This window comes from Hevea brasiliensis, chromosome 3, assembly GCF_030052815.1.
Source record: "Hevea brasiliensis isolate MT/VB/25A 57/8 chromosome 3, ASM3005281v1, whole genome shotgun sequence".
Lineage (NCBI taxonomy): Eukaryota > Viridiplantae > Streptophyta > Magnoliopsida > Malpighiales > Euphorbiaceae > Hevea > Hevea brasiliensis.
This window is the reverse complement of record NC_079495.1, coordinates 105,511,511-105,583,599: the sequence shown is the minus strand read 5'-3', so window position 1 is coordinate 105,583,599 and position 72,089 is coordinate 105,511,511. Positions and strand designations below refer to the sequence as shown.

The 72,089-nt window shown below is 29.9% G+C and overlaps 4 protein-coding genes, 1 long non-coding RNA gene and 1 pseudogene across 7 annotated transcripts; 5 read left to right on the top strand and 1 right to left on the bottom strand.

The window, feature by feature from the left end:
• Positions 1-21,524: 21,524 nt before the first annotated feature.
• On the top strand, positions 21,525-28,931 carry LOC110668414 (zinc finger protein VAR3, chloroplastic). The gene is made up of 5 exons (XM_021829626.2): positions 21,525-22,166; positions 22,254-22,371; positions 26,109-26,386; positions 26,501-26,599; positions 26,688-28,931. The coding sequence occupies exons 1-5, from the start codon at positions 21,703-21,705 to the stop codon at positions 28,519-28,521; spliced, it is 2,793 nt and encodes a 930-aa protein (XP_021685318.2). The 5' UTR covers positions 21,525-21,702; the 3' UTR covers positions 28,522-28,931.
• A 2,220-nt stretch (positions 28,932-31,151) lies between these two features.
• On the top strand, positions 31,152-39,030 carry LOC110668413 (NADH--cytochrome b5 reductase 1). The gene is made up of 9 exons (XM_021829625.2): positions 31,152-31,588; positions 31,778-31,919; positions 32,104-32,194; positions 32,305-32,382; positions 32,885-32,965; positions 33,082-33,171; positions 37,920-37,985; positions 38,547-38,633; positions 38,766-39,030. The coding sequence occupies exons 1-9, from the start codon at positions 31,474-31,476 to the stop codon at positions 38,856-38,858; spliced, it is 843 nt and encodes a 280-aa protein (XP_021685317.2). The 5' UTR covers positions 31,152-31,473; the 3' UTR covers positions 38,859-39,030.
• A 139-nt stretch (positions 39,031-39,169) lies between these two features.
• LOC110668417 (probable arabinosyltransferase ARAD1) lies at positions 39,170-44,307 on the top strand. 2 transcript variants are annotated; one of them, XM_021829631.2, is made up of 3 exons: positions 39,170-41,276; positions 43,574-43,715; positions 43,854-44,307. In XM_021829631.2, the coding sequence occupies exons 1-3, from the start codon at positions 40,329-40,331 to the stop codon at positions 44,126-44,128; spliced, it is 1,365 nt and encodes a 454-aa protein (XP_021685323.2). In that variant the 5' UTR covers positions 39,170-40,328; the 3' UTR covers positions 44,129-44,307. The 2 variants fall into 2 exon arrangements, with proteins under 2 accessions (XP_021685323.2, XP_021685322.2); XM_021829630.2 differs by having other exon boundaries at positions 43,574-44,307.
• Positions 44,308-47,450: 3,143 nt separating this feature from the next.
• LOC110668402 (S-sulfo-L-cysteine synthase (O-acetyl-L-serine-dependent), chloroplastic-like) lies at positions 47,451-54,285 on the top strand (annotated as a pseudogene).
• A 4,062-nt stretch (positions 54,286-58,347) lies between these two features.
• Positions 58,348-60,410, top strand: LOC131168944 (uncharacterized). Of its 2 annotated transcripts, XR_009147718.1 has the most exons (3): positions 58,348-58,562; positions 59,798-59,955; positions 60,031-60,410. It is a non-coding gene; the product is annotated as an uncharacterized LOC131168944 (long non-coding RNA). The 2 variants fall into 2 exon arrangements; XR_009147717.1 differs by having other exon boundaries at positions 59,798-60,410.
• An 8,028-nt stretch (positions 60,411-68,438) lies between these two features.
• Positions 68,439-70,146, bottom strand: LOC110668423 (transcription factor MYB60). The gene is made up of 3 exons (XM_021829635.2): positions 69,919-70,146; positions 69,600-69,729; positions 68,439-69,438 (listed from the first exon to the last, which is right to left on the bottom strand). The coding sequence occupies exons 1-3, from the start codon at positions 70,049-70,051 to the stop codon at positions 68,685-68,687; spliced, it is 1,017 nt and encodes a 338-aa protein (XP_021685327.2). The 5' UTR covers positions 70,052-70,146; the 3' UTR covers positions 68,439-68,684.
• Positions 70,147-72,089: the final 1,943 nt, after the last annotated feature.

Below are 72,089 nucleotides of genomic sequence, written 5' to 3'. Positions count from 1 at the left end.
ACTTCAACCTCAAATTACCCATTAGCAATAATTTCATCTATTGAAACTCATCCACAATTAGTATTTCCTCCAGCTCATAGTTTAAAACAGTTGCAAGCCTTAGTAGCTAACTCAATTTAACTCCTGTCATTACTCTGTTCGTCCTTTCATACTTAATACTAGGTATGCACTTCTTGTCATTCTCATATCGGAAATTTTGTATGAATTTGTGCCTACCAAACTCTCAATAACTAGGTCTCCTTGACTCGGTTTACATTTCCTTATATAACCTTCTAGAACCAAAAGCACAAGCTAAACTTGAAAAGAAAGAAAATATCCTCTTATATTCAACTACACCCGATTGTCATATTATAACGTTTCACCTAAGTTTCTTGGTCTTTCTCTCCAAATTTTATCATCTCCTAGCACAATTATGCTCTACCTATAAGGTATCATCTGCATGAACCATTTACCGTACCATTTTCCTTCTTGACATAATATTTTATAATTTATTAACTTTACTTATACTCGACCTATGATTCATATCTATCATCGTTTTTATTGTGCCCTTAACTTTTGTTGATTCCTGAAAGATTTCTCTCACTAATAAATTCTTCCAACACTAATTCCACCCTTATCTAGGGTCATTAATTTGATCCTTGAACTTTCTAGTGATTTATAACCATCCAGACTTGTCACTTTTCGTTCTACCCCTACTATTGTCCTGTCGTTATTGCTTCACTATAAAGCGATTCTGTTGATCACACTAAAAATATTTGCCTGACATTCATAATGAACCTCTAACTACCTTCTCACTATCTCAAAAGTCTAACCTAAAACCTATGTGTCATTATCTATCATTCTTTTCCTCTCATAATACCTCTTTGATCCCTTAGTGACTTTTATTCAACTTATCGCTTACTAACTTCTCTTTCTCTACCTATTTAGGTAGTCCGCAATACCATCGCACACCTTCTAACATTTACTCATTATTATTGTATTCCATACCTCCATCACTTTTCTCACTAATGTGGTCCCATTTTGGGTTTTCCATCCTTGTCATTCTCCTTGCCAAGAATAACACTTAGCCTATCCTATATCTTAACTTTGTTCCTTTTATTATACGCTCTTTAGGTTGTCCTTTCATTTATTTCCTTTGTCTTACCCAAAATAGAACTTGACTATTCTATCCCTGGTTCCATTCTTCTTCCTAACATAATAGCTGTACTTGCTAACTATATCTTTCAGAGTTTCTATCGCGTTATCATATGTCTGTGCTACTCAGATTTGGTCCTTTGACCACTCTAGCTAGTACTTCCACTAGCATTTAGATTATATTGCATCTGCAATCAATTGTCCAAACTTTCATTCTGCACTTTCTTTATCCATTGGCCTTCTGTGATTTATCTTCACTAATTTATTACTCTTAACACTATTATAATTAGATTATACTATTGTTTTGAATAATTTGAAATTAGAAAGGAACTCAGCAAATTGCAGTCATACTTTTATTGTATGATCTCTATTCTTATCCTTTAGCTTACATAATACCCTTACTACCTCGAGAACTAATTTTGCAGTAATTTTATTATTATTATTATTATTATTATTATTATTATTATTATTATTATTATTATTATTATTATTATTATTTTCCATGTTTACTCAACTAGCCAAAACTTAAGATTCCGGGCACCCAAACCTGTCATCCAATTCAAAGGATTTACATCCATCATGATCTGATTATATATGATTCCTATAATGGAACTTGTATCCTCTCCAGGATACCCGAGCCAACTACTCTCTACCACACTCTACAGTCCCATCTGGGACACTATTCCATAAGTCATCATTATCAATAATAACCTTTGATCCATTCTGAAAAGATAGGACTATAATCCTAACTTGCTGCAACAAAGGTACTACATCTACCACCTTGCCAGAACCATGTCAAGTTAATGACTCTTTTATCATATCATAGCTCTATAAATCATCAATTCATAGTTTCGACCTTCTCTAGGTAGTAGAGTTGTACTTTATTCCATACTGATACACACAAGGTATACTATTCTCACTCTATAAGTGTCACCTTTACTTTGCAACTAGTCCGAAACTTCTGGTCTGATGGCAACTCTTGATGTAACTCTAGCTCATGCTGGGGTAACTGAGTCACTGACTCTAGTTATCACCCAACTGTGACCTTTCAATATTCTAACTCTAGACTCTTAACCAGGAGTTCCCAACTCCTCTGCAAATATAGAACTCTGTTCTGGCATAACTGTACCAAAACAGAAGCCATCTCAAACACCCTCATTATGGAGCACCACGGGGATGCACGCAGCTCTACACAATAATCTCATGTCGATCAGTCAGTAGCTTACAGAGCAGACATCGAGAACATTGTATAGTTACTACGATACGTCCTGACAGACTAGGTCTCCTAATTTCTTATCTCTCCTGAATCTTCTATTATCACAAACTTATTCTGACAGGGTCATCTACTGATGACTGCTAGTAGTGGTATCCTCATCCTTATCTAGGGCAACTGTACTTTTAAGACTTACTTTTATGTACTCGTGCCTTACACGAAATGGGCACACCATTTAAACCCATACTGACAAAAATATAACATTTCTTGGAGTACGTATCCTCATGATAGACCTCACATGTCTACTAACTTTATTTCACATTTCTGTGTACTCCACAAAAATCAAGACACTAACTGAGGTAATCTTATATTTCCCGAGGTATAACGTAGAATCTAGAAACAAAGAGTTACAGGAAAAGACGAAACAGAATCCTATACTCCGCATGTGACTCCTAGTAGACTCTTTCCAACACTTAGATAATTTTTCCCTATGAATCTGGAGCCTAAGCTCTGATACCACATTTGTCACGACCCAACCTATGGGCGGCCAAGACTAGGACACAGGCCAGCCTAAAGCCCCCGAGGCCCGTAGTAAGCCTAACTGTTCATTAACCCAACTCTAAGGCCCATTTGGGCCCAAATTCAAGAAACCAAACGGACAGAGTCCGGCCATAAAATGGACTTTCCAACGGGGAGTTTTCGACTCACCCGCCCTGTAAACACAATAAATACTCAATTGGGGAGCTCAGCTCACCCTCCACATACTCATCAGCATAAAAATAAATGGGAGCTCAGCTCCCTCATCCAATCCATCAAACATGCATAAAATATTAAGTTTATAGGTCCAAAATAATAATTTAGTTTATAGACCCAAATCAAATAAACATTTCTAACACATGCGGAAATTCTAAGATTTAACAAGTTTATACAAACATTAGTAATCGGCCTGCGAGGGAGAAAGCAGGTTAACCTCAAAAATATCCTCCTGTGGCCTGGAAAAATTTTTGAACAGGAGTGAGCGTTCGACTCAGAGAGTAAAATATCAATTTTAACCATAATCTATATAACTATCTAAAACTAATGCACCCTGTAGAGTGAAATGCAACATCAACAATATTTTCACATCATAACATCAAAAAGGTAATTTGGAGCACTCACGCACCCTGTAACATCAATCATAATATATGGGAGCTGATCCCCTATACAGCCCTCTTAAATCCAACCTAGTGCCAGCGAAGAACTCAAGCCGGACTTTCGCTTAATAAACCAAATCGGGGGTCCCAGCGAAGAACTCAAGCAGTGACTACCCCCCGAAGGATCGGGTCCCAGCGAAGAACTCAAGCCGTGACTACCCGTCCTGTCCATAGTCCACACCACATCACACGCACGCCAACGCACGCATACTGCTCCAAATTACCACAACAACATCCATGGCACGTTAACAGTTATGAATGCAACATAAATCGTGCCTAGAGTTTAACTACATAAATATGCATATAAGTGATGCATGGGCATGCTTGAATATATAATAATATCAAAATTACAATTAAAATTAATATTTTACTCACAGACTTGATGGTGGTCACTGAGGCGGCTGGGCGGAGGAAGAAGGCTGTCCCGGCTCACCTGACAATTTTATTACAATCATTTAATAAATTTGACTCCATACAAACAAGGAAAAAGACCAAATACGTCCTAAGTCGTGCCGAAAATCCGGCAGAGTCTCCCCTATACCTAGGACCTACCCAACCTGCAAAAGGGCTTAAAACACACTTCTATATCCACAATCCACATATCCACAACTCAATCACGTCACACAGCCCCTCCTGGGCCCATCAAATCAATCATCCATCACAATATGTAAAATTTCAATTTAGTCCTTATAATTGATCATTTTTGCAAAAACTGCTCAAATAAGCCCTAAAAATTATAAAACTACTTGCATGGTCCTTAGAAATATTACTAAGCTATTGCAAAAAGAATCGTAATTTTCTAAGCTACCACGAATATTTTATGGATTTTTAATCCTATTTAAGCACTAGAAAATTACGAAAAAGCAAGGTTCGGGTTTACCTTTGCCGATTCCGACTTTGGGACGTGCTCGGGATGCCTGACAATGGTGGGGTAGCCAAAACATCAATCCAATTCGGAGACTTTTCCGATAGCTGGTCTGTCTGGCCGGAAATTCACAGATCCAGACAACTGTCAAATTTCCGTGAATTGAGGATACCTACACGTAGCCCAATAATAATATATAAAAAATCAAGGGTGTTACAAAAATAGTTATTAAATTAACTGTAAAATGTAAAAATAGTTATATTTATCTTATTAACCCTGATTAAAATGCTCTCTTAATATCTAAAAGTTATGAAATGTAGCTTTTTATAAATCAACACTATTATAAATATTATGTCACTTAATAGTATAAATAAGAGAAAAAAAATTTTTAACTATAGTTAAAATATTAAATATTATTTTAAAAATTAATATCAAATATGACCTAAATACTATCTTAAAAAGTTAATATAGTAATATTTCATTACCTGTTTCATTATTTTTTAATTAGAAAAATATTTTTTTAAAAGAAATAAATAAATTGTCATAAAAATCAAATGCTTGACTGGTTTTCAACAATCAAATAGTATTCTAATTAACCCATTAATTTGATTTATGCATTAAAAAAAAAAAGGGCATAATGTGTTGTTAATTTTGAGTGGTGGCTCAACCCAATCTCCTTTTCTTTTACCAACTTTTGAATGATTTTTTATTTTTTTTTTATGTTACTTTATTATGATAATGTTCTGTTAGCTAAACCTACAACTACAAAAGATACAACCATTATTATATTCCTGTTTTCTTTCCTCCTGAATCTTTTTGACTGTTGAAATCATTGCCCCACTTTTATTTATGCCTCTCAAAAATTTTGCTCCCTTTATTTTATTTTGTTTTTCCAATTATTAGGCCCACATTATGAATTTTTTTTTTTTTTGAAGTGCCCACATTATGGATTTTATTCCAATTATAATCCCACAATTTTATCCCATGGCTTTGATTTATTGCCATGTATTTGGGGAAAAAAAGGCCCACATCTATGTACCTACAAAATAGACCAATCCTACAATTAATTGGATGGATGGTGTAACTAATCATTCTTTGTCATATAATTGTAGTAACTAATCAATTTTTGACATGTCCTCTCTGCCTTTGTCTAGTCACCTCTTGTACCTAAAATTATAAATTGGGAGCCTTACATGGATTGGAAAATTATTTCTTAACATGAATATGTAAATTTTCTTTTATGAATCTATAATGTATAGGATAACAATTTATGGACTATAAAATTAGAGAAATCATTTTTCATTCTTATTATAAAAATAAATAATCTGAAAATATATAAATGAAGAGATTCGAATTCGAAATTTTTCACTCCCTATAACTTAAAAGTAGAAAATAATTAATCAAATTATATCTTAATTAGTATATAAATATGTTGATTTATTTAATATTAACGATGAAATTTGTTATTAAAAATTTAAAATATAATTAAATAATATTAATTTTATTAAAATTTTAAATTTAATAAATTTTAATTATAAAAAAAACTAAAATAATTATTTTTAAAATTTTTTCCCTCTCAATCTTAAGTACAAACGAATTTATAAATTAAGTACTCAAAATTCTAAAAATTTTATCAATTCACTTCCTATATTTTTGCACTTCTACTAATTTAACAAATTACTTTCTAGTTTTTTGCATATTATATTTTATAAATAATTGAACAATATTATAAAATTGGTGCACAATAGCTAAGTCTTTTTAGATACACAATAATCTAAGAGTATTAATTATTATGTAGTCTTCCTTTGTTATTTGTATAGAAATTAGAGAACTTATTTTGCAAGCCATATATGTTGACCACAATGTCTTTGCAAGTAAACTTTTAGAGAAGTGTGTTTGAATTAAATGTTGTTCTTTTTTTGCAAGTTTCTTTTCAATTTTATGGTAATATAAATATAACTTATTATTAAATGGGTGCCATTATTATAAATTTTATTTTTTTATGATAATAAATTAAAAATTTTCTAAATTTTATATGTGTATGTAAATTTATAAACTTTAATTGATCTTACAAGCCTAAATGTAAATACTATATTTATTCATTTTTATTTGTTATTTTTCAAAAATTATTTTGTCCAAAATTATTTGTCACTTTAATTGTTATATCTATTAAATACAATAATTATTTTTATGATTTTCTATAACTCGTTTTATCAACCCCTCTCATTCTTAATTAGATAAGAAAAAGCGTAATTTGATCAAATTATAAAGAATTTTGTTATAATTTATAATTTATTTTGTGTTACTGTTGAAAATTTTATTTTTTAAGATATTAGTCAGAGAATATTAAAAAATAATTTAAAATTAAATTTGATAAATTATAGTTATAAGAATACTAAAATATTAAAATACTTTTTTTAACTATTTTTTTCAACGACATTCAAAATGATAATTTTATTCAGAAAAGTAATTTTGAACCTTCAAACACAATGCCAAGCAGACACTTAGGTAAATCAATTGCTTTCTTAATTATGAGCAAAAACCCTAAATGACAAATGAAAATAGACAGAGATAGTATTTAATTTAACAATTAATCACTTCCTTCCTCTACTTACTTAACGTTTTTGTATGATTATTAAGAAAATAACTAAATCGTATAAATTGCAACTAAATTCTTTTTAATTTGATTAAATTATTTTTTATCTCACTATTAAGAGAAACAGAGTGAGGTGATAAGATGAGTTATAAAAAATTATAAAAATAATTGTTATACTCAATAGTAATAATGACAAGATTAAAAAGAAAATAATTAATTTATTATAATTATCTTAAAATGATAAATAATTTTAAATAAAATAATTTTTGAAAAGTGAAATATAAAAATAAATGAAAGTAGTATTAAACTTTTTTAATATAAGATGAAGTTTATATTAAATAGAAAAATATTATTATTTTTAAAAAAATTTAATTTAATAATTTTAAACATGTTTTTAGAATGGTAAATAAAAATTTTTTAAAAAAAGAGTAACATGAAAGCTATCATCCAGTAACAGATACAGTGCAAAATAGGGAGTAGTATTTTGTAGTTGAAAAGCAATGATGTGTTTGACCATGGGAATTGCACTTCTTCTTCTCTCTAGGAGACAACTTCACCATTTGTTTCTTTTCCTCTAATTTTGCCTACATTAACACCCACCCCATTTATTACACTGGTGTTGCCTGCATTTGGATGAGCTTCTTACACTGTCAGTGTCCGTTTTAGTATTGTCATTAAAATTAGATAAATATTTTATTATAATTAATATATTTTAATTTATTTTAATAAAATTATTTATTATTTATTTATTTATTAACAATTACTCATATTAAAATTTGATAAAATCTTTGGTAAAATTTTTATGTAATATGTTTTATATGATTTTAAATCATAAAAAATTAAATCTTTATAAAGTCTAATTGAATTTTTTTTTTAATTTTTTGCATCTAATAATAAGGATTAGAGAATGTGATAAATATAAAGGAGATAAAATTATTTTTTTTTTTAGTTTTTAAATCTAATATAGTAAGGAGATAAAATTTTTATAATTTAAAGTCATATAAAATACATCATATAAGAATTTCATCGAAAATTTTATTGAATTCTAATTTAAGTGATTACTAGTGAAGAAAAATAAAGGATAAATGATTATTTTGAAATAAATTAAAGTATAATAACTGAAATAAAATAATTAATAAAATTGAGTGATTCCATAGATAATTTATTATGAGAAAAATATTTTTTTTTTAAATATAATATGTTAATTATAAAGTATTAAAAATGATTCAAAATTAAATTTGATAACTTTTAATTATTAAAATATTGAAATAATAAAAATATATTTTTTTAAAATTATTTTTCAACAATATTTAAAATAATTTTAAAATAATAATAATAATTTTAACTTTAGAGCCTTAGTATTTAGCCCACACACTCTAATGCTCAAGTTGTTGTTTTGGAAAATAGTGACTTAGAGAGAATAAATATACCTCATACTCTAATCTATTTATATTATTTATATTTATTTTATTAAGTAATAGCTATTGGGATTATAAATTACACATAAGGAAAGAATAAAAATAAAATGATAAATATAAATAGTTAGATTGTAATTTTAATATATAAACAATTTAATCAGTTATATAAATTTAAATTAAAATGAATTAAATTATAATTTGACTAACACCATTTTTAAATTTAATATGATATCAAAACTCATATTAAATTGTGGATTTTAGCTGCTCGTAATAATGTATAATTGAGTATATATTTAATTAAAACTATAAATTAATTATCAAATGATAGCTATATGATTACACTTGAAGGGGAGTATTGGGATTATAAACCCCACATAGGAAAGTATAAAAATAAAATGATAAATATAAGTAGTTGGATTATAATATTAATTTAGCTAATAATTTTAATATGTAAAATAATTTAATCAATGATATAAGTCTAAATTAAAATAAATTAAATTATAATTTACCTAACATTTTTTTAAATTTTAACAATAATAAAAAAAATTACTTCATATATAATTTAAGTAATTCTTTTCTATATTTAAATCAATGTTGGACAAAAAATAATAGTAAGTCTCACATTGATTAAATATTAACCAAAATTACATTACGTATAACTTGAAATCTTCCTTTTACGATATATATTTTAACTGAATTTAAATATGATCATTTTATTAACATATTTTATAATTAAATTAGAAATTATATCCTTATAATTATTTTAATTAAAGATTATTAGTACTTAAAAATTACTAAAAATGAATAATAAATATTAGAATTTAAATAACTCACTTTTTAGTGAAGTTAATCATGTTTTATATTAATTTAATAGTTTAATAATTAAAAATATATATATTTATTTTATTTAATATTTTTTATTCGGTTAAAGCCAAATATTAATTATTGGTTGTACACTCAAACTCGATAATTCCATAATTCTTACGCCTTAAAGGAAACAAAATTATCACTGATTGTCAATTTAAAAATTTAATATTAATAGCATAGTGATTAAATGTCTATTTTATAGTGTCAAAAATCAATGATACACATGTAATTAAATATATAAATATTAAAATATTTAAACTCCATTTAGTTTATAAAAAATAATTTTCACAATTTTTAATATTTATGACATTTAAAAAAATAAATTAATATAAAATATTTTTTATATTAAATAAAATGACTTGAGATAAAGTCATTTTTTAAATTTTTTGATGATTGTATTAAAATATAAAAATATATATAATATAAATATATATATATATTATTAATTTAATATTATAATTAAATAATAAAAAAAATCCTTTAACAAATAAATTATGTTTTAGGAAATAAAATTTTAAATAAAAAATACTAAAAAATGAAAAGAAAATTGTAATTGTTATTGAAATTTCATTTTGAAAGCAAGGAATAGTTTCCAGCTTCCACTGCGATCAAAGAGACTGTAAAAAAAAACCAGAAAATGAAAAGAAAATCACTGATAGAAAGATTTCGTTTGCCTTGCCCCGAATCTCAGTAACAGAATCCATAAACAGAAAGAAGAAAAAATAGAAAAAAAAAAGAAAGAAAAAGAAAAAGAAAAAGCAGAAAACGAATCGTTTCAGTGCGTTACAGTACGTTACGCTAAGGGTAAAATGCACACGCGTGAAGTTTCAGGTTTCAGTTCCAACAACTCTCTCTTCTTTTTCATCGCTAATCGTAACGTAAAAGACCCAAACCAAACGCAGAATTTTTTTATTTATTATTATTATTTTAAAAATAAATTAAAATTAATTAATTTTCCCTTTCTGAGGCTCATTGGCAAGTCCTCGTGCATGCCTTTTGTCTCTTTACGGAAGCCGTTTCACTTTCTTGTCGTTTTGTGCTTTTGATGACGATATAGCGTGGGGCGTTACACGTGCGGCTCAACTTCTACCGAACACGTGTACGGTCGAAAATGGAGTTTGTTTTTAACGATTTTTTTTAGGAAAATAAATAAGGAGATCCGTAGTCTTCTCTCCTCTTCTGTAACGAAATCTCTGAGGATATTTTAAGTGGGGTACGCTGTTTTTGGTTTGAATTGGATACTCCTTTACTCATCACGTGTATCTTTTTCCTAAATGACTAAAATGCCCCTCCTATTCTTACAAATTTCAGCTCCAGTCTCCCTTGTCTTTTTATTTTTTATTTTTTTTTATCATATGCAATTTGTCATTTTTTTTAATATTACTTGTTATTGAAGTAAATAATCCATGCAGAAAGTTGAATATTCAGATATTTAATTTTTCCTATTTATTTTAATTTTGGTAATAATAATAATAATATAATTCATATGATAAATAATAAAAAAAATTATAATTAATAATTTAAAGAAAAAAAATTATCATAAAATTAATATACAAATATATGAACTCTATCTATTTTATGTATAAGTTCTATTATACATGTTATGTATCCATCTATAATGAATCAGATTTAATAAAATATTTTCTAATAATCTAATTAGAAAAATGCTAGCATATAATTTGATTCATGAACTTCTATTGTAAAATTTACACAATTATTATATAATAGATTTAAGGCAGCGATCAAAAATTATTATTTTAGATACTTAAATCATAATTATAGGTCAATAATAATGATTTAATAATCACTATATTTATCTCTATTGCTATAGCACAAAGCAATGATTTTATTATATTTTTGCATCCCATGAAAATTACTACATTGACTATGTGTAAATTATTAAATAATTTTGTTAATTTTTTTTATATAATTTATGAATTAATTTACAATGATTTTGACCATCGTAAAATTATTACTTTACATATATAAATGCAACAATTATAAATTGATACAATGCAACAGTAGTCTTAAATTTAAAATGTGGTAGTGTCACATGAATTAACAAATTAAATATATAGGAGATGTTAATATTTTTAATTTAATTATTAACATATTCATGCGCTCACACGTAGGGTTGAGTAGATTTCGGTTCAAATAGAAAAATCGAATCGAACTAAATTAATTCATTTTAATCGGTTCGGTTCAGTTTTATATTATAAAAATTTCAGTTATTTTAGTTTGGTTTGATTTTAAAGTAAAAAAAATCGATTAAATCGAACTGAACTGAATAGTAATTTTATATATTCAAATCGAATCAAATCAAACCGAATTAATTTTTGAATTGATTTATTTTTATAGAGAATTTATGAATTATATTTAATTATATATATATAAATTGTTTAATTTCATTGATTAATGGTTATTAGGTTCAAACTAAAATCAAAATTAGATCAAATAACTTGAAAATCAAATCTAAATTAAAAAATAATAAAAAATAAACCCGATCAATTTGAACTGAACCGAACTGAAATAGAACAGTTTGATTCGATTCAATTTTTCATCTATTTCGATTCGATTCAATTTCTAAAATATATAATTCGATTTTTATAATTTAATTTGATTTGATTCGATTCGATTCAATTTAGTTCGATTTAAATTGAATGCTCACCCTTACTCACACACATATGTAACAATATTGAGAAATTCATTTTTTAATAATAATGATAATTGATTGATTACAAACCGTGATTTATGATTGCAAAAGCGAGAATATTGCGGAAAACTTTCAAAAAGAATTAATTGTTTGGGTCAGTTTTCTTTAGCAACAGAAAGGACAGAAAAGGCAGCTTTTGTTGAAGCAGAGAAAGCACATCACCCATTCATTTACAAAATTTTTTATTTTTCTCAAATGAATATTTTTCTTCACAAAGCTTTTTCTTCCTTCTCTTGCAACAAGCAGCAAATATTCCTATCACCCAAACATAGAACACAGCTAGCAATAGCTACTTACCAAGCCAAAAACTTTGTTTCATCCTTCAATAAGGTTGATTTTTCCATGGAGGAAAAAACTAAAAAGATTCATTAATCAACAACTAAAAACAATATACCGTTAGTAACATCATTAACTAAGAATCACTTCAAAAAACAAACAAAGGATCATTAACTAAGATGAGTACTATGACAACATAGAATCTTTCAAATGTTTAGTTAATTAGTTATTATCAAGTGTTTGTCTTGTGAGATTAGTTATTGGGATTGAGCAAATAATTAATAAATAATGTATCTTTCTATGATATAATCATCTCATTAAGTAAATAATTAAGCATTGTAATTAAGCAAATGAATATTCCTATGAGAAATGCGGATTTAACCATAGCAATCTCCTCTAATTTAACAAACTCTTCTTGTTGTCATACAAGAATACAAAAGAAAGAAAAGGCAAAATTAGGTATTGTTGAAAGAGAAAAAATAAAAAAGGTACATAGAGACAAAAAATTATTATATAGGTTACTCCTCACTTATTCACCTAGCATCAAGAAGGCTAAACCATTCATGACCAACCCTTTCATCAACTTTCTTCTGTCCTTGAGTTTTTTTTGTCCCACCCGATCTTCTTTTGTCTACCTCTTTCTCTTCATTTTCAACTGATAGCTGACCCTAATTTTGTTGCATGCATGTGTGCTTTTGACACTTAGAAAGAGAGAGAGGGTTCAAAAGCCTAAAAAATTGCATTTTTGTATCCAATTAGAGACCACTTGTTGAAATTGTTAAACACTTAACCAACCCATCAACACATTACTGCTCAACTCTTTCAAGAGACAAATCCTTTTATTATTATTATTATTATGTACCCATCAAAGTGGTGGGGGTGCTGTTCTCATACACGCTACTAGCAATCATGCATGATTGCATGCACATTTATATATTCATGTATCCTTCTTTCCACAACTTTGGATATATATACTATTTGCAGACTCAAGATCAACTCTCAATTTGTATACCACTATTATTATTGCTGCATCCTCTATTTTAATTTCCAATTCTTTGCTACAATGATAGGGATGAGTAGGGAATTTTTGTGAACTTGTGTGGACTATTGGTCTAATAATTGAGGTGAGAGCTTGAATTTAATCGTCGCTTGGTCCAAGAGTCAATTTCTAGCATAAAAAGGTGAATACTTATTCAACAAATCCATCCTATAGGACAGCCAGGTTGTTAGGAATAGGTTTAAAAGTAAATTATGTGAACTAATTAAGCATAGATTTAAAAGTAGGTTTTATAATTAAATTTTTCAAAGAATCATGCTATATATATATATAGCACGAATGCGTTAACTTGAAAAAATATATGAAATTTTATGCATATTATCTGAATTCATGAGTTCAAGTTTGAAATATGAGTTTTAAATATTAAATTTGAAACTGATTAATTTAATTATTTAGTAAATTTGCACCTATTTTGAGTAAATTGATTCGTTTTATCATGACCCAAATTATGGGTCGGACTGACACCAGGACTTGCATCAACATAAGGCCCCCAAAACCCTTAGTAAGCCTAACTATTCTAACCCAACCATAAAGCTCATACTCTAAGTTCTAATTCAAGAAACTAACCGGACAGGGTCCGACTATAACTTGAACTATCTAACGGGGAGTTCTTAACTCACCCGACCTGTAATAACAAAATATATTTATTTGGGGAGCTCAGCTCACCCTTATAATACTCAACGCTACAATTTAATTAAATGGGAGCTCAGCTCCCTCATCTAAGACAAATTTCATTCCATATATCCATACACATATAAATATTAGGTATGTAATTTCAAAAATGTAATTTCAAAAATAAATAAACTATTACTGTCTTAAACCAATTAAAATACTTTTAACACATGTGGAGTTTTAGATTTGTAATCAACACTGTATAATACTGATTTTTGTTGCTAATAGACCTGCGAGAAAGAAAGCAGGTTAATCACAAAGAAAGAGAATCTCCTGTAACTTGAAAAAATGGGGTGAACAGGAGTGAGCGTTTGACTCATAGAGTAAAATATTGATTTTAAATACAATTTCTATAACTATCTATGGCTAATGCATCCCTAAGAGTGAAATGCAGCATATATCAATACATTCAATCAAGTTCAAACAATACTCGCACAAAAAATAATTTAGAGCACTCACACACTCGTGTGTCACATTAATATATATATATATTCCCTGCACAGCTCTCTTAATTTCAACCTCTGCCAGTGAATCAACTCGAATCGGACTTTTTCTTAATAATCCAAATGCGGGGATCAGCGAGATCAACTCAAAACCGTACTCACCCCAACTTATTACAAAAAGGACCGAGCTCCAAGTGAGATTAGCTCAAGCCGATCTTCTCGTCCTCTCCATATTCAGTACCATACCTCACACACGTCGATACATGCACACAGCTTCAAATTATCCTAAGGTGATACTCACATCAATTTAATCAAATAATAATGCAATACAAAGCGTGCCTATAATAGCTATATACATATAATTATAAGTGAATACATGAGCATGCCTTGTATGTATAATAATATTGAAATTATAAATAAATCAATATCTACTCACAAATTAACCGGAGATCACTGAGGCGGCTAGGCAGAGGAAAATGGTTGACCCGAATCACCTAAACAATTATATCTATAAATTTATTAATATTAAAATAAAATAATAAAGTTAAAGAGTTAAAGATATCCTAAATTTATGCCGAAAAACTAATTGAATTTTTCTTATATTTATGACCTACCCAACCTGCAAGGTAATATAAATAACACTTCTACATTTAATGGCCTCAGGCCTACATCACAATAACATTATATTGTCTTTCTTAGGCCCGTTAAATCAGTCAAAAATTATATAATTATATATAAAATAATTATTTAAAAATTCAAAGTGTTATACGTGTATTTTAATATTTTCTTTTGTGAAAAAATGTGAATTTAATTATAAATTTATAAAATAATTATTAAACTTTAATCTTAAACTTGTTGAAATCGATTATATGAGTTTTTTTTTTTTATTCAGCTCGGTTAGATATTAAATCGGCACCAACATCATATAAATTCATAGAAAATATTAGAAAAAATTATATATAGAAAATATCGATCATAAGATAACGAAAATACATATCTTTCCTATGTAGGCAAATGCTGAGTCACATGCCAAATTCCTAGCTAATCAAACCAAAAATCTCACCTAATAAACCAAGAAAATTTTTTTAAAAAATTCACATTATTCCTTGCAGGAGCATAAAGAATCAAACGGAGTACTAGGCTCTCTACTGCCTTCAAGACTGTCGTTTAGAAATATTGTTATAAAATTATATTATTATTATTATTATTATTATCAAGTAGAGCTAATTAAGTTGGGTTTCTCATCATCTCATGTTCTTCTCATCATCAAATCAAATCCCTTAATTTCATTTCCAAGAATCTCAAATCTTGTAGTTTAAGGAATATTTAAATATTAATTTAGACACTCAAATTTTGGCTGGAGAATGATCTTAACAAGAAATGTACATTTCCCATAATCCAAATGGAGGTACTCATAGCACGAGGGCCAGCATATACATGACCATAACACATGACTGAGTGTGATTCTTTATATATATAGTAATTAATCTAGGTTTACAAAACTAATAGTCTTGTCATATCTACCTTTAAAAACTATTAATGTCGGCTTGGATAAATTGATAACGAATAATTTGCTCTATATTTTATAGTTCCCATATGCCAAACTTGGGTCACTATCATGGTTGTTACTTGGAAATTGGAATCAAATTGCGATTTGATGTCCCCATTGAATAATATCAAAGGACATTCATATATTTTATTTTGTCTTCAATCTTGTCTCCCAATAGCTTTTGAAAAATAAGAATTGATTATTGGTGGACCCTTCATGATTAAGTTTAATGTGATATATAAAAGAAATTAATGAGAAATTGGAACTATAAATTTTACAAATTAAAATGATAAAAAAAATTAAGAATTTAATGAAATATTTAAGAGAGACCTTGGAAGGGAGGGAGGGAGGGAGGGAGAGGACTTAATTTGATCATCATTTTGTGGGGTTGAATTAATATTGAAAAGCTTGTTTTGAATGGAAAAATACTTTGAATATATAGGTCACTTTGGACTCAGATTAGATTTTGCCAAATTCATTCATCATTCATGCATGCATCTTTTTAATGAAATATTGTGGTCTCACTTGCTCTACCCTACAACATTTATTATAGTTATACCATATTCTCAATTTTATATCTTTAAAATATTTTCTTTGCAAATATTTATTGAGTTTGAAAATACAGATTTATTTTATTTTCTATTGAAATTTTAAATTAATCAACAAGAGTCACGTACCTTTTAATCACATATGATTAATGAAATTGCAATCATTATTTAAGGTTTGGATCTCTATAATTCTAGTGGTCTTACTTGGGTCAAAGGCTTAATGGACAATACAATAAGACTTTATGACCCAACTTGGGTTTCGTCCCTAAACGGTACCCCCATTGGGGCTATATGGGTTTCATAACCCAGTAGAGTTAGGATCAATAAGAGTGGCATTCCCAGAATCTTGCACTCCAAAACCTAGTTCTTGATGATCATGAGTGCTAATTTGCCCTAATTGCAATTGGAAACACCAATTAAATGATGAAAAGAGCTTTCACTTACCCAAATCAAAAGAAATGGAGGAACAAAAAGGAAGGGTGGCCACCACCCAGCAGCCACCAGCTCCTCCTCCAGAAGAGTGGTAAATGACTGGATGTGAGATTGGTTGGGGTTGTCCCACTTCCACAAGGAAACATGAAGCGCAGCTTTTGTTGAAATAGAAGGTGCCAGACCATTTCCTACCTTATTTGACCATGCTTCATATCTGCCCTTTCTATAATATAAAGCAAAAAACTAAGAAACTGAAGTGACAACTTCTTCTATAAAGAACGGGATTATGGTGTACTAAATCTAAACAAGAATTTTTTTTTTATTCTGTTATGAAATGAAAAAAATAATATGAATTTAATTTTTCGTGTATAATATAAATTAATCACTTGTATAAAATTTGAATTTTTTTAATAATAGTTGTGTATTGTAAAATGCATGCAAGTGATATCATATAAGCAGTAAAAGATTAATTTCTTAAAAAAATGTATAATATATAGTTGTATACTGATCATAAAATTTTCTAAACAGTTGAATCATATTTTAAAACCAGTCATGGTTCTTTCAATATTTCCATAAACAAAATTATTGTAACAAGATTTTCAAGTAAGAGCGAGCTTGTCAGCTAGTGAGGTAGGGAATGAATGTTGAATCTCTGGTAAGGTGCCATCAGCAATGGCTAACAAAATCAATTCTTCTTTTTTACCAGCATATACATATATATAATAAGACAGAGAGGAACTCAAATTTTCTGAGGAGCAGTTAAAGTTTTAAAATGGGATCCATACATTTAATTTAACCATGCACTCATCATTGACTCTTTAATCAGTTTTTCTTCTTTTGCACATGATAATAATAATAATAACGACACAAAAAGAAAACAGCCATTGTTGAAACTTGAAAGCAAATTTTGGCAGTGTGTAATTAGCAAATTTATTTGAGAGTTGCTATTCCAAAAGGAACAATGCATGGTTGGTCCCTTCCTTTCCTCTAACAACAAATAATTAAGACATTAAACTAATTAATTCTCTGTCGTCACACAAATATCCATCCAACATCATTAATTATATCAAAGGCAAACTAAGCTTTGTCTCCTTTAGATCAATATCAATATGTTTGATTCAAGAAAAGAGAAAAATCAATTATTAATAACCCCGTTAGTTATAAATTATTCCCTTAATAACATCATTAACTAGGATTTGCCTAGTTAACGATGTTAGTTATGGAATAACAGTGGACAAGCTTTATCGTTTTTCTTCTTGGGATATATGTATTACTCCATTGACAGATCATATATGGCAAGAACAAGAAAGATGAGCAGAGTAGTAATTTAGTTGGATTCATAATAATTTATAATTCTTTTAATAATTTAGTTGGATTAATATGATCAATTTCAATTTTAATTAAAAAATAATTAATTGGTCTAAAAAATTTTAACATTTTAGTCCAAAATAACTTATAATCCATATAAATCGACTTAAATTTACTACAAACCCATTTTTTTTTATATATATATAGACTTGATGTCCAAATCCCTCATGATAGAAAGGGTTTTGCCATGCATGAAAAAGGCGAAGCAAGAAAGATATGAAAATCAATCATGTTCTTGAAAAATGTTGATTATGGATTTTGTCCTAACTTGAATTTTAGCAAGCACCCAAAAAAAATTAAAGATAAATCCATCAAGAAATCAACCAAAAAAAAAAATCACAAAAACTGAAAATTAAATACTTACAAATTCATTTATTTTTTAATTATTATAATTAAATTAAAATTTTAATATAAAATTAAATAATTAAAAATATTTTTTATAAAAAATAAAAAAATTTATCAATTTAAAATAAAAAAATTATATAAAAAATAAATTTTATATAATTTTCAAAAATAATATATATACATCACCTATACCTAAAAATCCTATCCTCTCGAAATATATTTTGCCACACTAATTTTTTTTTTTTTCCAATCAGAATTTGCCACGCCACTTCTACAAAAGATCACATCAAACAGCAGCATTTGTTGAAAAAAATAAACCAAACTTTAGAGCTTTCTTAATTATTTAAACATGCTGGCATATATTAATGGTCAGTCAATATACGTCACCACGAAAAATGAACCGACAGCTTTTGCATAATTGCATGCAAAAAAAAAAAAAAAAATCTTTAACACATTTTTTTTTTCTACTACAAAATAATAACATATTTTTCCTACAAAATAAGTATGAGTGAAAAACAACCATTGTTTTGCTTTTTAAATAAATATAGCAGCCAGCTAAATATTTTTTTATATTTAATTTAATATCATTTTAGTAAAATATATTTAATAATATTTATTACATATTTGTAATATATATATATATATATATATATATATATATATATATATATATATATATATGATTGCAAATATTTATATAAAAATATATTAATTATATAACATATAATTCATGTTAAACTAATTTATTTGTGGTTAAAAAAATAATACAACTATCAATTAATTAGAAAAATACTTTAAAATATATAAAAATAATTATTGAAAATCAATTTTAATTTTATTATAAATATAATTTATTAAATAATTATTTTATTGATAAATTTTAAAAAATTAAAAGATTTTGGATAGTTTGAATAAGTAGATGTTGGGATTTGGGGCTATGCCCCCTCTAGGCCCAATATAGGTCCGCCACTGTGAATATCATTATCTAAATTTATTTATATAAATAATTAATTAAATTTAAAAATACATATTTATAATAAATAAGAAATTATATTTTAAATAAATTAAATTTACATATTTTTTAGAGTTAGTAAATTTTTAAAATATAAATTATTACTAAAATATATTTTGTATAATTTATTAACTAAATTATTTAATGATAATATTAAATTCAAAATAAAATAAATAATTTAATATTAATTTAATTGAATTTATTGAATAAAATTTAAATATTTTAAGTATTTTATTTAATTCCTAATTAAAAATAATTAAGGTACATGCTCTTATAATAATAGTTCAATGTAAGTAATTAAAATTTTAAATTATAACTCTTTTTCATTTTTTTTAATTAATGATGAGTATTTCATTAATTGAATTAAATTATAAAATAACTAAATTTTCAATCAACAATAAAAATAATAATAAAATTAAATTGAAGATGAGAATATATTAAATATAATTGAAATTAAAAATATTTAGTCGCTTATCAATTATAATCGAATTAACTTAAAAATATAATATGTATTTTATATAATTAATTAATTAATAAAAAATATTTTTAATTAATTATTTATTTATAAAAATAGTAAATATTATTTATTTAATATATTAATTAACGTAAATTTAATTATTTTTATTATTAAATTAAAATAACTAAATCAATAATTCAAATATTTTTAATATTATAAATTGAGAACTGAATCAAACTCAGCCCACTATTATCACAATAATTATATATTCAGTGAATTCTGAGTAAATATATATATATATATATATATATATATATATATATATATATATATATATATATATATATATTATGCTTATATACAAATAAATTTAAGCTTGAAGCCTATAAAATAGTGGGCTATTGGGTTACCAAATGAAGGCTTAATGGGCTTTCCAAAGAAGTATACAACCATTTCACAGTTTCCCCAAAGGGTATTTTACATTCATGATTCACCCCCTGAAATTATTAATTGATTTAAAAAAAAAAAATCATGATCACATATATCTAAAATAAAGCCTAACATGCCATTTTATCGTAATTAAATTAAATATATAGTTTATTTACTTGTAAATTGAACTATGATATTATTTAATAGTAATTTTTAATAATAAAAAATTAAACTCTAAATTGCCATATGAATTGGATGATTGTTTCCTAGTAAGATAGCTTTGTTTTCTAAGACTTGCAAGAATGAATTCTTGATGATGATTTGCTTAGGCTTTATTTTGCATTGTTGTTAAAATTAAATATATTAAATCAATTCGGTTTGATTTTTTATTAAAATCAATTCCTACTTACCCCTAATCTCTACCTGATTCAATGTTTGGACCAGGACATGGGTTGGACCTTAACTCAGTTTCAATAAGTAAAGCCTACCCACCTGTTGAGGTTATTATTAGGACGATGTGCACGATTGGATATGGTATGCGAGTGGGTATCTTCATGTTGTGCGTATTTACGCTGGGAGTAAATAATATTGGAATTTATAATTTATAAAAATTTAATTTAATTAATTTTTTTTATTAATTTTTATATTTAAAATTAAATTTTTTTAAAAAAAATTTTTAACATTAATTTTAATTTATCAAGGTAAGGTAAGGTTTTCTTTATTACAATTAATTTTAATTAATTAAAATTGAAAATTGAGATTCTACAGTTTTATAAAGAATCCAATAAAATTAAATAAAGTTCATTGATAGAAAAATATTATTTTTAAATATTATTAAAAATACAAAGTTAATATGTTAAATTTAAATATTTATTAAAATATTTATAAAAGTGTTTCTAGGAATGAAATATTGTTTCATTTAAAAACAAATTATTAGAATATATGATATTTAAAAAAATGGTTTATCATCAAAGATACTTCCATCTAGGAAATTAGTGTTGTGTTTCTTGGCCGGACGGTACACCAGCACTGGGGTTTTAGAGCCACCGTCGTCCGTCATCATGGCTCCTTGCTGATTGCCCTTCTTGCATTTCCGCCCCTAATTTACCAGAAGAATGGGCGGCGCCACCAGGTTTCTCATGTTTCTCACCACCATCACTACTCCATTCCCGCTGCTCCACCGCCGCTGCCCAACTCTTCTGAGCTTCTGCCGCCATCGGCACCGAGTCCTGTCTTCTTCGTCTTGCCTTTTTCACCACCACCTCCCTTCCTATCTTTCTTACACTCTTCCCCGCCCCTTAAGAATCGATGCCTCCCACCAACTCCACACCCAAACCGCCTCTGCCTCTGCCTCTGCCCATTTCGCCGAACCTTCCTCCTCCTTACCTTGGGCCTTCCAACCGTGGCCCGAGTGGTCCAATTTCATCCATAATCTATCTGCCGCTGGATATTTCAATAGGCAAAAATTTGGCATCCAAATTGATTTAGAATTCGTGGCAGGCATTAATTTGCCAGAGGACTTTGCAGGTGCTGCCGCTGCTTGCTTGGCATTCGCCCGCGAAAGGCCTGATCTTTTAGGGTCAGTCATAAAATAGCATTTTATCTTCATTTACATGAGGGATTTTTCATGTTCAAATTTTTATTCCCTTTTTTTACCTGTGAATAGGATGCTATCGAAAAGAGATATTGAGGTGGTTGTTGAGAAAGGGATGCCCTTCTTGTTTAAAAATGGTGATGACTCAGGGAAGAGGATGAGGTCGTTTTTGGGCAGTGGCGATAGTAATGTAAGCCTTTGTGATTCGTTTATTTGTCAATATTTACGGAATTTTTAGTATCTACATTGGTCTGTTCCTTGATCCTTGTTAAGAGGAGATTCTGAGACGAAAATAACAATTTACGATGGAGATGAAATTCAGGATGGATAGTAAATTATTGTTGCAACAAGAATGCGAATTAGGAAATGGGATGCTATCATGCTAAAAATTCCTACTAGTTGATGCAATTTTTTGAAGGTGTAAATGTAGAACTTTTTTCACTGTGGAAAATGATAGCTGGGTAATGGGGAAATTTTGATTTTTCAACCTTGGAAGGATTCAAATCCTTAGTGGGTAGGGTTAATGCCTGATGTTAATCTTATAAATCAATTGGATTTCGACACAGCATGAAGCTTAAGACAAGAATTCACGCTCACACATAGAATATGGGGCTTTATATATAGTTTTAAGGCTGCTAAACACAATAGGAGTATAGCCCTACTAAATAGGAAGCGTAGATAAACCTAAATTCTGAGGGAAAATCTAGATAGAATAGGAAATTAAACTAATGCTAAGCAGAATATGAAAACATAAATAAATCCTAGATAAAGTAGGGAACTTAATTAACTAATCCTAAATATAATGGGAAAACTAATAACTTGAACTAAAAACTCCTAAAATTGCCAATAGCTTGATTAGTTTTCCTCCACCTTTAAGGTGCAGAAAGTAAGGAGGTCTCGAAGAGAGAGAGAGAGAGAGAGAGAGAGAGAGGACTACCTCTTGCTGTGTAGTTCACCGGCTATTGTGCCTTCATTGAATCTAAGAAAAAAAAAAATCCTAAAATTGAAATCCTAGCCAAATAGGACTCCAAAACATGTTGGGATTGCTTGAAGACAAAGTCTGGACCAAAACCTTGCTGCCTGTTGCTTGGGCAGAAGAACACGTCTTGGGCATGAGTTGGGGGCCTGGTACACGCCCAGGGCGTGTACTTTTCTGGAAGACCCTACTGGACATTCTGATTTTGGCACTTGCTTTGCATCATACATCCCTACTTGAAAAAAAAAAAAAAAAAAAAAACAACTCATCCTTGAGTTGCAATGAACCAAAAATACAGTGTAAACAGTTCTCATACCATTCTCCCCACTTAGAATAAATACTCCCTCAAATTTTGAAGTGAAAGAGAATCAAAACCTTTACTGGAAGAGTACCCCATATGGCTTTCTTGGATGGAATCAATAAGAAGGACCTGAACAAAGTGGATATGAGGTGCTTCATATTTTCCTTTGTACTATGAAAGTACTTGAGCAAATAAAATCAATAAAAGCCATAGCAATTAAAGAGTAAAGTCTTCAATTCTCCATGATGTGAAATTTATCACTCTCCAATATTGTCTCCATGGATTGTTTTTCCTCAACTTCCATTGAAATCTCCACAACATGATATTTATATTTCCTAGGACACATTTCTCAAGCTTTTCATCTTCAACCATAGCAAAAGAAAATTTGATTAAAGTTTCTAATTCAAATTCTTCAAACTTAGGCTCCGCCACTTCAAGTTGCATTGTTGAATCTTGGAGCTCCCTTTGTTCTTCACTTTTTTGTTTTTCAACCACTAAGGCCTTTGGTTGGACCTCCTGTTGACAAGGTTGTTTCTGCTGGAATTAAATATGCTCATAATCTATAGGTAGAAATTCTTGTTTCAATAAATATTTCATCATATACCATGTACGAGTTGGCCCTTTCTCTTCTCACTTCCTTCTAGATTGTAGCTATTCCCATCAAGCAGGAGCACCAAATTTCAATCGACAAGCCACCAATTGGACTAGTTTTCCAAGTGCCATGTCCATATGGTTGAAGAATTTGTCCACTTTCACAATCCATTCTAAGAATTTTTCTATGTTGAGATTGCTATAAAAATTAGAAATGTCAATTTTTAATTGATTTTCCCTTTCATGATACCCATATGCCCTTTTTCTCCTATTACCACCATACTATTGATGCTTATTGAACCTAATGGGATTCATAGTCATCTTCCTCCTTCGAATCTTCATCATAGACATATTGATTACGTTTAGGAAAAGGACTGTTGACACAGTCACCGCGAATTACATTTAGTCTTGGTCTTCTATCATCATTTCAATCCCTGTTTGTTTTAGTTCCTAAAGCACCAAGACGATCTACAATTTCTTCGAAGCGTCTCTTGATACGTCCAAATTTGAGATCCATCTGTTGCTTTAGATGTCGCTCCCATTGTTGCAAAGTCTTGTCCCTATATTCAAGGGCTTTAGTTCCACGATCACTGTTGCGAGAACCACCATAATTGCCACTTCCATCAATGTAAGTCATGTAGATAAACCTAAATTCTTGGGGAAAATCTAGATAGAATAGGAAATTAAACTAATCCTAGACAAAATATGAAAGCATAAATAAATCCTAGGTGAAGTAGGGAACTTAATTAACTAATCCTAAATATAATAGGAAAAATAATAACTTGAATTAAAAACCCCTAAAATTGAAATCCTAGCCAAATAAGACTCCAAAACACATTGGGACTAGTTCAGTGTTGTTAAAGGTGCTTTGAGGTGTCGGGCGAGGCGAGGCGAGGCGACCTAACTGAATAAGAGATTATACGGCTAATAAGGGATCACAACAAATTGGGATCTAAATTAAGGATTATACAATCAAGTGATTATATAGCTAGCGAATTCTAAGTTAGCTCTTTCTCAAATAAGGAATAAAAATAAATAGGAAAGATTTTAGAGATTCTAATAGTACATAGTCAACATTCTCCATTTTTGGCTATAATAGAGGATATGATTGAGCTAGAATATTACTTTCTACATATGTAAATTTTATTATCCTATATAAATCTTATCTATTATAGAGTTCTCGGTGCCTTTTTCATCAAACACTTGCTCTAAAGCCTAATAAAGTGGAGGTAATTAATCTTTCTTTGAATTTCATTTCCTTTCTATAACCTTATTATTTTTTGCTTTCTATTTCTCTTGTATTACATATAGTGCATTGCAAATAATTTTTTTCCCCTTTTAAGTCAAAAGTATGATATTTTAATATTTGTGTGTGTGTGTGTGTGTGTGTGTGTGTGTGTGTGTGTGTGTATATGGAGAGAGAGAGAGAGAGAGAGAGAGAGAGAGAGAGAGAGAGAGAGGCTATGGCGCCTCACTTCAAAAAGGCTCTCGCCTCGTCTCTCGCCTAAGGTCATAGGGTTTTTTATCACCTTAATGGCGCTTTTCGCCTTAATAACATTGGACTGCTTGGAGACAAAATATGGACTAAAAAACCATGTTACCCGCTGCTGCTTGGACAGAAGAACACACAATCTGCGCATGTGTTTGGGGCCTGGTACACGCCCAGGGTGTGTACTTTTCTGGAAGACCCTGCTGACACTGTTTTTGGCACTTGCTCCACATCAGTTTTCTATAGTTACAAAAATCACCCTTTACAATTCATGAAATTTATCAATTTATAGGGGGGGGAAAAATATTTACAAAAAGATGGCAGGAGAAAGGTGGTAAGAAAAAAGTCATAAGAATCATCACCATAAATTGTAACCATAAATCTTGTAAACCTTTCATAATGATTTGCTATGTTCTTTTATCTGTCTTTAGAAATATAGAAGCACTGGGTTGTATACATGCTTTGATTGCTGGTAATTTATTGCTCTAGTCCAATGCTCCAATTTCTCATCCAACATACTTTCTGATCTCTACTAAACAATAAACATATATATATTTTTTAAAATTTTAGGTGCAGAATACAGATAGAGCGCACACTATTGACTTGATGAGGTTTTTATTAAGTTATGCAAGCAGTCTTGTTTCTTTTGAGAAGAACAATATACCCAATAGAGAACTTGTGGAATCATCTGTTAGGAATCTCTTGAGTGAATTGGCCCAGCTGAGCTATGCTCCAGCCTCAAACCCATCTGTGTCAGTGCAAAATCAGTTCCCAGATAGATATGGACAAGCACCAAGTCCTCCTGGGCAAAACATTGAAATGAAAAGAGGCGACTGGATTTGCCCAAGGTAGAGTCCTTATTTGTCTTGTTTCAATGTCATATTTTCTCAACTTCTTTGCTTAACATAATGTCAGTGTTCTGTCTGGGATAACATTTCTATGTTTGTTTGTTTTATGTGCAGGTGTAGTTTCATGAATTTTGCAAGAAATGTGAAATGCCTTGAATGTGAAGAAGCACGCCCAAAGAGGCAGCTTACTGGTGGGGAGTGGGAGTGTCCTGAGTGAGCATTGTTTCTTACTTATCTTCTGTAAGCTTGTTAGTTGACCTGTCTTCATTTCAATTATGACTCAAGAAATTCTCTTTTGCAGATGTGATTTCTTTAATTATGCAAGGAACATGGTATGCTTAAGGTGTGATTGCAAGCGGCCTGGAGAGGTCTTGTTTGGTACTACCAATTCTGGATCAGCTCTGGGATATGGCAATGGGAGCAACACAAATAAGGCTGATGTGGATAGCAGGCTAGCTGCCAATGAAGAGAAGGCACAACGGTGGTTTAGCAAACTTTCTCAGCTGGATAGTTCTTCAGACATGAGCAGTGCCATAGCTGATGAAGATTTCCCTGAAATCATTCCATTGAGGAAAGGAGTCAATAGATTTGTTGTGAGCACAAGGAAAACTCCACTTGAAAGGAGGCTGGCCAATGCCCAGTATAGAAGAAACCTGGGTAATGATGGCATTTTTGAGGTTGGTAGTCTTCAAAGCACGCAATCAATCAATCAAGGTTTAGATGAGATTCTTGGTCCTAAGACAGCTGCTTCAGAATCAGATAACAGGACTCTCAGTACTGGACAAATTGCAGGAACAAATACTCCCTCTTCTGCTTCTAATTCAACTTCACCACAGTATGGTGCCCCCAGAGGAAGTAATTATGTTCCATTTGTGCCACTGCCTGCAGATATGTTTGCCAAGAAACCTGATGAATTGAAGATGGATAAGAGTGATAAGTTGGAGATGGATGATAAATCCCTATCTTCAAGCACTAGTGAGCAAACAGGAGCAGTTTCTGGAAGAAAAGAATATGGTAAATCATCAGACAGTCGGCAGCCCTCTGAGAAGCCTGCGGGCGAGACCCTGAACAATGAAAAAGAGAAAGAACAAGCTGAAAAATCTGAGAGATGGTTTAAGAGAGTTGCAGAGCTGCATAATGTTACAGATCTGGCTAGTGCAATTTCAGATGAGGACTTCTTTGAGATCATGCCAAAACGCAAAGGAGAGAATCAATTTGTAGTCAGTAAAAGGAAAGATCGATCTTTGACTTCTCCAATGTACAAGAGACGTATGGCCATGGAGCAGGCTAATGATTCCAATTTTGTGCCCTTTGTCCCCTTCCCACCAAACTACTTTGCTAAAAAGGATAACCAGCAGCCAGATATGGCTGATTCAACTAATAATGCTACAAGTGGAACTGCAAATTCTGCAACACTGGAGAAGCTCCCTGAGAAGTTGGATGACAGTAAACCTGGGATGCCTGGTGCATCACATGTTCAAGGGATGAAAAACCAACAATGCGGTGCAAGGAGCACAGATTCAAGAACTTGGGAAATTTCGAATGAAATGAAAGCAGGTGCATCTCCTGGGGCATTAACAAGTGTAAATTCAACTCAAAATGTTGTTGATCCCCAGTCTAATAGCAGGGATGGTTGGAGCAGTGGATATTATAGAAATGAAAATATTACTGGGACACCAAATCTGATGGGGAGTTCACCACAGAATCTTACTAATTCCCCAACAAATGACAATGACAGTGGGTGCAGAGGATTCCCCAGTAAGAAGGATGTCAAGGAGGAACCTAGGTTGACAGCGACTACATCTCATCCATCTGAGAATCAGAAAAATGGAGATAGCTGGACTGGAAAAAGCTTGGAAGGGTCAGCAGTGAAGGAACCAGATCCTTTGGACATGTCAGAGGAGGCCAAGGCAGAGAGGTGGTTCCGACGTGTTGCCCAGATCAAGGACATATCAGAGTTGAGCCAGATCCCAGATGAAGATTTCCCCTCGATAATGCCAATGCGGAAAGGTGTTAATAGATTTGTTGTGAGCAAAAGGAAAACGCCGTTAGAGAGGAGGTTGACATCTACTCAGCACAGAAGGAATCTTCCAATTGTGAACTCTGATCCAGTGAAGGAAAGTGACAATAGCTGATGCATCATTGAAAGATTATACTAGAAGTTATTTGAATCTGACATGGACATTCATCCTTTGCAAATTTTGTTACTTTAAGTCAAGATAAGAAACCTTTCTAGGACACACTGTTAGGTGGTGTAGTATCCACTTGAGTAATTATTTCGCTTGACGAGAGTATCTGGGTTGAAGGGTAGCGGACTGGACTGGATCAAAGTTCTACTGAAGAGTATATAGCCTGTCTCGGAATTGCGGCTTTCAGGTGCTTCTGCCAATGCAATAAAATCATGATGCTCAACGTGGGAAAAATACAGTGTAACATGCTTGTGTATGTTTGACGTTGTTTACATTTTTAAGCCGAAGAAATCGTTTGTGCAAATATTACATTATGCTCAGCTTCGATGAAGTTTACACATTACATTGTCTCTGAAGCAGGAACTTTTCATCATGGGAGCAGATTTAAGTTTTGTTAAATAAAGAAATAATAAAGTCCAAAAAAAAAAATAATAATAAAGTCCACAAAAAATTAAAATTTAAATATAACAAAAATAATAATAATTAATTGAATAAAGTCCAAAATTTAAATTTGCCAAATAGTTTAAATTTTATTAAATTTTTACCATATAAAATATGATTACAAATTTAATAAAATTTAAAATATTTATTTTGAATAAATTATCAAGAATATTTTGCTTAATTTTTAATTTAATAAATTATTGTCCAAAAATTTAATTTGAAACTTCTTTAATAATTTAGAATACTATTTTTTGAATAGAGGGCAATTTAAGTAGATATTAAATAAATCATCATGAACTTTAATTTAATAATATTAAAATAATTTTTAAAACTATAAAATTTTGAGATTTCAACTATATATATATATATATATATATATAAAATAAAAAAATACATATACTGTGGGCTACAATCTCAAATTCAATAAAGTATGACTCAAGTCCATGAGATTGTCTGACTATCCAAATTATTCATTCATTGGTCACGTGCTCCCAAATAATTAATTAGTAGAAACTAAACCATGTGCTGCCTAAAACTGTTGGCTCTGGTCTTGGTACTCGGTAGGTGGCTGGATTCCTAATCAAATTACTCAACTACCCTTCTCCTTCTTTTGCCAACTTATTTTTCCTTTATTTTTTTCAATTATTACAAAAATAACCAACCAAATAGGACGGATACGGTATCAACATTTCAAATTTTAATTTTATATTTATTAAAAACATAATTTTAGTATATTGCAATAAAATAATATATAAAATATTAACAATTTGTAGTTAAAAATTATAAAATAAAAAATTTCAATAAAAATATAAATTATTTTTTATATATAAATTTTAACATTTATCAATTATAAAAGAGCTTAGAAAGTTTTGTTTTTAATAAAAATAATAAAGTTCATAAATCTTCTTGCTAATAAAATTTCTCTTGCGAAAGCAAAAGTTATTATCAGTAATTTCCGTTGTTAAATATGACAAAAAAATATATATATATACACACACACAGAGAAAGGAAAAAAACGAATTTGTATGGGCATTATTGTCTTTTCGCTTTATCTTCCTCCTTCCTCGTTTTCTTCGTTGCCAAATGCGTGTGAATGAAAACGACAAAAGTTGGAATCTACTTTTTAGTTTCTTAACCTTTTAGGTTTGCATATAATATATTTTTACTTTTAAATTATTAAAACTATTTTACTTGATTTTGTAATAAAATATTTTTATTTTTAATTTTAATCAGTTATTTTGATTATTAATAATATAGAGTAAAATTATTTAAATTCAATAAAAATATTGAGATACTTTTAATCATTAGACTGTAAACTTATTTTAAGGTATTTAAAAAAAACAAAAATTTCCAATTTAAAAAAAATAAAAATTTTAAAAGGCAAAAATACCCCTCTAGTTTTATGAAGGCATTTAGATTTGAGACTGAATGACTTAAAAAAAGGAGTTTTTTGAAAAATTATTACTTTAAATGTTATTAAAAAATAATTTGATAAACTTTTTATAATTATTTTTAAGTTTTTATGAAAAGTTACAACAAAGTACTTGAACCAATATAATAGGCTTTAGTTGGATTCCAAAAAATAACTTCATTTGCAATTGAGGTCTTACTAAATATGTGTTTGAAAATAGGACAAAAAATGAAGAGTGTTTGACAATTACAATTTTCACTATTTTTTATTTTCTAAAATTAAAAAATATTTATTTTTATTTTTAATAAAAATAAATATAATTAATTCTTCTTAAATTTATATTTTTTGAATGATATAACAATTATATATTCAATTTTATATATAAATATATATTTTAATTAATTTTATATAAATATTTAATTTAATATTATTAATCTATAAAATTAAATTTATATTAAATATGCATTTTTTTAATTTCCTCCTAAACTAGAATCAAATACTATAATTAATTATTCCTCTATAAATTCATCATTTCAATTATTTTTTAATTTTCTTAAACTCAAGCCTTTAAGGTGAGCTATTACATCCAAAAATTCTTAATTTTTTCATAGATATACTTGAGGGTAGATATGTCATTCTGCCTTTTCCATCAACTTGTAAAATAGAAGAAGAATAAATTAATTGGGAGAATAAAAACAGAAAAAAAAAAAAAAACACAAGATAAATGAATATTGAAAAAGAAGAGCAACAGAGATAAGAAAACTGGAACTGTTATAAATGTGGACAATCAACCTCCACCACCGTTCAGATGGTTGGTAGGTGTACCAGATCCCGACATTGGTCCCGTTCTTCTTTTCCTCAAATTTTCTCCACCTACTAGGTTCTCTTTCTTTAGTTTTTAATTGGATTTCAGAGGTGCAGCTACTATTTTCTCTGTTCAGTGTCTCCCTTACCCACTCACTGATTCTGCTTCTTCTGTTTAAATCTCCCCTCTAAATCTGCTCCTGCTTCGAGGGGAATTGGAATTCTTTTGGTAATTGGGCATCATGGATTTGGAATTTTTGCAAACACTTGATGTTCAGATTCTTGTGGGTGTAGCTGTCGCTGTTTTGGCCATTGTTATGGGTGCTGTCTTCCTCTTTTCCTCCAAAAAACTAAAAGGTTTGACCTCCTACTGGACTCAATCGTATCTATAACTTTCTGATATCTGGGGTTTTCATATCGTCAATGTTAGAATCAATATTGTCTCTGTGACAAAGATGGTGTTCTCGGTGTTGAATGTACCCTGTACAATTAATAATTTATTTGTGTTTGCTGAAAATTAGTTCTTTATGTGTCGTGTGATTTCAGGCTGTTTAGATCCTGAGAATTTCAAGGATTTTAAACTTGTCAAGCGTGTTCAGCTCAGCCATAATGTGGCGAAGTTTAAATTTGCACTTCCTACACCTACGTCAGTCTTGGGCCTTCCAATTGGACAACACATAAGCTGCAGGTTCGTTGATTTTTCCCCCCTTTTTGAACACAATAGGTTGATGGGAATGGGCTTCTGGATTCTTATGATCAGAACTTCAATGTCGAGTAAAATGTTTGTGAATTAGATCTCTATGCACGCATTAGTGGGGTGGTGACCTTCTCTTCTTGTGTCAAATCTTTTCACAAGTTACTTTCTTGAACAGGGGCAAGGATAATCAAGGCGAAGAGGTTATTAAACCATATACTCCGACGACTCTTGATTCTGATGTTGGACATTTTGAATTAGTTATTAAGGTATTTATCGGAGAATTTGCTGCTTGTGGAGTTGATTGTATTGTTTTTGGTTACTTATAGTGTCTTTGGCCCCTTTTAAACCCATTTTCTTCTTTGATTTGTGCAAGTAGATGTATCCGCAAGGAAGGATGTCCCATCACTTCAGAGAGATGCGTGTGGGTGATTATCTTTCCGTTAAGGGACCCAAGGTACATATCTCTTTGCAAGTGAACCCTCAAAACAATTCTATGTTTGCATTCTTTGACCAAATCCAAATTGTTTCCTCAATCAGCATGCCATTCTATGGGAACGAGAAGATGGTTGATATATTTTATGTAGGATTCTTGGTGATGCTATTGTGTAGTCTAGAATTCTAGATTTATGTCAAATATTACCACCTGGTACCGTGTCTGCATGTTAAAATTTTATCACTACTTCCATGGGGTATTAAATAAGATGCAGAAACAGTGTGTATGATTTTCTATAGTAACTTTACTTTTATCAGATATTTTTTGGAAGCTGCAAGAATGCAATTTAACAATTACTTAGAAAACTCTTCCTAGTGATTTTTGTTAAGTATTTTGTTCTAAATTGAGAATGTAACTAATAACTAGATTTTTTTTTTGTTTCGCTGAATATTTTTTATGTGAATACTGTACAAATGTTAGGCTCTCTTTTGGATGCTGGTGTTTAAAATGTTATTTGTAACAGGGGCGTTTTAGGTATCAACCTGGCCAGGTTAGAGCATTTGGAATGCTTGCTGGAGGCTCAGGCATTACTCCAATGTTCCAAGTATGTCATTTAGAAGTACTTTTGTCTTATCATTTTTAGATCTTAATTTGTAAGAATCTTGAACTGTTTCCTTTTATGTGGCTATGATTATTGCATGGTATGTTGTTTCCATTTAGGTTACTAGAGCAATATTGGAAAACCCAAAGGACAAGACAAAGGTACACCTCATTTATGCCAATGTTACATACGAGGACATTCTTTTGAAGGTAAGCTAGACTTCTATTTTCTTGTGATGTAGCTCTCTCAATTGAAGTTTGAACTTGTTCCTCTGTTTTCTCATTTTGTTGTTCTCACTCAACTCGATTGAAGTTTTGAACTTGTGAAATTGGTTTTGACTGTTCTTGCTAATCATACATTTTTTACTTAGATTTTTGGTGAATTCTAGTTTCATACAAATACATTTTCTACCTTGAAAAAGTTGGACATCCTTATTCATAGATTATTGGGTGGTTTACTTTTCAACCATCTAAATGTTTCAGAATCCCTGAGTTAGGGTTCTGCCTCAAATAATAAGAAGAAGGGAGATGAGAGAATAGAAGAAATGAGGATGAGAAGTAGAAGAAAGGAGATGAGAGAACAGAAGAAATAGGGATGAGAAATAGAGAGAAAGAGAGAATTATAGAGAGAAAAGTAATTCTTGTATCATTGAATTCTTGACTGACCCAATTAGTTACAATGCTAACCCTATTTATACAATATTTTCCTCCCATACATTCTCACAGTTCCTATTCCCCTTATTATCATAATATTCCCCACTTCTTAAGATCATTCTTGTCCTTGAGAATGAAAAAGGTTCCATGAATAAAAGAAAAATCTTTTATGTAAGCATCTTGAATTCTACGGTGGAGTTGCACTTGAATGCTAGGATTGAATTGGCAGGAAGCATTTCATCTAAACAAGATTGCCTTTCCAATTAGAATGTTGATGTACGGAATGTTCTACACATTTTCTTACAATCAGCCATTGTACATTCTCCCTCCATTGATAGAATTTTAATTTCATTTTGTTTTTTTGCCATTTCTTGTGCTCATCCTCTTTGAGAAGAATAATCTCATGGGAAACACACTCCAAATTATAGCTATGAAATTCAAAATCAACCTTCTTGTCAACCTTAATTACCCTTGAGTCGTCTAGGTTATGTGAGGTGTTTCGAAAGAACCATATCTAGCAAAAGTAATGCCCAGAAATGAGTAAAACTTGATCAGTTTTTGGCATCTCCTTAGGAATTGAAAAAATATCTTCCTGTTGTTCTTTTGAATTCACTAGCTCAAATGACATCCCATCTGCCTTATCACCTATTAAAATCATAATGGACTACTTTTTTGGAACATCATGACTCACTAATTCCAACTTTAGGTTAAGGATATGAGCCTTAACATCCACCTCTTGGCTGCAAGCCACTTCTAAATTTTCTTCCTTAGTAGCAAGTGAAGCATGAATTTCCACTTGTTCCTCATCTAAGTTTAATATTTGCACATTAAACTTTTCTACATTTTGATCCTCTTCTGCTATGTCCACATCATTAATGGGCATTTGCTCCTCTATTTCAAATTTCTTCATTTTCTCTTGAAACAATATCTCTCACTTCTCCCATATTTTATCCAACCTTTCCTCGTATTTTTTAAATGCTGTATCACCAATTTCACAAATACCTTGTTCCAAATCCCTTAACTTTTGTTCCCAAGATTGCTCGTCCATAATCAGAAAATATAGGAATAGGGTAAGAAAGGTTAGTAAGAGTCAAGATTTTCAAGAACAAGGTTTGAACCAAGTAATTATTTCCAGAACCTAAAATATAGTTTCAAAGCTAGAAATCGAAAGAATTAAGGGAAAGGGAAATGCTAGAGTATTTATCTAAATTTGGAACCCTAACAGATTAAGAAAGAAGAATTGGGAAGAGGAATAAAGAGAAATTAAAGAAATCAGAAGAAGAAGAGATAGAAAGAGGATGAAAAATAAAAAAATTGAAGAAAAGATTTTATTTCAAGTAATACTTGGAATTTCAAGAAGAAAGGATAAAGAAAAAGAACAGGGTTCTGTCGAGATGAAGAAACAGGGCAAGAAATAGAAGGGGAAGAAAGTGAAGAAATTTCTGAGAAAGAAAGGTAAGAAATTTCTGGAAAGAAGGAAAAGAAATCTCTGGTATGAAGGAAGAAGAAATAGAGAAAGAGGGAAGAAGAAGAAGAAGAAGAAGAAGAAGAAGAAACCCTAGTTCCAGGGTTACAGATCTAGAATAGAAGATAACTCAACTCAACTCAATTAAGCTTTTATCCCCAAAATTTATTAGGGTTGGCTATATGGATTTTCTTTCTCCACTCTAAATGATTTTGGATTAAAGGAGGAGGGTTGCAGTAGGTGATAACTAGCGTAAAAATTTCGTCACACCTCACGAGAATAGAAGATATTAAGAAGAAATTGAAAAGAATTAGGGAAGAGATAGAAGAATAGAGTCACATTGGAGAGAATAAAGAGAGGAAAGGAAGGAAAAGAAGAGAGGAAGATAAGAATAGAAAGAAACCTGGTATTTGGGAGACTATCATTGATCTGCCATTGATGAAGCATTCCAGTTGTTGCCTAGTGATCAAAGGGCTCTGATTCCAATTTGTTACAGAATCCTTGAGTTAGGGTTCTGCCTCAGATAATAAGATGAAGGGAGATGAGAGAATAGAAGAAATAGGGATGAGAAGTAGAAGAAAGGAGATGAGAGAAAAAAAGAAACAGGGATAAGAAATAGAGAGAAGGAGAGAATTATAGAGAGAGAAGTAATTCTTGTATTATTGAATTCTTGGCTGACCCAGTTAGTTACAATGCTAACCTTATTTATAAATATTTTCCTCCCGTACATTCTCACAGTTCCTATTCCCCTTATTATCATAACACCAAACCACTGGAAATGGAAATATTTATTATGTTACACTAATGAGGAAGTTTTTGGATGGCCTCATTGAATAAACTTTTAATGCTGTTAACTTCCGTTATGCGACCACTTATCAAAATTTTATAGTCGCTGCTTTGCACTTATCTATCACTCTGTGGGAGATAGGACTGTGCACTCGTCAGTTTGGATGGAATTTGCCTCCAAACCAACCCAAACCAAAGTCACATGAACTATTGTGAATTAACTTTACAAACTGACCCAACCCGATATCTTTATATTTATTGGATTTAGTTGGTTTGGATGGCTTATTCATTTTAAGCTTTGAAACAGGAGTTGAGTATTAAGCAATGGAAACATGAAACTCATAGCAGTGGTTTTCATTTTCTATTTCAATTAAACAAAATCATATTAATTAATTATTTTTTATACATATTTTTCATTCGGTGATATTTTTATAAAATTTAAATATTATTACATAAAAATAATATAAATAATAGTAAAAAATTAATTCCCCAAAGCATTCTGGACAGTTTCATTTCAGGAAAATATATTGCACAAACTTGAGCTTTGGATCTACTTCTCCAGTCATCCTTGAAAAGATCATTCTCAATCATCTGCATCGATCAAGCCCACAACATAACATTTTTGAAGGAAAGAGCAAGAAATGCAAAGAAACTATAATAAAACATAAGCTACTTACAAGCAATTCCGTGACATTGCAAGCAGAGAAACTCCAACCCCAAAATTTTTCATGCATGCCATTTTGAAATTCCAATTTCTTGCATCATCCTTTAAACCAACAAGGGTTTACAAAATTGATTGCAAATAATCAATAAATAAAAAAATAATGACACTCTCTAACTCTTCTCTGTTAAAATCTATTTGAAGATATGAATGAAAACGCAGAATAAGAAAACCACAGCTATCAACCAATAAAAATTCTCTTCATCAGAAGCGATAGCAAATCATAAGTACCTGGAGAATAAGCATTTGGCAAGAACGAACATCATAGTTTAGAATTGGTGGAAAGAAAAATATGAGAAGATAGATGTTAGATTTAGAAAGAATAATATGAGAAGATAGATGTTAGATTTAAAAGGAAGAATAATCAGAGGAAAAAATAATCTATCAAAGCACAATGTGGCTTGGTGCAATTAAAGGGCTTGAGCTCTGAGGAGTCAACGGTGAAGCTGAAAATCTTTGAGGTTGTCAGCTAGAAGAGCTGAAAATTGTGTGACGGGAGATATTTTGGGGTTTCTTGGTAGTAGTTGGATAATTCTAGCAACTGACCAAGAAAAAGAGAGAATCTAAAGAAAATAAGCCAACCGATCCAAACTCATGAATTAAAGCAAAATATCGGGTCGGTTTGGGTATGGTTGACTGGTTTGGTTGGTTTAATCTAAATCGTGGACAGCCCTAGTGGGAGAAAAACTAAAAAAGATTTCCAAGGGAACTTTTCCTTTTAAATTGATTGCTTAAAGTTGTTTAATTAAATGAATGGATACTAGGGACCTTGGGCAGTGATGAGAAACCCAGTGTCATTTGTTTGGAACTAATAATCTAGGGGTAAAAGAGGCTAGGAAAACCATTTTAGCAAAGAATTTGATACTCGTTAACAAATCTGGTGAGAGAAAACGTTTACTAGAACTACAGGTACTCTGAAAAAACAAATTCCATTTTATTGGGAAAATTTTCTAAACAAGTAGGATAATGATAAACTAAAAATTACCATATGAGCCATATGAGCCGAAATTGGGATAGTCGAAATCAGTTCATCGGAACTAAAACTTCTTTAAGTTTCCCCTTGTACAAATTTTGGGTGGTAATGTCAGTTAATTCAACCCTATAATTATCCGGCAACTACACGTCAACTCAATTGGTTTGAGACTAATGGTTAATTGAGTTTAGCTCTTGGCCAGTCACTTGGTTCAATGGCCTGTGTCCTCGTCTGCATTCTCCCATAGTCCCATTTAAATATTTTCATTATGCAATGATAAACCTGCTGACCATCCCTTGATATACGTTTAGACAATTCATGGTGGAAATGGATCATTTATTTGCTTTGTTTGTTTACAGGAAGAATTGGATGGCCTTGCTGCCAGTTACCCTGATCGCTTCAAGGTCTACTATGCTTTGAACCAGGTTAGTTCCTTTCACAACAGCTGCTTCTTGTTTACCCTGTTTATTTTACTTCTGTCTTCTCTTTCTTCTCTAATAAACTTGTTTTAGGTACGTTGTCTGAGAAATAAATAGTATTCTAGTGCCTTGTCTAGGTTAGCTACATCAATGCAAATTTCTCTGATTTTATGATGCAATTCTTACTGGATCTTGCCATTCAATTGAGCTGGTTAAAATGTTCTTAAGTGTAACCATTTAAAAAATATATGTTGAATGTGTACATTGAAAATTTTGACAAAAATGGAAGGAATAATTATTGCTGCTTAGTAATTTAGTAACTCATCATCATGATTGGATAAGTTTGAAAATGCATTGGTGGCTAGGCAAGGGCATAATTGGTGGGCCTTGCTTTTGTACTGCCAATTTTCTGATCCATGTGTAGCATGATTTTGGTTAAGTTAGATTTTACAACTTTCTCTGATGCATGCATAATATATTGTAATTGAGTTATAGATGTTGAAATCATTTTATAACCAATGGCCATCTGATTAACAAAACCCCTGTTGACCAATATCTTCTTGTCAGCCTCCTGAAGTATGGGATGGTGGTGTTGGCTTTGTATCCAAGGAAATGATTGAAAAGCACTGTCCTGCACCAGCCGCCGATATCCAGGTACACTCTTGATTTATTTGTTGTGAACATCTGAATTTGCCCTCAAAACTTGGAACATATTATCAAACTCTCACATTGATCTTGTCTATGGCCTATGGGTGTGCTAATAGTTAATGATGTTGCAATCTGCAGATTCTGCGATGTGGGCCACCACCTATGAACAAGGCCATGGCTGCTCACCTTGAGGCTCTTGGCTACGCACCTGAGATGCAGTTCCAGTTCTGATCCTTCGCAAGTTCTTGACCCTCTCTATTTCATTTTTAACACTTGCATGGCCTCAATGAAAGACTTCACTGCTCTTTATTTTGGTTCCTTCTCTCTGAATTAATCTGTCTAGCAGTAAGGCAACTAGTGTAAACTTCCAGTGCTTTTAATTTTTGAGAAAATTTTCCATGAATTTCTTTGACATGCAATGGTGCCTTACGTTGAATTATAATCCAAATCTAATTATAGATCAGATAAGAAAATTAGTTGATCGAGGAAGCCGGGGGATTTTAATAATAATAGTAAGTTAAGTGTAGGCTATTCAAAACATAAAATGCGTGTTTTTTTTTTAATGGACACTTAATTTGGAAAAATAAATAATGAATTACATAATAAAAAATAAAATTTTTTGCTATAGAGATAATACTTTTAAATTTAGTAAATATAAAAACTCGAATTTGATATTTTTTATTTTTAAAAATATTTTTATTGTGAATTTGAAGTTCTTTATTATCGTATTTGAAAATTTTAATTATTTTTTTATAATTCTCAAATATGGAAAATTTAAAACTGTAAAAAAAACAAATTAAATATTTAAATTTTTTTAGCATTTGTTTCTCATTTTGTGAATGCATGATAAAATGAAGGTTTAAATCGAAAATTATGAGGTAATTAGACTAGAAAGTTCAAAATAGAGCTTAAGTGAACATCATGAAAAAACACGGGGGCCAAATTGAATTTTCGTAATAGAATACAGGGAGAGGAGGAGAGCTGCAAAGCCCGCTTCCACAGCTGCGCCCTATTCCCACGCTAACTCTAGTGTTTTTGCACTCGAGAGAGAGAGAGAGAGAGAGAGAGAGAAGTCTAGCAGGGAAGATAGCTCTAACAGAAAGAGAAAGGAAGTGCTTCAACATCGACCAACGGCGACAATTTTGGTGTCTTCTCCATTTTTTTTCCCTGTACGGTATGATTCCACACATACCATTTCTTTTTCGTTCATCAAAGGACAACAAAACCCATCTTTTCCCTTCAATTTTCTCTCATTTCTCTTTTCTGGGTCCTTTACCCATTTTCTTTCTCAGGGGTATTCTCCTCTCGGTGGGTTGGATTTGGTTATGACCTGGCTTTGTTTGTGTTTTCTTTCATTGAGTTGATTTTTGTCGTTGTAACTTATAAGCAATGTGAAGATGGAAAATGTGGTAGAAATTTTGAAACAATTTATGGGTCATATCATGAACTTGAATCTCTCTATAGAGATATTTAATTTTCTCTGTGAGGAATTTTAGCCAATGCAAATAACAGTAATGATTACTAGCTCTACCCATGTGTATTTTATTCACCTTTCTGTTTCTATTTATATCTGGTCCGGAGATTGATGCTCATAGTTTCTCCTACTTGTTTTTCTCTTAGCCTCCTGGGGATGTGTGTTTGGCATTCCATATTGATTTGACGTTTGTTAGGAGATATTGCTGATTTTTTTCTTGATTACCAATGGCTGATAAGCATGTCTCATCTCTTGGGGTTGTTTCTAGGAAATATTTGCTTTGCTTGTTCTCATTTATTTTGGCCTTGTTCCTGTTATCTTGGTTCCTTGTGCTACGTTCCACAGGCCGCCCTAACTCTATTGATCATAGTTTGTTAACCAAGCCATTTCATTCTATAATCAACAATGGTAGTTCCCCTTCCTGGGATCAGTATAATGTTGAACTCCCATTGGGTAATAGAGAAGGAGAAGGAGAAGATGAAGAAACACCCCGAGAGAAAGTTGCTGTGAAAGAGGTCAAATGCAATACCCATAACGAGAATAGCAAAGAACCCCTTAAGGTTTACATGTATGATTTGCCACCAGAGTTTCATTTTGGGCTCTTAGGCTGGACTCCACAAGGGGATAGTGTTTGGCCTGATCTTAGAACTAAAATACCTGCATATCCAGGTGGGCTGAACTTGCAACATAGTATAGAATATTGGCTTACATTGGATCTTCTTGCTTCAGAAACTCCTGGTTTTCCCAGAGCTGGTGGTGCTATAAGAGTCCGAAATTCTAGTGAAGCTGATGTCATATTTGTACCATTCTTTTCTTCATTAAGTTATAATCGATATTCGAAGGTAAATCCACATCAAAAGAAGAGCAAGAACAAATTGTTGCAAGAGAAGCTGGTAAAGTTTGTGACATCACAAAGGGAATGGAAGAGGTCGAGGGGACGAGACCATGTCATCTTGGCTCACCATCCAAATAGCATGTTAAATGCAAGGATGAAGCTATGGCCAGCAATGTTTATACTTGCAGACTTTGGAAGGTATCCCCCCAGTATAGCAAATGTTGAAAAAGATGTAATCGCACCTTACAAACATGTAATCAGAAGCTACGTCGATGACTTGTCTAACTTTGATAGCCGCCCAATATTGTTATACTTTCAAGGAGCCATATACAGGAAAGATGTACGTGCTCTTCCTCTTTAATACATGTGCTGTTAATTGTTTCTTTTAATTTGCTAGCATGGAAAATGAAATGTTGTTTTTAGAATATCTTTTACGTTTTCAGATTTTACAAATTATAAAACTAGCTCCTGTGCGCCAAAACTTGTATTACCTGTCTTGTTTTTGCTTGATGTCATGTGTTTCACTTGTATTTGTTGTCTTCTACAGAACTGTGTTAAAAAGAGGGCTTAATTTACTATAATTCATGTTTGAACACACTAGAGAGAGTGCACAATTAATGTCACGTAAGTGAGATATAACACATTGATCCAACTCCTAGATTGCATCCAAAATTACGTGCAAAAGAAGATTGGTTCTCCAAAAGCTTTGGGATTTTGGATAAATTATGAGATGATCAGGACTATGTCAATTTTTATTTAGTGGTTTGGGAAGAGGTTATAATACAGTGTTATATTGGGCATGCTTGTGGAGTAGGAGTTCTGACTTCCATTATTTTTTAAATGGTTGAGGTATTCTTTATTTTTCTAAGTGATTAGTAAATTTAATTTTTAAAAAATCTTTCACTATTAAAAATAGAAAAAATGATATTTTATTCAATAAGAATGAAGAAATTCATTTTTATTACATTTGGCTAAAAATTAAAAGTTTGTGTGTTGATTTGGCTCAAAAGGTCAACTTGGGTCACATTGGAGATGGACAGCAAGTTCAATGGCTTTATGCCAAATTTATCTGGCCCTTGAGCAAAACTTGACTGATGATTAACCTTTCATGGGCAAATTGTTGATTTGAAGGGAGAAAAAACTATGAACATATTTATACTGGAACAAGTAGAAGAGAAAAGACATAAATTCATTACTAAAAACAGAGGATTCACAAACACAAATTTAAAGCTTTTTCCTTTCTTTTCTTCCTCATTTTGCTAGATCTCTCAAACTCTCTTTCCAGCCCTCTCAATTTCTCTCTGCACTCTCTCATTCTTCCAGCGGCAATATCTTCCTTTTTATAGTGAAATTTGCTTTCTTTTGTCAACTAATGCCATACTTGCATCATGCTTAAGTATGGCTTTTTTCTTTTCTTGTACACATAGATATTCACCTGCTAAAAATCTCATCAACTCCGATGAGATTTTTGTTGGAGTTGTGAATTCAGTCAAGTCTTCAAGATCTTCAATTTTTCTGATTTGTTTGGTTGTCTTGAAGCACATCTCTCCAAGTTTGATGATGTTGTTTTGCTTTGATGGAGCAGTTCTCTCCATGTTTGTTGTTGGTGGAGCACATCTTTCCAACTCTTTCATTTGCTTTGATTTTCTGGTGCACTTATCACCATTTTTCTGCTTCTTTCGAGTGCATTTGCTCGCCATTGTTCTCTGTCTTGGTGCACTTTCTCACAAGAAATATTTGTCTCTTCAAAACTTAAATTTTTCTTCTTGAAATAATCCTCCTCCTGTAGGCTATCATGGGCTTGCTTAATTGTGTAGTTGCTGTCATCCCATCCTTGTCAAGATCAAACTCTAACCACGTCCTTTAAGATCAAAAAAGCTCTGATGCTATTTGTTGGATTTGAAGGGAGAAAAAACTAAGAACGTATTTATGCTTGAACGAGGAGAAGAGAAAAGACAAACTCATTACTAAAAATAGAGGATTTACAAACACAAATTTAAAGTTTTTTTCTTTCTTTTCTTCCTCATTTTGCTAGATCTCTCGAACTCTCTTTCCAGCCTTCTCAAGTTCTCTCTGCACTCTCTCATTCTTCCAGCAGCAATCTCTTCCTTTTTATAGTGAAATTTGCTCGCTTTTGTCAACTAATGCCATACTTGCACCATGCTTAGGTATGGCTCTTTTCTTTTCTTGTACACATAGACATTCACCTACTAAAATCTCATAAACTCTTAACACAAACCCATATTTCTCATTGCTGAAACCAGCATGGATCTTGTACTATGTTTGCATGCGAGTGCAATAATTAGCAATGCTGGATGTATTATGTGTTAGGAGTTATATATTCTGGGGGCTGTCTCTTGAGGATAAAGTGTCGCTACTAGCTACGGATCACTGGAATCAGTTTAATGAAAATGTTCTAAGGTAATTTTCAATAAATTTTTTCATCTTTGTATGCAGTCAAGTAGACTTGTATTATTTTGGACTGTCAATTTGCATTCATGGGATTCTGGATGCCATTCATTCAAAGTGATTCAAAACTTTTCCTTAATTTCTTTCCTTTGATATTCTTTATCTCACTTTAGGTAGGTTGCACTTTGTTTATGCCTGATTCATTACTACTGCGTTTCCCATAATTAGGGCGGCCTTGCTCGGCAAGAATTATTTTACCTTCTAAAAGATGAAAAAGATGTGCATTTTCAATTTGGGAGTGTTCAAAAGAATGGAATCAACAAAGCTTCCAAGGGAATGCACTCCTCGAAATTTTGCCTCAATATTGCAGGTGACACTCCCTCATCAAACCGTCTTTTTGATGCCATTGCTAGCCATTGTGTTCCAGTCATCATCAGTGATGACATTGAGCTCCCTTATGAGGACGTTCTTGACTACTCTCAATTCTGCATATTTGTTCGTACATCAGATGCCATCAAAGAAAAGTTCCTCGTGAATATGATAAGGGGCATTGGGAAGGATGAATGGACTCGAATGTGGCAGAAATTAAAAGAGGTGGAACATTTCTTTGAGTTCCAATACCCATCAAAGGAAGGTGATGCTGTTCAAATGATATGGCAGGCTGTGGCCAGGAAGGTCCCTGTCATGAGAATGAAAATACACAGGTCCATGAGATACTCACGGTCTCTTATCCACAACAATAGAGAATTGAGAACAATACCAACTCCCAGCAATTTTTGGTGAGGGGGAAATTAACATGTCTTGGCAATGAACTCATAGCTTTTCATGAGACATTAATTCTAGGTTTTGCTGCTTAGAAAGGTGAGAGTTTCAATGCATTCTCTTAGATGAGAATTGCAATCTGTACTCACTGCTGATTTTGGATACTCTTATAAAACGAGAAATAAAATTTTTTAAGGAGAGCTCGAGGCGTTTAGCTTCTATTTCTGGCAAATCATATTCAATTACTCATTTATTTAACAGCCTTTTTGTTTCTCTCCTGAATGAATTTCTTACCTAATCAATAAATGGAGTGAGTGTTTTATCGATGAATGATTGTCACGTATATAAATAATAATTTCCTACACGAATTATGAAATATTTTCTGCTTCAAGTCTAGTGGGGAAATGGAAAATTATATTCAAGTCAGAAATATTAAGTCCATAGCCAGTGAAGGAATTCTTATCACTTTATTTTATGTAGAAATTTTGAAAAATTGATTCCAAAAATTAAATTAGAATAGGTAAGGTTTGTGGACTCATTAGTTGTAGCCTACATTAGGCCCAAAGCAAAGGGAAGGTTGAATTTGGAAATAAGCAATGCACGAAGGGCCATTGGGCAAATAATGATAATAAGGATGGCTTTATAATAAAAAAGGTTAAATTTCATTTGATGTTCCTGAACTTTGAGCGATGTATACCGTCTTTAAACTTTGATTTGTAATATAAAACCCATCAACATTGATTTAGTGAAGATAAAAAATCCTTTTTATTTGTGATAATTTCTAAGTAATATGTTGAATTAGCATTATTTTAAAAATTAAAAAGGCTGAAATAACCTTACCATTTACCTTTATTTTATCTACCTATCATCTTCCTCTCTCTATCAACTTCATTGGTATTTTGCTAGAAAAACACAAATCAAAATACAAAATCGAATCCAAAATCGAAGAGTAAAAGGAGTAAACTTATTAAGGAAACAAATCAATGAATCTAAAATTAGTTCGATGTTCTACTAAAATTACCACATTAACATGCTTGACTCACCGTCTCTAGTTTACCTAAAATATATAGATGCAACCACCAACAAAAATGCCAGATCTAATTATTTTTAGCACATATGCCAGCAAACAAAACAAATTCAAACAAGCCAACCATAATTCTTTGTTACACAAAAAAAGGAAAATCTCAAATAAACAAATGGCTAACGGAGAAAGAAAGAGAAAACAATAATCTATTTTTATTATATCATTCACACAAAAATTCAAATGAGTGTTAGACTTAATTTCTTTGTAGATTTTCAAGCTTCGAAAAAATAATAGAAGAAAGTTGCCTTTCCAATGCCTCGTTTATGAAATTGCTATAGATATCAAGATTGATTTGAAGTTCCAAAGCCATATGATACTCGCACTTTAGGAGGTTGTGAAGGCCTACTTGGTGGGCTTGTTCGTGGATACCAATCTTAAGGCTATTCATGCCAAAAAGTTGTTAATATAAGATTATTGTGGGTTAATTTTTTTGATTCATTATGTTTTGTGTTTGTTGAGTTATTAATTTTGAAATTGTATTTGGTTTTGTGTTCTCTGAAAAATGTTAATGGAGTTGATAGAGAGAGAGGGATGGAAGATAATTAAGACAAAGGTAGATAGATGGTGAGGTTATTTTAGTTATTTTCTATTTTTTTTTTTAATTTTTTGAAATAATGTGCATATTACCTAGAAATTGTCTATCACAAGTAAAAAGTTTTTTATTTATGTTTACTAAGGGTGTGTTCTATAATGTTGTGTATTTTTTTTAAGGGAAAAACTTTTAACAAGTTCATGTAAATGGTTTCGTTTTCTTTTGTGATAGTTTTTAAAGAATATTTTATAAAAAACAACTAATTGAAAATCACAAAAGATAGCTTTTATTTTTCAATTTAGAACAATTTTTTTGGCTTTTGTGCAATAACTTTGTCCTAAAAGATAGGACATTGTGCTAACATAAGCCACATTCATCCCCCACTTTTTTTTTTTCATTTTTCATTTTTAATAAATTCATATATATCATAAGAAAATAAAAACTATTTAAAGAGTAACACTAAAAGCATTAACAAAAAATAGATTTGGTTTTTTGAAAGTAAAAAACGTAAAACCTATAATAAAAAGGAACCACCCCAAATTAATGTTAAAGAGTTTAATATTATAAATTAAAATTTAGGGATAATACTATTACAACACCTTAAATTAAGGAAAAAGTGAAATTTACCTTAATAAAAAGTAAAAAAAAAAAAAACCTTTCTTTTCTTTGAAACTTTTTATAAACATCTCAAAAACCTCTCTTATAGAGCTTTCATGACACTATTTTCTTCTATCCTCCTCCTCCCTTCTTTTGCCTCCATTATTTTGGCCTCCAAACAACATTGTTTTTTAACTATGAAAACCTCTAATTTTGTTTTGTTAAAGGTTCTTTTGCTACAAAACAATGCATGTCCATTGTAATATATGTTAAAACCAATGCATGTCCATTCTACCGGACAACCACCATGAAGGAGTAAGAAGAAGAAGTTGACGCCATCAGCATAGAAGAGGATGTCACCCAGATCGCTTTTAATTTTTTTTTTGGCCTTTAGTTATCAAAAAAATTACTGATTTTGCCATTGGATGTTGCTTTTTTTTTTTTAAAAAAAAAAAGCAATAATTTAATATTATCTTATTTAATATTTTCTTTTCTAAGTTATTAAATGTATAAATTTGTCTTAAAATATCCTGACATAAAAGAGCTCTAGTATAGAAATAGACACTCCCAATACAAATGACATGTTGGGTAATGCCACTGTTGCAACCAGTATGATAAGAAGAGGATCCAATCACCTTGAAGTCCCCAAAACATATACATAAATTATTTTTTAGTACTAACAAGCCCAAAACTTATTGCAAAAACAAATTGAGATCAAAGATGAGCATAATTTGCTCACATCAGCCTCTTAGATGGCATGAAGTAAGATAGGTTTGAACAACAATTATTTCATTAAAAATCGCATTTATGCATGTTGTTCTCTTATCTTTAATCAAGGCAACCTCTATCACATCTTCATGTTGCTCAAATAAGGGGGAATATCTTATTCGATAACTCTACTTGGAACATATCCTATAAAGAGTTTGGCAAAGTTGCCACCATCAAAACGATCATGAGAATTTCCATGACCAGCAAATGGATACCTTATTTCTATCTTGATAGAGGCCGAGAAGTAGGCAGCAGTGGCGGTGCTCAACTTCCACCAACCATTAGTTGAAATCCTCCGCTATTAGCAACACTAGTGCCCAAATGTGCAAATCTTCTTCACCTATAACTCTAGCAATGGGAGAATGAAGAGGACTGTCAACGATTATGGTAGGAGTCTTGGTTGTTCTCAGTTTGTCTTTAAACTGGTGGAAAAAAATGTGGTGAAAATGAGAAGCTGTTTGGTTGGCTACTTACTTTCAACTTTTGACTTAAAATATATTTTTTAACTTGTTAATTTAAAATAAGTAGTTAATTTTGTGCTAAAACTGCTTAAAATTAATTTTTAAACAGTTAAGTATTTAGTTAAAATATATTTAAAAGGAACTTAATTTATCAAAATGACTAAAAAGGATCTATCTAATCGTTAAGATGAGGATAGTGTTGATGTTTTTAAAATTATTAGGATAATATAGTCTTTTAATTAGTTAAAGATTAGTTTTAAAATAAGTAGATAAGTCCTTACTTATGACTTTTAACTTATTTTAAGTACTTTTTTTTAACTGGTAAATCAAATCAAATACTTTAATTTACTTATCATATTCTCCATATAAGTGAATTTAACCGATTTATAAGTCAAATTAATACCATCAAAGTTTTATATTCAATTATAAATAAAGAACTTCGAAAGAAGGAAAAAAATGTTATGCTCTCCAATAAAGTTGCATAAAACTCAATGGAAAATCTCCTAAAAAATAAATAAAAAATCCCCTAAAAGGTTTTTGAAGCACATGCTCACATAAAATTCAAAACCACCATTCTTTTCACAATAAATTAAAGCAAAAATTCTCTTTTTTGAAATGCAAGAACAATTTTAAAGAACTGTAGCATCTTTCTTCCCACTAAATATTTTAATTTTGTAAAACGAAGCAAAGTATCCACTGAATACAGACAAAACACATCTATGGTCCTTAAAGACGCTAAAGAGAGCATTCCAAATTGCCTAAGCCTCCTCAAATGTAGAAAATAAGATTATAACTTATAAAGCATAACATATAAGTTAGGAGATAAAGACTTATTAGACATTGTTTTCCACAAAATATCATTTTGGAGATCTATAACCCAAACAAACGGCCTTAATTGAGAGGCATTTTAGCTTTTCAAGTTTTATCTTTTATTTTTCTTTTAATATTTGTGTGATATTTGTTATATATTATGTACAGCTTAGTATTTTCTTAAAATGCTTTCAAAACCTTCATTGATTTGAACATTTTTGGCAAATTAATACAGTTGATTGGAAAACCACCAATGACATATCTCAACAAAGTTATAGAGGGCTATGTGGCTCATATTGCTGCAAAACTTGAATTTCTGGAACATTGTCGAAGTGTTAAAAATAGATACTTCTTCTATTTCGTGTTGTACAAAAAGGCATTCTACATCTAGTTTGTTTCATTGCCAGAGTTTTTAGAACACCTATTTTTAGTGAATATAATGTGTGATTGGTAATTTTTGTCATAATAATGTATAATCCATCACATAATTGGCCTAATTTATGCGGCCTTAATTCAAAACCTTCATTGATTTGAACATTTGTGGCAAATTAATACAGTTGATTGGAAGACCACCAATGACATATCTCAACAAAGTTATAGAGCGCTATGTGGCTTATATTGCTGCAAAACTTGAATTTGTAGAACATTGTCAGAGTGTTAAAAATAGATACTTTTTCTATTTCGTGTTGGACAAAAAGGCTTTCTACATCTAATTTGTTTCATTGATAGAGTTTTTAGAACACCTATATTTAGTGAATATAATGTGTGATTGATAATTTTTGTTATAATAATACATAATCCATCACATAATTGGCCTAATTTATACGGCCTTAATTATCTTTTTGTTTATTACGTCTAGCAAAATGTTGTCTATAGGCTTTTGCTTTACAATTGATGAATTACCTTAGTTCAAAAAGTATGAGGCAAGTTTTTAATATTTCTCTTGAGTGCTCACAGTGACGGACACAATATTTACACCTAAAGGACCAATGACTTGGCATTTAAACTAAATGTTTTATATTCCCTACTCATAATTTGTCTCTTTTAAAATTTTTTTATTACTTAAATTTTTTTTTTTTAAATATGGGCCATTAGATTTTCAAGTTAGTTTAGCTAATAAAAAAATCTTTTAAATTATAGAATATTTGTTCATTAAATTTTTTATTTATCTGGGCCAAAAAAATAATTAATGAAGGATGCAACATTTAGATATAGAGGTTAATGAGAGATGCAACATTTAGTCCTGTAGGTAGGTGCCTTGTATACCTCGCTCACAATTAAATACTTTTTAAATTTTATTTTTTATTATTTAAAAGGAAATTTAAAAAATATGAGTTACTAATTTTTTAATTTAGTTGTGTAAATAATTTTTTTTTAATTATTAGAATATAGGCTCATATTTGTGTTTGATTGAGCCAATAAAAAATATTAACTCTTTAAATTTTGTTAGATGTGTGAGTCTATTAAGGTTATGTTCATATTTAAACTATTCTAAATTAAAAGTTAAAATTTTTTAGGGGGAAAATAGTCCCTTTTAGCCTCGAGTCCAGTGTTGGATAGATGCAACATTTGACATCTTGTGTATTTTACTCAAAATTTATTTTTTAAAATTTATTTTTTATTACTTAAAAGGAAGTTTTAAAATATGTGCCACTAATTTTTCAATTTAATTGATCTAATAAAAAAATAATTTCTTAAATTATTAGAATATGAACTTATTATTTATTTCTTAAATTACTTTTGTTAAAAATTTTTTAGAGCTAAAAATGAGAGTCTATTAAATTCATATTCATATTAAAACTTCTCCAAACTAAAAGTTAATATTTTAGGAGGCAGTGATCCTTGCATTAGGTCCATCGTTGAGTTTCCATAAGAGATGTTGTAATAGAATTCTGATATTATCTACTTGTAATAGTTGTTATTCTAGAATTAATTATCTAAAGCTGAAGAAAGTAGAGAAATTTCTTCTGGGAATGTTAGCTATGTGCTTTTTGTTGCAAATGTATTATATGATATGGTGAAATTTTTACCCAATATGATCGTATGCATCACATATAAAATCTTGTCTTTGTGGAGGGCATATTAGTTGAATCAACAAGTAGAAATACAAGACTTGGTATTACTTTTGTTGTGGCAACTGAAGGATACAAACTTATTGTCACTATGTTTCCATCCATGGGTCTTGAAAGAAGGATCCTTTAATGTTAATTTGGAGATTGACCTAGAGAAAGGTCTTAAAAGAGTTATTGATAAGGCTAAAGAATTTGTTATCCATATGCCAAATGCATACTTGTTTCAACAGTTTTAGAACATTGTTGATATAAAGGTTATTAATGTTGCTTCTCACACCATTTATAAGTCTCTTAATTTACTTTAGTCCTTTCTCTTATTAATGGGCTTTTATTCACAAATATACGAAATCACAGTGAGTAATAAGGTGATGAGAAGTGTCATTCCTTCGATGATGAGTATTGAAATTAACTAAATTAATTTAAATTAATTCTAAGAAATCACAATAGCTTCTATTAGAAAATCAATGGAAGAAAGCTTTAGGGTAACTTGATTTCACCTTCACTATTAATCAATTCCAATTATTATGTTTAATAATTCAAATTTAAATATATTAAAATTGAGCCTTAAAATTAACTTGTCATATTAAATATAACTTTTATTTAAATGTTTTCAAATTTCTTTTTTTTAATTAATGTTTTCAAATTTCAATTATAAAATCTTATCTCATACAAAAATATAATAATTATTTAAAATTCTTTTTACTACATCTTTTAAAAATTTTAAAATTTATAATTTCATACATTATAAAATTCTACTCATCATATTATATATCTTTAAAAATCAATAATTTTAATTAAATTTTCAATCATATTAAAAAAAAGGGTGAATAATTTTTTAACAGATTATATATATATATATATATATATATATATATATATATATATATATATATATATATATTCAACAAAAAAAATTATTTATAAATTTTGAAAATTTATTTTTAAAAAATAATTCTTATATTTAAAATCTAAGAAATTTAATAATAATACTTCAAAAACCTTTATGTGGCATATGTGTATCTTCTACTTTGTTTATCATTTTCTTAGTATATGTCAATTAATTTTAAAAAATAAATATAATAATATTTAATTAACTTATTTATTTATTAACACTTGAAATAAAATTATAATTAATTAAAAATTTTATTATTAATAAATTTTTATAACATGATGATGAAAAATATAAAACATATATTAAATTATGTTATTAAAATAAAAAAAACTGCAATACACGAGCAAAATGATTAGTTTAATCATAAAATTAAGGATTAATAAACCTTAATTATCTAATAATCTCTCCAAAGTCTTATGACCTTAATTATCTAATTATCTCTCCCCAGTTTTATTGAACATACCAATCTATCTACTCTTATAGTCTATCTCCAATAGTAAAACAGATATGAATTAATTTGTTTAAGCATAGGTTTATCACACAAATCCACAAGTCAAACCATATAGCTTCCCTTTGGTAGCAATTATAAATCAAATCAATCATGCAAGTACCAATAATAGCACTCAAAATCATTAAGAACAAATAATAAAAAATTGAATTAATAAAGAAAATTAATATAAAAATATGGAATTGAAATAGATTCTAACTAAATCAAGTGCGTTACTCATAATCTCAAAATCCAATATCATTGTTCTTGATTCAAAACCTAGATCCATTGCAAAAAAATACAAGAAATATTGATTAAATCAAGACAAAGGAAGAAGGTTAAAACTCTGATTGAAGAACTAAGGCCCAATCTTGAATCTTGAATACTCTGCCAAAGTAGTCAAATCCTTGAATCTTGGCAAAACCAGTCTGCCCATTGACCATGCACTCCACTCCATTTGCACGGCCTAGCCATGCACCTTGCTATCCAAAATTTCTTCTTCGATTTTAATTGAATTTTCTTGTTTACTCAGCATAGGCATGCAATTTTAGCCATTTTTTACAACTAGCTATGCAGTCTATTGATTGAATTGATACAATCGTGTCAAAATGCTCAAATTATCAATTAAATTCCAAAAATGAATATCTTTGACACCTTAAAACAACAAACATCAAAGTGAAAACACAAGAAACACAATTAAAACTCAATTTAACATCAAATATCAATAGAAACACTATAGAAATCTAATGAAAATAACACCAAATTTGATATAAAAATGTAACACATTACTTATAGACACCTTCCATTAAAAAAAAAAAAATCCTTGCATACAATTACAAATCCATTTTGAAACCACAGGACCTCAAATATGGGAGGATACTCTAGGCAATGTTGATATCCTTGTTGCTGGATTTGGCGCTGGTGTTGGTCACTGGACGTTTCTTGAAAATGATGAGCAAAGAAATTGAAGTGGGCATCATTCTTCAATGAGCTCCATTGCCTACAAATTCAGTACGTTGATAAGTTTATCATAGTTTATATGCAACTAAGGAAACTAGCATGCTAAAATAACTCATTACTTACAAATAGCAAACTTCTAGGAAATATGTGTTTGTTCACATTTGGATAGTTAAATTTCTTGAGTGTGTTTGCTGAGCGTTTTCCACTCATTCACTTGGATTTTTCTTCTTTTATTTTTTTATTGGTTTTATGCTTTGCCCCTTAAAGTTTAATCCTTAATTAGACTGGAAAATAAAGGAAGAAGAAAGGAAGGATGAAAGAAAAACAGAAAGAAAGAAGAGAAAGGAATTCATAAAATTAAAGGATGAATGCAGTTATCCAAAACCAAGTTTGGTTCCAGTGTCGGAATATTTCACTCAGCAAAAGCATTAAACAAACAGGATATCTCTGGGGTTGAGTATCGTTTTACTCCTGACATTATATCTAGCTCACAAAAATATATTATAAAGGAAGATAAAAAGGAAGACACAGGCTTAGATGATCACATAAATATGATGACAACTGCCTTATGTTATATTCCATTTATATGCAAGTTATATATGCAATGTTTTTATGATGGACACCTCTGCTTAATTTGATCCATTATCTTTTTTATATTTTTAGTTGTGGTGTGTTTGATTTATGATGAGAATGATGTGTTCTTTACTTTTACACCAGTTTCATTTCCGCTTACAAAATGAAAATATCCATAATGTTTAGTCTTCATCATGAGGACCATGACACTGATTACTGAGCCATCAATTACTATAACAAGAGTACTTTCTTCATATTTCAATAATCATATCCTTCTTACATGTCTGATGTCCTGGTGGCTTGACAGATTTAGCTATTAGTTAGATTATTAAGTATGTTATTTCTACAAAATTATTTTGGTTTTGCACAGTCAAAGATGAGATCATGTTGCGATAGTATAAGTGATTATTTACATATGGCTTGTCGGTTTGAAGAATACAGTAAGTGTGATCTGTACATGACCTTGTGGAGTGTGCAAATTTGTGTTACTGCAGCATCTTGTTCCTATATTTTTTTCTGTATGACATCATGTGCTACTTTAATTCTTGTTTACTAGGTGGTTGTTGTGGAGCCTGCTGAAAGGAGCGTTATCTGAGGAAGAAACCCCGGTGGAAATCATTGTATCGGTCTTCAATTTTACTACAAGTTTGAATTTCTTTTTCTGCTGGAAGAAATTGGTGTCTCTTCACTGTTTGTGGCTAACAACAACATCTTGGTGTACGTTATATACCCAGTATCTTGGATGTTAAATTGCTTGATGAGGTTATCTGTTAACAACAAAATAGTAGAGATAATAAGAGAACAATACAGATTTCTTTTTAAACTCTTTTTTTGTGGTGATATCTTTTAATGCAGATAGCACACCATTTATATATCAGTAAATTGACAAAAAAGAACTACAAACTAGGAGGAAGTGGCGATAATACCTCCTGTTATTTCTGATCAGTTCTAACTAAAAACTCCTATTATCTAGCTGGTGTTTGACTCATTATTAATAATAACAAGTAATGCAGTAAAATAAAAAAATAAGAAAAACAAGTTTAATTTTTACTTCGTCATTCACTCCCCTTAAACTTGTTCATTCTTTCTGACCAATTGTCTTCATTCCTAACTTCTCTCGAAGCTCTTCAAACCGTTGTCTTCCCAAAGGTTTTGTTAACATGTCAGCCAATTGAATTTCAGTATTCACATACACTAACTCAATGTTTCACAATCACGAATAAAATGATAGCGAGTGTCGATGTGCTTACTCCTATCATGATATACTGGATTTTTAGCAAGGGCTATGGCTGACTTGTTGTCCACTTTAAGAGTTGCTCTTACTTCTGTATCTTCAACTGCACTAATCACTTTGCTTAGCCAAATCCTATATTGCGCTACAACTCTTTGTTTTTAAAAACAAAATTCGTGCTCTTGATATCACCAACAAGACTCATATCTGGTTGCTTCTTTGAGTAGACACAACCAGTACCTTTGATGTACCAAGAACTTGCCATGTGGGTTGTTGTAGGCTTCTCCATAAACAAAACAAAAGTGATATATATCTAAGACTTCCAATTAAGCTCAGGTTGCATCAACCAATGCTTCACCATCAACAACTTTATTTGTTCTTGGCTCCATAGGAAGCTTACATGGATTGCACTCTACTCCCATTTTCTCCAAAATCTTCTTGGCATAACTGTTTGACAAATGGAAATTGAGGTTGTAGTTTGCTTAACCTCAATACCAAGATAAAACTCAACAAACCAAGATCAGTCATATCAAACATTTGAAGTTTTCGATGACATCTTGATTTTCTCTGTTAAGATAAGATCATCTACATAGACACCAACTATCATAAGTTTTCCTTCATCTTTCCTTTTATAGAGAGCATGTTCATGTGGACATTGTTTAAAGCGAGTGCCTTCAAGCATCCATCAAGCTTGAATTCCACGCTAACCCATATAAAGCTTTAAGTAGTTTTAAAACTTTATATGGATTTCTCTGTCTTCAAATCCAATTGGTTGTGTGACATAAACATCTTCTTCCAATTCACCATTTAACGTCCATATGATGAACCTCCCAATCCTTTTGTATTGCCAATAAGACCCTTATAGTTTCCAATCTTGTGCAAACACTTCGTTGTAGTCTATGCCTTGTTTCTGCACATAGCCCTTTGCCACTAATCTGGCTTTGTGCTTCAAAATCTTGCCATGTCCTTTTTCAATCAGACACCCATTTCAAACCGATTGGCTTGTGACCCTTTGGTAATTCAAGAAGTTCCCATGTACCATTTTCTGTATTGAAGTAATCTCTGTTCCATTGCTCTTCTCCAATTTTCATTCTTAGAGGCCTCTTCAAAAGAGGTGGGTTCCTCCAAAGAAAGAAAACATCTTCTTCTATTTCTCGAGTATTGTCGTAAATCTCTTGAAGAGATCTGTATTTGTTCACTTGAGTGGAACTAGTGCTCGAGCTTTGAGATTGCGTCTTCGATGAGGAGATCGGAGTTCCAATTTGAGTCTCTGGATGAGGATTTCCTTGTTTGAAATTTAATTCTCCTTGATTCTCTCACTGAATCATCATTCCACCGCCATTTTCTTCCCTCTTGAAAGCTACATCACGACTCACAATTATTTTGTTTGAATTGGATCAAATAACTTTGTAGCTTTAGACCCAATTTCATAACCAATCATTATCGCTGATTGCTTCTATCACTAATTTAGTAAGATTGGGAGTTACATCTTTTACGTGTGCTACACACCCAAACACACGCAAATGATGTATATTTGGAATCTTACTTGATAGGGAGTTGCTTGAAACACTTTGCGTAGGAGCTCAGATGTAAGACCTCCATGCTTTTAACATACATCTCGCCATCTCTCTGACGGTTTGATTTCTACGCTCCACTACACCATTTTGGAGTATGGAAATCGTTTAACTCCCTTCTTCACAAAATAATTTGAGAAGTAAACTCTCCTCCCCGACGGTTGATTGCTCTTAGCTTTTATCGATTTCAACGAATATCTTGAATTTCTTGAAATTAGCTAGAGCCTCATCCTTGCTTTTCAACATATATACCCACATAAATCGGAAAAATCATCCACCAATAACATGAAATAATTATTACCTCCACATGTTGTTGGTGATATTGGACCACACAAATCAGAACAAGCTCTTGTTTGAATGAAGTTCCACAAGACACCCATCGCATAGCTTATTTGCTTGATCAATCCTTTTACCATGCCTTTTCTCGAGCTTTCTCAATGAATCAAAATTAAGATGACCGAATCTAGCGTGCCATGCCCAAGATTCATTGTCTAATTTTGCAAGCAAATTTATTGGTGTAGCAAGCTTTAAGTTTGCAATGTAAAGCCGATTTGCTCCTCTCACAACATCCACCACTAATACAACCAATCACAATTGAGTTTCTGCTTCATCCAAGACTTATAATGTTACTTTTAAGCCTTGGAATATAATAAACATTCGTAGAGTTGTGTGTTAACAAGATTGAACCTTGTCCACAAATGCTAGCCATGGACCCATCACCAAATCTCACTTTAAATGGTAAGGTCCAATTCTCATGTGGCTACTTGCACATCCAAATACCAATTACTTTCTTTTGTTTCGATTCATTGGTATTTTCTTGCAGCATAATTATCTGGATGGTCCTTCGTCTTCTTGTGTTAAATTGGCCTTTTCATCTCTTTCTTTCGTGGGACATTAGGCATAATGTCCCATTTGGCCACTATAACACTTGATCTTGCTCTTATCTTTCTTTTGCGGCTTTGACTCATCATCTTCTTCCTCTACCGCGCCCTCGTCCTCCCTCTCGACTCTGCCCCCCCCCCAGCCGTTGCTTTAGCTTTTATGGAAGTCTCCTCTCGGCCTTCCATTCACGTTCTTCATGAGCCTTTAGTGATCCAATTACCTCCTCTACCGATTTGGTTTTAGATCACTAAATTCCTCTATGGCTGAAACTATCTAATTTTGAGGAAGTAGAACGCAACATCTTCTTGATCACCTTTTCATCTTCAATGGTTCACCAAGGCTTCTTAGTTTATTGACAATGATGGTGAGTTTTCCGAAAAATCTTCTAATCACCCATCCTCGGTGCCTAATTCTCTCCATAAAGTTTGAGCTCTAACCTCCTTCACCTTCTCTGCACCTTGGTTCATAACCTTGAGTATTCCACGCTTCTTGGCCCCTAGTTGCGTATCTTCACCTATACCTTGATAGATAGCGCCAATGCCATCTTGTCTCTTCGTTTATCAACTAGACCTTATTGGCTCCCATACACCTTGAGCCATCATAAACACTTCCATTTTAATAGCCCATATAATTGCTCTTTGTCAACATGGGATATTTTCCCTCTTTCTCTTGACTCGACAAGCTTTCTCTGTTTGAAGTATCGCTGGAAGCATCCTCTCTTTGTTTCTGCTCTCTTTCTCTCCTTGCTCTCTCAATCTCAAGGTGAGACATGTTTCAGGCCTTGATCGAAGAGGCTCTGATACCAAATGTTAACAACAAAATAGTAGAGATAATAAGAGAACAATACAGATTTCTTTTTAAACTCTTTTTTTGTGGTGATATCTTTTAATGCAGATAGCACACTATTTATATATCAGTAAATTGACAAAAAAGAACTACAAACTAGGAGGAAGTGGCGATAATACCTCCTGTTATTTCTAACTAAAAACTCCTATTATCTAGCTGGTGTTTGACTCATTATTAATAATAACAAGTAATGCAGTAAAATAAAAAAATAAGAAAAACAAGTTTAATTTTTACTTCGTCATTATCAAGGTGAAAAGGTGAGTTTGCTTTCTGTGGAATTTGCCTGGGAGTCATAACCCATTGCACATGATCCAAGCTTCTGCATGATTGGATTTTGCTTCTTGGTCCCTTAGATATAGCATTATCACTAATTAATTCAGTCAGATGTTGACACAAAAATGTACGTCACAAATGATTTAGGCTGTTGAAATGTCAAGGACTAGCATTGGAAGGTTTGCTGGTAATAAAAAAAAAAAAAAAATCATTCTTTTTTGACCAGTACCTCTATCACAATGTGACAGTTTGAGCTTCAAGAGCCCTCTTCTTTATAAATGATGAAGAAATACAAGCTTGGATATTATAATTTATTTTTCCTGCTTCTCTAGTTTGCTATTTCATCAGGAGCTGCTGCAGTTGCTGCAATCAGTTCAGGGAAAAGGCCTGAGAATGCTGGAAAGCTCATTAAAGTAAGTAAATTTATTTTAATTGAAAATTATCGCAAAAAATTTTTTGAGATCATGCATGGTTATTCAATGTGCGACTGTTTATCTGCAATTCAGTTATTAGTAAAGTCTTTACTTAACTCTGACTGATCAAGGGGAGTCTATTCTTGAATTGAATTGAAACTGGTTACGGCTTTCCATATAGGGATTGAGTTTATGGGTTTTTTGGATTATATTTTAAGCATACTTATCTTCTAGATATCCTAGTGATTCATACTTTCCAGGAAGTGCCACATGGGGTCTTTTATTGCTCTAAATTGGAATAAATGTGGTGGTAACAGTATTATCATATTTGGGCTCTGGGATATTTCTTTGGACAAGTTATTCTTTTTTAGTTTTAAGAGGATGTCAAATGCTCCATTCTTGGAAGCTCCACTTAGCCTGCCTAAACCCATGAGCAATTTCATTAAAAATCAAGATCTAGATAAGCATTTTACGTGTATTGTTGTTTACAATGTAAATTACACAAAATAATATTATGAGGACGCTGTTCTCAAGCCAATACAGTATCTAACTTGCCATTCAATGTTTTCAAAACCATAGTTAAATGGAGGTTCCAGCGAGAATAAAAAGAAGAAAGGAAGGAAGAGAGAAAGAAAGAAGAAAAATCAAAAGGCATGCACATGTGTAAGCAATAGGCACAAGAAGAAGAAGAAGATAAGTCGCAGAAATGAAGAAGAAAAGAAGAAGAAGAAGGAAAAAGGAGATACGTTTTGAAAGACCAAATTTTGTAGGTGGAAGACTTGTCAGCGGGTTGGGTATGTTAGGTGGCAGTATATTCTTGATTTTTGGAGTGCAAATGAATATTTTATTGAGAAAAAATTAAAATTATTTAGATAAATAATTATTATTAACTATTTATTATATTAATTATTTAAAATTATATTATTTTAATTAGATAATAATTAAATAATTTTTCTTAAAAAAATAAATAAATAATTTTGAATTTTATAAAAATATATATTATATTAAAAAATTATCATATTAAATTAATATTTTAATTTATAAATATAATATGTTAAATAAAATTAAAAAATAAGTTATTTATTAAATAAATATAATTAGTATATCTTAAATCGAATTGACGTATCAACTAAACCAATTACTAATCGAATTAGCATACCAATTAAGACTACCCTTACGAATCCTATATTTTGTTTAGAATACCACGTTCCTGGTAACTATGTTCAAAACCATAGGTTATATTTCCAAGCTTTGGTGAGAAGTATGTACCTACAGTTCTTTTTCAAGCAATATATGAAAAGTCTCAAAATAAGCAAACAAGATAGTCAAGATATCTCAGAAGTTGGAGAATTTCTTGTATTTTCAATTGCCTACCATTGTCTTACCTCAGTGGGTAAATTGTTTAGACTTTACATGATTTTCAGTGAATGTTATTGGATCACTTAAGCTGAATCCTCTCTCTCTGCAGGTGGTTTAATTTTTTGGGAAATTCAGAGAAGCAGAATTTTAATGTAGATCAAAAGTCCAATATAGATTTTGTTTTCTTTCATATTTTGGTCTCCCTTTTTCTGTAAGGCTGACCAAAGATGCCGGGATGCTTATCATGTCATCACATGCTACAACCTATCACTGCAGGGTAGATTTGGATCAAACAGTCATGTCAGCAATGAAGCTGTTGTAGCTTGTAAAAATTTCATGCCTTACTATGCATCAGAATTCAGAATCTAGTGTAAATTCTTAAAGAACTCACCGCCTAATGGCATATAAGTTCTTCTGATCGCATCACACAGAATAAGATAGATGAACCATTTCCTTGTGGAATAAAATTTCAGATATCAGCTTCTTGCCTGTTCTTTTTTGTTCATGGTATACAGGAGCATGACTCTGAAAGATTAAATAATTATGTACCATTTGATGGAATTGTCTTTTCCACCACCACATGTGGCCATACCAATGACTGTTTTTAAATGAAAGGTCAATGTTGATTGTGATTGACTGATGGGCTCCTCAAAGAAAATGGGCCACTGATTCTTATGAGCCTTTAATAATGAGAAATTTTTAGGTGTGAACCATCACTTGGTCCTTTTCTATCTCATTAATATGTGTGTGTTCTTCTCTCCACTGCTCATGTGAGAGAAAAGGATTATAGGATAATTTTATCTAATAATGTTGATTTATTAGATAATTGAGTTCATTATCAATTTTTTTAGGTGCAATTAGCTCTTATTAAAATTTAAATTTGAAACCTCATAGATCTAAACACGACTCCAATACTACAAAATTAAAACTCATTAATTTTTATTATTAATTTTTTATACATACATATATTATCTTTCTTTTTGCTTGATTTATTGAATTACAGGATAAAGGTAAATCTCATTTTTTTTTATACTAATTAGATGCGAATAAAATTTTATTTAGAAATTTTGTGAAAATCTGATAGTATATTCTTCCCTTCTAATCCTAAAATAAGAAATTGGCCACATTTTTTTTTATAAAATTTCACCATTTATTAATAAAAATGATAAATAAGTATAACATAATTTTTTTTATAACAGAAAAAGAATAAACATAAATAAATAAAATCTTGATTGAATAAAGCAAAATAATTTTGAAGTAATAATTTTCCTTTTTATTTTGGCCGATAAAAAAAAATTTCTACGATACTACTTTTTTGAAAATTTATTACTACCACATAAGAGATTAAACAACCATATATCAATGGATGAATATACCGCACTATCATACTGTATTGATAGAATATCATTATTCGTGTTTAAAAATTTAAAATTTCTAATCAAAAGAAAATAATACTTAACGTTTTCTTTTGAACAGTCAAATAGAAAGAAAAACTCAAATCTATTTTTAAAATTATAAATTTAAAAAAAAACTTAGATTTATTATTAATTGACACGAATTTAAGAGTTTATAAAAAAAATAATAAAATAAAAAAAATTAATTTTGATATTATCATAGCCACATTTACTCTACAATATTTATATTAATAATTTATTGTTATAGTATTTATCTAGTAATGTAAAAGTCAATAACTTAAATTATGACATATATACTTAAAATTTCTAAAAGAAAAAAAAATTCAAAGGATATCCATTTCTACTATAATGATTTTGCCGACAACAAAAGGTGTGAGAAGAAATTTCTCATTGATTGGAAATTGCATTATCAATATTTATTATTATTAAGATGGAAATGAAATTTCATAAATAGTGACAATGATATATTTGTTTTATCCAAAGGCTATTGTTGTGACAAGGTAATGACGTTATGATTATGAGAAATAAGGAAAATGGTGGCCCATATTAGTAGCCTAATTTGAAGGCCATTAAAAAACCTCACTAAATGCATTAGACTTTTATTTATTTATTTATTCATTATAACACAAAATTTGAGATTATTTAATATATTTGATGTATTTTTATTAATAATTATAGAAATTCATCTTACTTATTTTATGAAAGATTTACTTTTAATATAAATAATAAAGCACTAAATTTATATGTTCTGTGAGTGTTATAAAATTTTCTCCTCAATTATTTTCATCGTGAATGACTTTTAATGATAAGATTAATATATATATTTAACATTATTATTGATATTTTTATTATAAAAATATATTTTTAAATATATTAATTAAAAAATATTAAAATTTTAATAAAATTAAGTTTAATATATTTTTAATTATAAGAATTTAAAAATAATAAAAAAACATTTAATTTGGCATCTAATATATATATATATATATATATATATATATATATATATATATATATATATATATATATATTTTTAAATTTTTTTTATTTAGAAAATAAATAAAAAACAAAATTTTTTAAAATTTTAATTTAATTCTTTTTTTTTATTTTATATTATTATAAGTGTAAAATTTTATATTAAAAAAAAAAAAAAAAAAAAATTTTTTTTATATTATTATTGTTGTATGTATGTTATATATATATAAAAAAAAAAAATTTATATTTTTATTTTTATTTATTATTGCTAAATATAAAATATTATGTTAAACTTTAATTTGTATGTATGGCCCTCCAATGGCCTTCTAAAATTTTTTTTATACATATATATACATCATTGAAAAAAATTATTATTTTATTAGTTATAGTAGTCCTTCAAAATAATTTCTATTGTGATTTATAATATTAACAATTTTGAAATATATAAATAATGAGTGCAATTAATTGTTTTTCAAATTATTTTTATATATAATATTGACTTTTGAAATAGTACTATAGAGTATTTGTAAAAATTATCATAATTAAACTCGATTGATGTTTTCAATATTTAAATATGTTATAAATCTATTTATTATTATCTAAATAATATATGAAATTATTTAATTTTATATATTTTAATTAATAATCTATATAAAAATATTTTTCTACTAATAATTTATATACTAAATTTAATAATTTTATAAACTATTTAGATTCTATTTATTTAACTATATCATATCAAAAATTTTATAAAACTATATTTTATTTTTCATTAATCATTTATATCAATGGGTTGTGTATTCAACGTATAAACTTGAAGTGTTATGTCATCTTTTAAATTCGAATTCGTACCAAAATTGATTATATATTATTTAAAATCATTTAAATAGGCTAATAAAAAATACATGACATTTTATTATTCAATTGACCTCTTTAAGAAAAATTTTCTTGCTCGCCCTGTAAATGAGTTCATTTTTACAATTAATTACCTACCTAGATATTCCTATTGGGGATTAGACGAAATTTAATTTTGTTCTGGTTAAAGAATTGAGGTGTAAATCCTTCTCAAAATATGAACAAGATGTTATCATTTATTTAATGGCTAAAATTTTCTTTTTTTTATCAATTTCATTTTACTTTTCTTGTAATTATATAATGTCAAAATTGTGATTTTGTTTTAATAACAAAATATTTAAAATTGAGATTTTGAGAATCAATAGATCTTAAAATTCATATAAATATGTTGATTTTATTTAATAATAAAGTTTAAAAGTTGCATTTTTATATTAAAAAAAGAAATTAATGATATAAAATTTTAGATTGAAAGAAAAATTTAGGAACGAATGGAGTGGAAACAGAGTAATTGGGCAATAATAACTAAGATCTTTTTTTTTTTTTAAATATTCTTTATTTTTTTGTAATTTATTAAATTTTTAATCCACTTTACCTGCTATCGGCCTACAGTGTTCAAAGCAAATTAATACATTAATTACTTAGCCAATCATAACCTGGAGCAGTGGCTGACTCTGCAGTCTCCAATGGTCCTATAAGAAATTGAAACGTGTGCCAATCATTTGTTTTAGATTTGATAAGTGGGTGTCTAATTAACCTTTGCAGGCCTTCCCCTTCTATGTGGTCCCGTAGCAATTATTATCGTTTTTTATTATTATAAAAAAATCAAAACTTTTGAATTTTACAGTTTTATTTTTCCAAAAAAAAAATATATATTACAAACAACCATATTCATCATGAACCACATATAAAAAATAATAATTTTATCATAATCATAAAGTTTAAATTCTAAGCTCTAATAAATCAATCAATAAATTACACTCAGTTATTATTATTATTATTATTATGAAATGTACAAATATTAATAAGAATGACAATAAAATAAATTAGAGATAAAGATTGCTTGTTTCATCTTTGCCAGCAGAAAATCAAGATTAGAGTAGGAATTTTTTTGTGAGAGTGAGTATTAATTTTAATAAATTATAATGATAATATATATTATTAAATAAGATGAGTTTTGAAGATTCATAATAAATAAATTTTTTAAAATAAAATAATTAATTAAATACAGGACGAGTCGAATCAGAATTCAATACAATTGCCATCCCTAAGGATTGACGAGGATCATAACAATAAGAGGTGGCTCTTATCTCACAAGCCACACATAACAGGTTGCCATGTTAGGTGGGGTTGATGGTAACGTTAGAAAGTGATGTGATGCGTTCCATTTAAAGGTAGGGGGTCCTGCTTATATTAAATCAAGAACATGCTAGCTATTTAATCCTTTTCCTTTTTTTAAATAAAAGGTTTTTGATTTTGTGTGAATCAACTCCATCTCATATATGTAAATGTGAATGCTGGATTTTCAATTCAACATTTTCTACATTTTATTAATTATAATTTTATTTTAATTACATACGTGAGGCATCCCTATGTGCAGGTGTGTTTCTACAAAAAATTAAAATAAAAAAGCCTGCAAGAAATTAAAGAGACTGTCCAAAATTTATATGATGTATGAGATTAATGTCCAATCATGTCAAAGTTTAAAATTACACCAAACCGATTAATTTGCCATTAAACACGTACACATACAACATTATATGTTGTGGACCACTTCATTTATTTAAGGTTGTAATTAGTATAAAAAAATAAATATAATATTTTTAAATTAAATATTTATATTAAAATTCATACATAATTAATTAAATAATATGTATTGAGTGACGTGGTGAAGCTTTTCACCGCAAATAAATGAGTGCAAAACAATGTATAATGTTTCACATGTTTAGATTGATCATTTAATTTATTTTTTCTGCAAATTCACATTGCAATGTCATTTCTACATCAAAATATACAAGTATAGCAAGAGAAATCACACAAATCAACAAAGTAGTGTACTCTTAATTTCCTCTTCCATTGATCTCTCTCTCTTTCAGTCTTTCTTTCTCTCTCTCTATATATATATACAAATTATAGAGACGTGCATATCTCTCTCTCTCACTGAATATACAAATTATAAAGACAGGCATGTACAGATTTTAACTTTTTTATATATTGCAAGAAAATAGGATGTTAATGACAGAAAAATTCATTGCTGACAGTGGATTTTCCATCACTGAAGCTTTCAGCAACGGATTTTTTATTAATAAAAATTTAATACTTATATGTCACGAATATTTGAAATAATTTAGTTGAAAAAAAAAATTAAATAAACTTGAAGAACAATTTATGAGTATCTGAATCATTTATTTGAATTAATATTTAACTAATTTTAGAGGACAAATTATAATTGATTCATCTTTAATTATTAATTAAATAATTAAATTAATATGGGACGGTAAATATTATCCGAACGTCATTGAACGAATCATCCATCTTTGACTATAGTGTATACAATAGTCAACTGAATATTCTTAATTGAATAAAATGTCAAATCTGTAAAAATACAAATTCACATTAAGAATATACTCTCCTACAATTACGTTATAAACTTATAAGAAAAAATAAAAATTATTGTCATTTAGTTTCGCCATTAACCCAAGACACATATACATGAGATATGTATTTAATAGAAAGTATATTTTATTTCTTGAATTTATAGTAAACTATAATTCTATTCGGTAACAGTTTCAAGTATCTCTCTTATTATATTATTTGATGACATAATATTCATATTAATATTTAAATATTGAAAGAATGGTTACTGAAATGTTATCTCTTTGACTTTTAGAGGATGAAAGAGCATTTTGAGTATAATAAAAAAGTTGATATAATTATTTTTATATTTAACGACTTATGCAATAATTATTTTTATCAAACTCTTTTACTTTAAATCATTGTATAAATAGCTAACTACTAATAATTATAATTAGTAAAATAGCTGACAAATACTAAAATAACTAACAGATAATAAAATAAATTTGCCAAATAAATTTTAAGTCTAAATAAAAAAAAATCCCAAAAGTCATTATATACCTCAACAAATAAATATTTTGAAATAAAAAATTTTAGGATAAATAAGTAAAATTAAAAAAAAAAGTTTTCCTCTCTTTCATTGTCATTGTTTTGTCAAATTTTAGAATTTAGGAAGATGGAATTAACATATTTATGAGTGAAGGTGAACATATACTAAGAACGCAAAATAATTTACTTCCATTCTAAATTTTGTTGTGAGCAATTTGATCGAATTTCCAATAATCTATCATTTATACTTAATTTGATCTGCTGTTAGTCAAAATGAAAAAATTCGAACTCTGCAAAAATGTAGAAATTACTTGTAAAACTAAAGAGTGGGGGACCAAGAAAAGGTGCGAGTAGCAGATGAGAAGCTGAATTAAGCATTTGGGTGAATCTTGTGAAAGTTTTTGCATGGTTGAGATGAGCATTTTTAATTTCTCACCGAAAGTTCATTTAGGTTCACATGTTTCCCTCTCTTAGTTTGCTAAAAGAAGGTCACTGTGACAACTATTTTACCTTATTTGCATGCAAGACTTTCGTGACCTTTCTTTTTTCTTCCTTTTATTCTTTTCTCCAATTCTAATTTGCTTCAAGTAACCACTAAAATTTTGCACTCTTTTCTCCACATAAGCAATAGGTTGAGTGCTAATCTTCCTTTTAATTAATTTATATTCTAATTAATCCTTTATGTTTCCAAGTCAATTAATTTTAGCAAAAGTGGGTAATTATTACTACTATTATAATGGATTAAAACACAAGTTATTTCTACAAATAATTCTTATTTGGATTGTCTAGAGAACCATGTTTATTTCTCATTTATTAACACAATTATTTATTGGTTAAATATTAATTAGCTTTTGTATTTCAAGTTAGTCATTCATCTACATGTATACTCTATATGCTACTAACTTAATATTGTGTATAACTAATTAATTAGTTCAAATTTAAATTAAATACTATAACTTTTATACTATAAGAATGACAATTGACAGCTAAATTAATTACAATATTATAATTGCTTAGTTCATACTAAATATAAATAAGGTCAAATTAAAAAAAAAATCCTTTTACAAAATTATAATTTAATTTAATCATTTTGGTTTGGAAAGTTTAACTTAAATTGAACAAATTGATTGTAAGTTATTAACATCAATAATAACAACGACTAAGTTTTATCCTAAATTAGTTGGAATCGATTCCAATTAACTTGTTAGAGATCAGGTTAAAATCAACATCCAAAATTTATAAATTCTTTAATGGTGCTTTTTTCAATGTCATTTTAGACCTCTTCCTTTCTCTTTCTCCCTCATTTTCTTACTAACCTATTATACTTCTGTATTAAAACATTTGATTTTCTGCCCTATACATGGCTAAACCATCTTAAATGAACCTCTCTCAATTTATTTTCAATATGTGCTACATGTATTTTTGTTGGATGTTAGTGTAATCATTCCTGATCTTATTTTTTATTGTATCACTAGACATTTATCTTAATATTCGCATTTCTACCATGCTTATTATATGGGTATCTTTTACCGTAGATGTCTAATATTCACTTCTATATAGAATAGCTAGTCTGATTACAGTTTTTGTAGAACTTACTTTTCATTTTTTTAAAATCTTTCGATCACATAATATAAACGTTGCATTCGTCCATCCTTTATTAATCTTATGAGTTACATTTTTATCTAAAACTTCATTCTTTTGTATAATGATCCTAAATTGTAAAATTAATTGAAATTGGAATTTTAATTTTGTCTAATTATTCAAAATTAGACTTAAAATTCAATCTATCCTCAATATAATTGTTTATAAAACTTAATTGAAATTGTTAAAATTAAAATTCTAATTTTAATTAATTAAATAAATAAAATTGTAAAAAATATATTAAAATGAATTACTAGCACAATTTCGTGCATGATCGAAGATTCACTTTTTTCTATTGTTAGCCTATAGATAAATAGATAAAGAGTATCACGTGTATACATAAATAGTGTCTTGTACAAATTAATTAATGAGCTCTCTCTAGCTTTTTTATTTTTTATTTTTTAATTTTTTTAATTGTGTTGGCTAGACGCACACCAATGTTAGTGTACACAAAGATGACTTATTAGCAGAGTTAGTATTATCAGAAAATGATAAATAAAAATTATACAACTAAAGAAAGGAAATGCTTAATTATTTCAATCAGAATGGGTTTTAAGACACTAAAGTTAATTACATTTGCTAATTAAGAGATTCCAACTTCTCAGAACCCCCAGCTAAAAGATTATATCCTAGAGAGATCAGATCACTTTTTTTTTTCTTCGTCCCTGGTGAACTTTTTTTGTCCAATGATTAATTTGTAGCTCTTAAAACTTCCAAAAAAATTAAAAAAAGAAGATGATGAAGGACGAGATCATGATCAGAATATTGAAGACAGTTCCATGGACTCTTCCACTTGACCAGCACCAGTTTCCTCCAAGAGCCACTTCTCAAGAAATGATAATGGAGGATTACTGTCAGATTTCTGCTTCTTCTCTGCCTCAGCAATAATATCATTCTCCTTCTCTTCACTTGCAGAATCTTGATGAATACCCTTTACAGCAGAAATATTATTGGTAGAATCACGATTGGATTTGTCCCATGCAACATTGTTCAAGTTATCAAAAGATAAAATGGACTCAAACTCTTCATGAGAAATCAGACCACCGCCACCACCATTTTCTTGCTCAGCTTTTGACCTGTAACACTGACGAGAAGTTGTAGCCACTGGAATGCTAACGTTTCCTTCTGGGTTCTCCAAGTTATTGCTGTTTTGGTTCCATTTCTCTTTAAATAGATCATTAGTATCATGATTGTTATTAGGCTTTGGAGATGTTCTCATCCAACCTTCAAGAAGCCGCGAAATGTTTTCTGTGCTTGATGCATAGGTGGGGGAGGTTTGGTTGAGCTTGAGAGTTGAAGAATTGGGACTCAAATTCAAGAATCTTGATCTCTCACTGAAGCTCTTTGACACAAACTGGTTAGTTGTTGTTGTTGTTGATGAGTCTTGTGCTGCCATGGGATGGTCCAAAGCTGATTGGAACTTCTTTAGCTTCTTCTTCAGGTGGGTGTTCCAGTAATTCTTTATATCATTATCTGTTCTTTGTGGAAGATATGAAGCAATTGCTGCCCATCTGTTCAAACCAAAGGTAATGAACTTCCCATTTCAGATTTCATCAAAATAAATAAATAAACAAACAAAAAGAATGACTAGGGATTAAATTAATTAATACCAAATTTGAATTTCCAAAATTAAGTTAAAAATATAGAAGTTGAAGAGAAAATTGAGGATTACTTGTTACCCAATAAAGCTTGCAAGTGAATTATCATCCCTTCTTCATGAGGTGTGAAATTTCCTCTCTTAATTCCGGGTCTGAGATAATTAGTCCATCTAAGCCTGCAACTTTTGCTGCACCTCAACAGCCCTTTTGCAGAAACAAAGATTTGATCAATTAATTACAATCTTTTGCCAATTTCCACAAAATCTAGACAAAGATTTTATATAAATATGCAAGTTAAACTTATATGAATTCAGAAACATGTATAACAGAAAAGAGAGCTAAGATAATAATATTATGAACACAAGTTGGATCTGTAGCATGGCATTTGATTACCAGTATTGGTAGGAACTGATCTCCAGTTTCCTGGACCATGTTCTTGGATATAAGACACTAGAATAATATCCTCCTCAGGGGTCCATGGACCCTTCTTGATTCCAACTTTATCACAGCAAGGAGGTCTTCCCATGGCTTCTCTTTCTCTCTCCTCTCTCACTTGCTCATATTCCCTCTGTGTACAGATTTCAAGCTATATGGACCTTTCAAATAGTGGCATGATCATGTGAGTGTACATATATATATATACTAGGTGACTTTTAAAGAAGAGAGGGAAAGCAACTTTTTTCTTTCTTTTTTACTAACCAAAATTAATTTATATGATGACTCATCTTGCCTTTTTTTATTAATTGTTATTAATAAAAAAATTAAAAAATAAACATTAGTCAATCTATATGCCAATGTCAATCGTCTCATCTAGCTTTTCACCTTCTGGCTCACGTGCCCTCAACACCCAAAGCTACAAAATAAAAAGTCCTATATTATTGAAGGTGCACAGAGAAGGAACGTAATTAATAAAATCATATAGATTAGAGATAAGAATTTCAACGCATCTTGATGGAAAATTCATATTCCGTCTTGATTTTGACGGTGAATTTCTCTCACGAATGATAGTGAGCCAAATGAGTAGTCTTGCTAGTAGTAAAGACTATTTTCGGAGCAGAATTAAGTTTTCGTTCGGAAAAAAATTATTTATAAAAAATTAATTTAATTTTAATATAATTATATTATTTTTATTTTTTAAAATAATTTTTTAAATTAAAAAGAATTAAATTTTTACACTTATCAAATTTTTAAATATAAAAATTAAAAAAAAATTGTAGTTTTCAAATAGAGGGTAAATAAATTAAAATTCTCCAAATCCTTGATAAATCATTCATTTTAACTTAAATTTTAATAAATTAAATACTCTCTCCGTTCCACAAAAGATATACTTTTATTTTCACATGAATTATGAAAATGTAGTTAATAGTTAAAGTAATAAACTTTATTTAATCTTTTTTCAATATGTACTTTATTACTCCATTAAAAATTAAATAATTTATATTACTAAATTATTCTTGTAACAAATAAATTTTACGTTTTCAATGCATATTAAATAAGGACATTATAGTAAGATAATAAATCAATCACTGTTTTAAAAAGAAAAGTGATCTATAATTTGAGACAATTTTTTTTTTTATATATTATATATTATTAAAAAAAAAAAAATATATTAATATTATTTATTTATATAAATTTTTCAATGCATATTAAATAAGGACATTATAGTAAGATAATAAATCAATCACTATTTTAAAAAGAAAAGTGATCTATAATTTGAGACAAATAATAAAAAAAAAGCACTGGTAGAGAGAGGAGAAGAGGGGAGGGGGAGGGGGGAGGAGTAATAAGGGTGGCCTTGGCACCCCAAACATCATGATTTTTTTTATTAATATATATATGTATGTACTATTTAATTAAGGTGGCAGACAAGGGGGAGATTAGGGATAGTTTTTTGGGCCCTCAATTATTTTTGAAAATTTTTAATAGGTATATTAAAATTTAAATTTTTTAATTAATTGATTTCTAAATAGTCTCTCTATATATTTATAAAAAATTCTTAAATATGTATAATAAATTTTATTTTTCATCAATTGCTCCTTTAGATTTTCTATTGAACCCTAATAATTTATAATTTGTATTTTATGATTTAAATTGAAACATTAAAATTACTTAGTTGTCATTAAATAAATGTAAAAATACATAATTATTCAAATTTTTATATTTACAAATTAAAATTTGATTAGTAGTCGCTGTTGAAAATTGAATTCAAGCCAATCTAATAATTTCTTATTGCATAATTTAAAATCAAATTGAATTTTTTATTTTTCATTTTTGCTCTCCCTCTCGTTCTCTGGGTACAATATAATTTTTTTATTTATTTTTCCTCTCATTTAACTTTTTATCATTTATTTCATTCAAATTAAAAAATTATGTTATTTATATAAATTAAATTATTAGTCTCAACTCTTATGCAAATTTTAAATGGATCACCTTAAATATATATATTTATTTTTAACTAATATGCTTATTTTATTATTTTTTATAAACAATATGTTTATTTTATTAATATCTAATTTTTTATATCTCTTTAATTTTAATAATTATTATGCTATGCGATATAGTTA

What these genes read in the sequence shown, in the direction of transcription:
- LOC110668414 (XM_021829626.2), top strand. Translation starts at nt 21,703, where the DNA reads ATGGGCGGCGCCACCAGGTTTCTCATGTTTCTCACCACCATCACTACT. An exon ending in TGGGCAGTGGCGATAGTAAT is followed by an intron (nt 22,372 to 26,108) that starts GTAAGCCTTTGT and finishes TTAAAATTTTAG; the next exon opens with GTGCAGAATACAGATAGAGC. An exon ending in GGCGACTGGATTTGCCCAAG is followed by an intron (nt 26,387 to 26,500) that starts GTAGAGTCCTTA and finishes TTTTATGTGCAG; the next exon opens with GTGTAGTTTCATGAATTTTG.
- LOC110668413 (XM_021829625.2), top strand. Translation starts at nt 31,474, where the DNA reads ATGGATTTGGAATTTTTGCAAACACTTGATGTTCAGATTCTTGTGGGT. An exon ending in TTCCTCCAAAAAACTAAAAG is followed by an intron (nt 31,589 to 31,777) that starts GTTTGACCTCCT and finishes GTGTGATTTCAG; the next exon opens with GCTGTTTAGATCCTGAGAAT. An exon ending in ACGAGGACATTCTTTTGAAG is followed by an intron (nt 33,172 to 37,919) that starts GTAAGCTAGACT and finishes GTTTGTTTACAG; the next exon opens with GAAGAATTGGATGGCCTTGC.
- LOC110668417 (XM_021829630.2), top strand. Translation starts at nt 40,329, where the DNA reads ATGGCTGATAAGCATGTCTCATCTCTTGGGGTTGTTTCTAGGAAATAT. An exon ending in GAGCCATATACAGGAAAGAT is followed by an intron (nt 41,277 to 43,573) that starts GTACGTGCTCTT and finishes TCCCATAATTAG; the next exon opens with GGCGGCCTTGCTCGGCAAGA.
- LOC110668423 (XM_021829635.2), bottom strand. Translation starts at nt 70,051, where the DNA reads ATGGGAAGACCTCCTTGCTGTGATAAAGTTGGAATCAAGAAGGGTCCA. An exon ending in ATCAGTTCCTACCAATACTG is followed by an intron (nt 69,730 to 69,918) that starts GTAATCAAATGC and finishes TTTCTGCAAAAG; the next exon opens with GGCTGTTGAGGTGCAGCAAA. An exon ending in CAAGCTTTATTGGGTAACAA is followed by an intron (nt 69,439 to 69,599) that starts GTAATCCTCAAT and finishes TGGTTTGAACAG; the next exon opens with ATGGGCAGCAATTGCTTCAT.